At 36.8% G+C, this 60017-nt stretch overlaps 1 protein-coding gene across 3 annotated transcripts; it reads left to right on the plus strand.

Moving 5' to 3' along the window:
• Positions 1-7813: 7813 nt before the first annotated feature.
• On the plus strand, positions 7814-42047 carry SH3TC1 (SH3 domain and tetratricopeptide repeats 1). Of its 3 annotated transcripts, XM_035325537.1 has the most exons (19): positions 7814-7883; positions 9246-9425; positions 16209-16478; positions 18805-18879; positions 21331-21458; positions 24892-24997; positions 26822-26965; positions 27667-27844; positions 28649-28722; positions 29616-29811; positions 30729-30856; positions 31787-31828; positions 33290-34978; positions 35683-35863; positions 37443-37593; positions 39745-39867; positions 40190-40340; positions 41225-41421; positions 41652-42047. In XM_035325537.1, exons 3-19 carry the CDS (start codon positions 16250-16252, stop codon positions 41880-41882), a joined length of 4023 nt encoding a protein of 1340 aa, XP_035181428.1. In that variant the 5' UTR covers positions 7814-7883; positions 9246-9425; positions 16209-16249; the 3' UTR covers positions 41883-42047. The 3 variants fall into 3 exon arrangements, with proteins under 3 accessions (XP_035181428.1, XP_035181429.1, XP_035181430.1); XM_035325538.1 differs by lacking the exons at positions 7814-7883; positions 9246-9425 and having other exon boundaries at positions 16304-16478; positions 21258-21458; XM_035325539.1 differs by lacking the exons at positions 7814-7883; positions 9246-9425 and having other exon boundaries at positions 16464-16478; positions 21305-21458.
• Positions 42048-60017: the final 17970 nt, after the last annotated feature.

Here is a 60017-nt window from a genome sequence, read left to right on the forward strand (position 1 = left end):
CAGCTGAGAACCTTCAGGACAATGATGCACCCTGAGAATGGGCACATACAGTCATCAAGGCACTGCAAGATTCAATCTCGCGTTACCAATTAAAATATCAGGCTAATAGGCAGTCATCTCCTGACAATGTTTGTAAAAGTGATCAGCTTGTCCAGCCACTGCGAAGAAGGCTGAAAAGTCAGCCTCCAAAATGTCAGCATTTTGCACCACTTCTGTCATTACTGGAAAATGAACTTAAAAAACTGTACAAGGCAAAAAAAAGTTTACTTTTTAAGTATGTTTTCTAACATTTCTTCGATAATGTAATTTAGGGGTATTGGACTAGACAATCTTTAAAGGTCCCTTCCAACCTAAACCATTCCATGATTCTAAGAACTTACATTGCATTTTACTGTCCCTGGGTATTTAAACTCTGCGTGATACTTACTTATATTCATACATCTTCTATCACATTAGTTCTATTGGAATAAAAATCTTTGCTTTCTGTTGAATTGCTAACCACTCCAGCTATCAGAAACGAATCCATGACAAATAAAGAAATACATCTCACATTTCATTTTCTCTGCTTCCAGAAAACAGATGGATATAGTCGGGTTCTTACTGGCAGGCACGTTCTGTGATACAGTGGTGTGCCTGACTTGAAATTATGTACGGCTTCATGTAAAGGAAAAAGGAGTGAGCACTTTAAATATAAAATGAAACAGAACAGTCAATATAGCATATATTCATGAATAGATACTAGCATTACACTTGACAATATGTATGTTCTTGTTCTTGTGTATGCCTCTGTATCTTAAGTACACTGCAGATTTATGGACTAACAAAATATACATTTTTTTTTTTTTTTTCCTGAGTATTTAAGTGAAGTTAATCACATTGCTAAGTATTTCCCTTTCTTCATTTTTTTAATTGCTCTTAAAATTCAGAGAGTTTAGTGTTCAATTAATAATACTAGCATTTTAAAATTCAGTTTTGCAGCAAGGTTGCTATACAATGTTTTTATTCACCATTTTCCTTGAGAAAGTCCAGTTGAAGCAAACAAAAAAGATTGTTTCTGATATTCCTGATTTTTCCAACAATAGGGAAGCCATAGGCTCCCCAGCGCAATAAAATTATTACTTTTATTTAATTTTTTGTCTGCAAAGCTTTTTTAGGTCATTGCCAGTAGAGTATGAAAAGGGTCATATTTTAAAAGGATCTCAGTGATGGAAGGTCAATCTACTTGCTGCTCTGCATGGGGACTGAAAAAACACTCACTTGTGAAAAAACATTTACCCAGTCAGATACTATAAGTGATTTACATTCTTGTCCAAAATATAGGAGATCGCAAGTTCAAATACCTTATTTGTGTAAATTCCTATTAAAATGACCTAAACTTATCTATCATAAACAAATCAGAAAAAAAAAAAAAAACAATCTACTGTGCATCTCTGTATTTCATGCCTTTGAAGTCTATGAAGCAGTCCTGAAAACTGAGCTTAATCTGCCAAGAAACGTTGGCATTTCTTTATTTTGTTAACTTCAATCTAATTATTAGGCTTGTATTTACTCCACGTTGCTGTCTTTTGACAACTATTAGATCTCCTGAAAGATGAAAAGTAATCTTGCAATCCATAGTAATTTATTTTGAAGAGCTTAAGTTTTAAATGACAAATTGTCCCTCAATTGTGTTCCAGAAATTTGTGATTTTCCTATTACTTCCAATTCAAGTTATGACTTGTTCAACGTTCAGACTACTATATTCAGGCTACTACATCACGGAATTGCTGGCTCTGGGACAGCTGTCAAAATAGGCCAGGCTTGTGTTTGCAGTGTGTTGGTGCCTGTGACAGTGGGTACCTCTCCACGACGTTCCTGGGTTTGTCGCGTGTTGCTTCGGGCATTGATAGTAAACAAGATGTAAGTCAAGTCTGAAGTTTACAAAGAATAACAGACTGAGAGATCTTAAAATGAGATTCTGGATATGAAAATAAATTGCCAGCTATTTACCAAGCCAGAGGTACACATGTTTATAACTAATGAATTAGTGTGGAGCAGCTGTAATGAAATAATAACAGAGCACTATGTGGAGACGTCTGCATTGCAATATCAAGATGACTGAAACAACTTTTATGTAAAGCTCCTCTTACACCGTGGGCAGAATATAAATATTACATCTGCAGTTTTAACTTAGACATCAATTACCCATTACAAACCTAAATGCATTATGATCAGTAGGTCAAATACAACTCCAAGGCAAACTTTGAAAACAGAAAGAATGGAATAACATCAAAGGGAACAATGGCTGAAGATGAAAGAATTCTCTGTTACAATGAGACAATCAGGGACTGTTCTCTCATGTCAGCAGTCAGCTTTTGGAAAGTTGGTCAGAACAAATAAATTTTAATATTGGAGACTGATACATATGACAGGAAGTCTAGCAGGTAATGCTATATATTTTATACCCAAGAGTGGCAACCACACAGGTTATAGAAATGAGGTGTGCAGAAATATAAATACAAAGAATGATTTGGGGAAGAGCCAAGATAAGGCATGAATAATATAAAAGTCACAACTACATGTGCAAAAACATTGGCAAAAAAATTAATTTGAATTTGAGAACAGCAGATGAAGCTTGCAAGGATTCCAGTGCAATGTTACACAGTTTATGTAGCCAGTGAAATCAGTACCCCTGTCTGTAAATTTGTAAATAATGTTGTGCTTTCTGTAGTAAACAAACGTGAACTCTAATACTGTCCCCTTTGTGCCTGTTTCTGAGAGGTTAGCACTTATTAAGCATAGTGTGATCTCTTGCAGATGTGACTCCTTGGAAAATTACTGCTTTTGTGAAGCTGCAACTTCTCACTTCAAGTAGATGATATTACAGCCCACTGGCCCGGATTCAGTTTAACTCTCTACTCTGCAGAACAAGTTGGTATATGCTGATTTGCTGTTGCTTATCCTGCATTGCATCTCTAAAGCTGTTCTAATTTAAAAAATACTGTGCTGTGTTAGCAGAACTTAGGCTCTTACTAGGTGACAAAATTTTCACATAGCACCATCTGCAAGCAAGGCCTTGACTGAGATTCCTGACAGTTTACAGAAGCTTTCAACACACTCTGCCAGGGAATATACCTGGTTCTGAAAGCATCAGACCCTATGAAAATGCAGCAGTGACTGAACGTTTCTGTGGATGTCCCCAGCTCCATCAAAGCTGTCTCGTGCTATCAGTATTGCTTTGCAGGCTTAATTATACCAGCCGAAGGCCCTAGTTTGTATGTAATGGCTTGGGCCAAGCCTACCTAAAAGAAAACTTTAAGGTCTTAGATGAGGGTTGTGGATAATGTATGCAGAGAAGTCAACTAGAAAATAAGGAAGAAAGATTTTTTTTTCTTCTCCAATATGGTGAAAAACGGATCATTGCTGAATACAATGTATGGACATAAGACACATACTGTGCATTTAATGCAGTGAGCATAAATAAGTGATAATGCTTATTATAATTTTTCTTTTTAGTTGTAAACCCTTAAATGTAGTAAAAATATCTTTATAGCATGTCCCCTCCCCAGACACACCTTCAAATAATTACAGTCTCTGTTGGCACTAAAAGAAATAAAAATAAAGCACCTCCAGGCTCAAAACTGAAAGCTTTATGTTTGTGTAAAGTATATTTCCCTTAATCAAAAGTCCATAAATGGAATTGTAAGATTGTTCAAAAGCTGAAATTCAAATTGGAAGTATTTTGAGTTCCAGTGATTTTCAGATCCTTATTGACAAATCCTTCAATGTGCCTCAGATATTCTCTATTAAATAGAAAATCTTTCCTCATATTTCACAAGACTGTAGATTTCACTGTATCTTTTGACTACTTTATTCTTTTCTGAGAAATATTGCATGAAGCATGCCAAGGCTGGACACTTAAGCAGCAGAAAGTGTTGGGCTTGTTATGTTTATTTCCATCATTTCATATTCTTAGTCTTGGTGCCTTTGGACAACTGTTCAATAGAGATACATATAAGAGGAAAGGTGTTCCTAGAAGTTGTAGCTGAGATCTACAGGCAGAACTGCAAAAACTGGTCGCTTGCACTCATGAGCCCTTCTTCAGGTCTCAACTAGAGGGCAGCAGTAATTTGGAAAAATCCCAGTCTTCCCTGCTAGTTTTATATGAGTGCAGAAATTTATGGTCATTTGTTAAAGTCAAAACTGTCAATATAAGATTTTCTATCTTGTAGACTTTTCAGGGACTAGAGGCATTAATCCCAAACTATAAGAAAATAATATTTTATGCTATATTTATCAAAGGGAAAATCTTTATACGGCATACATACCACCAGTATTCATTTTATTGAACACAGAAGCTACCTACACTAACTTGTGTTGCATCTTTTGTGGGCACAAAGATTACATGATGAAAAATCACAGTTTTATGATCATTCCTAGTCTGGTGGCTACCTATCATTTTGATCCTCCAGGTATTCCTTCAGGCATATCCTTTCACAGAGCATCAGGAGAGACAAAAGGAAACCTTTTTTTCTACTGGATCTACATTGAAATGTATATAAATATATATATATCAGTTTCCTCCACATTGGATGCCTAAGTCAAAATTTACTTCCTCAATGCCAAAATTAGCTTATGAAATATCTGTGTTCCATATATATTCAGGTTCCAATAAATACAGTTCCTCCACACTGTATTTTCCAGCACTAATCAGAATCACCTAATAGACAGCTAAAATTTCAGTACTGCAGATTTCAGTGTACAGTAGAAGCCATGACCTCCTACTCCAGTCTGGTTTTAAGTCCTCAGAATAAGCAGGTCCAGATATACCAAAATAGTTTTCTGTTTTAAAAACTAGAGGAAAAACTTTGACAACATAAATAAGAAAACTCACTCAGTGAAAAACCTTGATTAGTGTCCTTTTCTGAATGGACAACATGAAAAATAAGAGATTTCTTCAAAGGAAAAGAAGTATTATATTCATTTAAACAAAATAGATAACATATTATCACATAAGCATTTCCTGGGAATCCACAAGAAAGTTACAAAATTGTCCTTAAGAATAAACACTTATTTCTACCTGAAAACTTTAAGCAGCTGGGTAAGTCAACCTTTAATGAAAAAAAACAATTCACCTGGTTATAAAAGGAAGTTCTTGTTTTCCTTTAAATTACCTGAATTGCTATAAAAGGTGTCTCTTCAGGTTATGGGGGATAAACATATGTATTTATATATTCTATTGCAGTTAAAGTATAAATTGAACTAAGTTTAGATAATTCTATTTCACCTTCCCCCTTTTAATAGCTGTAGGTTTGTGGAAGAGCAGTATTGTTGCCTCTATGTCAAAATACATTTCCTAATTTCTTAAAGCTTTGTTGTGCTTTTTAGAGACCTGAATTTCTGGGTGGCTTGCTAATTGCAGTGGCTAAGAAAAGGTATATGGAATTCAATTTAAGAGCTTTAAACAGCATTTAACAGCAATTAAACAGCTTTAATAATAAAATAGAGAAAGCTCAGTCCCTGTATTGGAGCTTATGAATGTTTTTGGTTTGGGGATCATGAAGAAGTAAAAGCTCTCTGTGGTACGTGTGACTAAAAAGTTTGTGCTTGATTATGGGAGGTTGTTATGCCTGTGGGTCAGAAAATAAATCTTGGTGATACAGAAGGAAGGAAATGATAAGTCTTCTGAGTGGTAAGCGTGAATTTACAATTTTTATTGTGAGCTGGTGAAACTATTCTAGAAGGCTTCTTTCCCTCTGATATGTGAGAGACCTGAAATCTGTGTCATGGCTGAAACAGAACAGGGAGTCCTATCATGACCTTCTTGCCTGCCTGGACTGGGATATGAGCCCAAATGTTTTCACTGGTATGAGCTTGTTGGCTTTTTGGTCCGTGGCCAAAAACGTCCTCAAGCAAATAACAGTGGTTCTCAGGAGCTGCTAAACTTAGGAGGAAGCTTTTTCAGTAGCGTACCGTGTTGTGGTTTGTTGAGGGATAATGAGCTTAATAGAAACTATTATTAATGTGTGATAATTGTAAGTAAACTTCACTGTTATTTAGTGAGCTAGGTAAATAGCTAAGGGACAGTGTTGAAGCAGGGTAACAGCTGGATATTTTGACTCAGCATTTTCCTGCAGACTACAAGGCGACAGCATTTCCTTACAGATGGATGGGAGTATATTTTTCTTTTCATGTTTTCTGTTTTTCCTTTCTAACCCAGCCTGTGGAGCTGGGATGGTGTTTTTTCCAAGACCTGGGGGAAGTAAAGCTATCTGGGTTCCAACCAGGCAGGGGAAAAGATGACAGGACTCAGGGAGAAAGCACTTTAACTCTTTACCTAGCTCTATGTGCAATCACTGTGGAGAGATAACACGCTAATCAAAAGGAAACATATTGCTAAACCTATTTATAAGGAAGTTTTATGCAGCCATAGATTGAAACATTGACACAACATGCATATTGGTAAGCCTGTTAAAAGTATATAGATAATTAGTCAAGTTCCTTAAATAAAAGGTTGCTAGTGTAGGCTCACACTCCAAGCTGTATAGATTTTACATCTGTGTGCTCAGTTGGTATTTCTCTTAAATTCGCAGTTCAGATTGTATTGCATTGCTTTTTGTTGTTGTTTTATAATTATACTTTAACTTCTGGATGAAACAAAATTAAGAGATTACTTCAGCTAAGAAAGCAGTATCTTGCATGACTTCAAGCTTGTCATACCAGCTGAAGTGATGAATGCTAATTTGAGCAAAACATTAAATAGAAGAGGATCTTTTTATTATAGGATTCAGCAAGGGTGAATAGGCTTTGTAACACTTAGTGGGCTTGAAATGAAAGATTATCAGGCAGGAATTCAGTAAAGCAGGGAGAAAGACCCCTTCTAAGTCTGATGTTTGCTACAAGATATCAGTTAACCAGGATTCCAAATGAGCTACATTTCAATGTGCTTAAGCATTAAAGTTGGTCACTTTGGCAGCAGGCTAAAATGTGCTTTCATAGGCATGTTTCCAACTGTGATGGAAGAGTAGTTATAAAGGTGTAGCCTGGCCTGAATATTAAAATGTGTTGTTTTCCCAATGCAACCTGCTCTAATGAAAAGCTGCTGGACAAACATGCAGCTGCAGAAGTGCAGACAAACAGGATAATGAAAAACAATGTCAGAGAGAGACAATTAGAGGAAGTTTCTTGTTTCAACATGCAATGTCCTCCTGGCAGCTTCTTTTAATGATCCTGAAAAGCTCAGGGACAACCACATGTAAACAGGGCAATCAAGTCTGCTTGTAACTTTAATGGTTAAACAAGATGGATTCTGAAGCCTGTTCTTTCACATAAAGAAACCCAAGCAGGTGGCACAACTCACACATAGCAATTTTAGCGATTAAAATCCAATGGATGTGATTACTAATACGGAAACCAGCCTGCTAACTTTGTCTTCTTCCTGTTTACTACACTATATTGGTCTCTAGAGTTATTTTATAGAAGCAGCTGTTCACAACTTCAGTAATGTTGAATAACATCTCTGTAATTATGGATTGGTACTGTTTTAAAAAGATGAAAGAGCAAGCTTCTGATGGCGTTACCCTGAAGCTGAAAAATTCATTTTCCTGCTCCTGTTTAAACTACATGTCAGTAGACATCCCCAAGAAACTATACACCATGGATGGCATGATGAAATGCACTTTGGAGTAAAATCATAGAGGACAGCTGGAGAAGAAGGTACTGAAAAGGAAGTTAAGGAACTGTGAGTTCAGCTGATATTTTGTAACTTGTTTCCTTAAGCAAGATATATCTCTTTTGATTTCACTTCTCTAAAATGTACTTTTTGTGATTTTAGGGACACATGAATCAGTGGTAGATATGTATGGATTCTGCAGAGACTGGGGCATAGAAACAGAAGATTGAAGGTTGGTAATCATGGAGGAAAACAGGTTTAGATTTTTTATTTTTTCAAAACTATTTTGGGTTCACATTAAAAAAAGGAATACCAGCAAAGATCTGAGCTTATAATGTGATGAAAGGTTATCCTTTAGTATACAAACAAAATAAATATGCTAAAAGACTTTGACATTTATAAAAGCTATAGAAAATTAATTAGTAAAATGGTGATAAAAATATGGTATTTCATACTGTGGGCATAGCTAATATATAAAATAAAACTGAAGTGGCACTAGAACACAGGTTTGTGTACTGTGTTATGAAGCAATATCAAATCAATTCCAATGGGAGAGAAGTCTTGTGGGTGGTTGGTTAGGTGTGATTTATACACTCACTTGAAAAGAATTGAAAATTTGTTATTTCTTGAAGGATGGAGTGTTCCCAAACATACTGTGGGAACAGATTGGCTAATCTGTGTGAAGTAGCATTTATAATTCATGTTAATATAGTATGACTGGCTGAAGTAAGGTAAACAAGAGTGTGATTTGTAATTAATCACTAGTTTATAAAGTCAAGAAGCAACCGAAGTGTGTGCTGTGATTTTGCTGTCTGGGGATGTCTGAGAAGCCAGATGTATGGACTTTAGGGGAGATACCCTCTCTTTGTTCTGTTCTCACTTAGTGCCTCCTGCAATGCTGAGGACAGCCCACACCACTGGCATTTGGGAGTACATAGTGCTTGACAGCAACGTGATTGTGTGTGGAATTTTCACTGTGTTAGGCAGAAAGAGAAGATAGTCATTTTCATGTTAGTGTGGAGGACAAAAAGCCAACAAATCTGAAGTGGGATGGATTCTTATTCCTTTGCCTTTGTGGGTCATTTCTTTAAGCTGCGGCATCTGGATCATAGATAAAGTCTTGTGCATGTATTCCTTAACTTCCAAAACTTAATGCTATGTGGCTGCAGATTGCGTGATTGAGCTGCAAAGCCCTACACTTTACAATTTAAAACCAAGTGTATCAGAGTGAGTTCACTGTCAAATAATTCTTCATGAGGCTTTTTGTAGCTGGAATGGTAGCAAGAAATCTAATTCTGTGATCAAAAGTAAAGGGGAAGCAAAGCCTGGTGCTTCATCTGAAGGTCTATTTGTTACTTTGTTTGAACAATGCTTGCTTAGCACAATGGCCTGGATATGTCCCATGAAACCTTTTAGCAGCTAATGCAAAATGTCAAAATGAATTATTGCTTTGAAAAGCAGGAATAAAAGAATGAACCTTCCAGCACATTTGATACATTTCTGCTTTGCATAACGAACTTTAGTAGCTCAATTTCATGCTCTTGAATGTTGGTTTTTCCCCTTAAAAAAAAAAAAAAGGCTTTTCAATTAACAGTATCAGTTAATAGACAACTTTTTGTACATACCACATCCCGGCCTGGCTGTGCAATCAACAGGAAAGATAAGAAGGTCAAACAGGAAGAGCTGTGCTGGAGTCAGTTCTGAGCAGAGCTGAGGAAGGCACAGATCTGCCTGCTGTTTACTGGCATGTTGCAGCATATCAGATGTGGAAAAGGTAGGAAATCAGTGCCTTGTGTCTGTACCTCTGCTTCTCACCATTATAGGTACTTGCGGTCTAGCATTTGACTCAAGGTTTATTGTCAATGTGTTAGAATTGCAGCCAGTTAAGGGGGACAACTTTAGTAGTTTAATACTTTTGTGTACCAGTAATGTACGGGAAAATGTGTGGACGTGATCTGTCATGGTTTTGAGAAGCTGTTCTGTGCAGTGTTCTGTGAGCTGTGTATGTTGTGTGAGCTATTCTGTGACAACAGCATTCCTCCTACTTCATTCTGCTGCGTTAGCTGCCAGAGGCCAAACTGTCAGATCTAACACACACAAAAAAAAGTGTTGAGATTCACAGATATCTTTTAGAGTTTTCTAGTGGTGATCTGATTTTCTTTTGAAACACCCATAAAACTTTTGTGTATTTTTAACTAACTATGCAATCAATCTCAGTGTCAAAACTTGGAAGTTTTGGACTTAATTGTGCATTCAAAGCTGAACTGTGGGGGGAAAGAATATTTCAGTGCTATGAAGGTATGAAGAAAATGAATCATGAGAGGGTTAAAACTTCTGAAGAAATCTATTGCACCTTTCGGACTTGAAGCTGGGGCTCTTTTATTTGTAGACTAAACATGAGAAATGATACTGTTTGCAACAGAGTTTACTAAGAATTGATAACTAACCTAAAGTTACTTCAGTGATAAAGGAGTCTGTCTTACATTTTTGGAGAGTGCTCAGATGTCTAAATCCATGTAACTTGATTACAGATTTACTTTACCGTTCTGTGAAGCAGGACTGAAGGAAACAAGCTTGCTATTTTAACTTTTGCCTATGTAGTATGGATTTTTTTGAATTCATGCCCATGACCGACTTTCATGAAGATCAAGGCTGTGATTTATTCTAAGTACAAAGTTTGGAATGGCCTTTGTAGTAAGATGTTTCTAGCCTAATAGAGAAGATGTGAAGAAAATGTGAGTTGAGAGAAACATGGAAGAAGGAATAATAAAATCTAGCATCAGTTTGGGAAAATAATTTAGTTTAACTTTGGATCTGACCATCCAAGCAGAGCACAAGATCAATGATGTGCATACAGTCAAATGTGCTTCAAATGAAGGTGTTATGCAGGCTTCATTAGCAGCCTTGCTTGGTTTGGAGCCCCTCAGGAATGCAACACACCACAATATGAGTAAAAATTTGGGGGCTACCAGTGCTCTATTGTATTAGGTACAGAAGAGGCTGGAGACTTAAATATAGAAGAGTTGCCCATGATCCAGGAGGGGCGCAGGTGAGCTGAGATGAGGAGGGAAAGAAAGTAGCAGTTGCTCATTTGCCTTAAAGATAGGAATTAATGCACAAAAGGGGCAATCACAGCAACATTCCCAATAAGTACGAGTTATCTCCTTGGATAAACTGATTGAACTTTACATTTACTTCTGGGCTCTTTGGCTATTTCTCCAGCACCTCTATAGCACTCCTGTATGACCACAAATAATCTGTCTTTATTTCCATATCTGTAAAACTAAAAGAATTACTTTTGCCACTAGTAACTTGAAGCTAGGTGTTAATAAATTGTACTGAGTCTCCCAGAGGGAAAAGTGAAAGAGAAATATTGTACTGCATACAGTTTGTTTTTTTTCTTTAGCAACTAGTTGAAATACAACTCATTTCATATACTGGGCATTTTCTCAGACTTAAAAATACACCTTCAAAGATAGACAGAACCTGTTCAGCAGATGTTATTGGTTTTATTTTTCAACCCTCTTTAATTGGAAGAAATTGGTTGAAGTGAAAATTAGTGTTCCTATCATCCACAACTCCTCTTAAAAAAACATCCCCCCCCCAAAAAAAGGAAAAATCCCTCCACCTCCATAGTCAGAGGAATAGAAAATATCAAGCAATGTGTTTTTTCTTCTGGTTAACTGTGTTTTGAAAACAGATAAAGATGCTCAATGAAAAGGAAGCAGCAACAGAGGGAAATTGCATGATAATGGAATTGTTCTATTTAACTTCCAGTAGGGATAAAGTGTCTTATGTTCGAGAGCTTTCCAGATTACTGTGCTTGGTGAGGAGGCAAGGGGAAGGCAGAATGAGCCTCATACCTGGACAGCTACTGCCAGTGGCTGTGGGCAGGGCAGCATGTCCAGTGAGCTCAGGCTGATGCTAGTGAACCCTATAGTGCTACCACAGGGGTTATTGAGCTATCCAGCATCACTCCTCCTCTCTCACCACTTCTCTCCATTGCCTTACAAAGTGAGACTTAGACTTGCCCAGACCAGCTAGGTGGACCACCTCTTGTGTACATGACTTTTGAACAGAGGTTGGCTTCAAAAAATGGGAAAATCATTGGCTTTTTTGGACAGCATCCTACATCAAATATTAATTTATTGGTTGAACCTCAAAGAGCATGAGATATAAGTAAAATGTTTTGTCAGTGCACACAAATATAGAACTAGCTATAAAAGACAAAGTTAGTAATCAAGATATTAGAACAAATCTTTACTCCATTTATTCATCATCTTGTAGTTGTTGCTATCAATGAATAGCTAGCCATTAGTAAATACAATAGTAGAAGTTGGGATTACATGTTTATGAAATATTTTTCAGTGATTCAAGCACTGAAGGTTAATATTTTCTAAATCTTATAGTAGTTAAATGTTTTCCCCTGCTTTAGTGCCTCTGAATCTGTTTTAATTTTTACTGGAACTATTTGATAATAGATGAGAAAATACCAAGCATAATAAAGAAGCTGACATACCTTAGCATTGTTTTTATGTTAGAGTTTTGCTCCTTGGGGTACTTGATAGTCAAAGGTGAACAGTAAAAGAACAGATGTGATACAAAATTTAGTGAAAGATCTGTCACTTAGGTCCAAATTTATATCCCTTGAGTTGTGTTTAGATTTTTTTCTTTTTTAAAAAAAAGGCGTCATTCTAAAGTGCCTGGGTAGAGAAGGTGCCTACCTGCAGGGAAGTGACTTACAATCTTGTTCTCAGTGTCTCAGTGCTTGTATATAGCTACACAGGCTGACACTTTAAGGTAAACATTAAAGATGGGAAAGGAAACTGCAGAGCTGAGCATGGCTGTCAAAGGTTTTTGAGATCTTAATTTTTAATTCTGTGTATTTTGGAAAAGAGAAAACACTGAGAATTTATCACTTTTATTTCCCCCATGCTTATTTGTTCCTTGCCTTAAGGTCTTAGATATTATGGCTTCTTAAACAGATCAGATCTATCTTGATTCATTCAAAAGTCCCACTTGTTCTTGTTTTTGCAGTGCCATGCTCTATAGGTTCATTCATAATCCTGTTTATATATGTTATCCTTACCAACAGGCAGACATTCAGGCAGAAGACAGGAAGATTTAATCAATATCTGTTCTTTAACTCAACTGAATTCTAAGAATACAAGTTACAGTATGTTTTTTGGTAATTTTTTTAAAGGAAGATATTTCTGCTTGTAATATGAGATGATGGAAAATATTAATATTCTGAATATTGAATTTCACTTCTGGGATTAAGGGTAATCTGATCTAAAAATACGAACTGGCTTTGGAATTCATAGAACAGTGTATTTTAAACTACCTTTGGAATTTAGTTATCCTTAATGTCACAGCATTTCTTCATGAGACACCACACAGAAGACAGATACAGAAGTGTTTAATTCTTAATTGTGAAAAAATACATATAATCATGGTACAATACAAAAAGGAATGGTGTTAGCTACTGGCATTACTCTAAGGAAAAGATCAGCTATATAAATGGGTAAACATACCTCTAATAATGTGAGTTCAGGATCTGGGAGGTCTGTAATTTTAATCATTTATAATTAGATCATAAGGACAGATATGAAGTTTTACAGGAGAGTTAGAGAAATTGAGATATGAAGTAAGAACTGCAATGTTACCTAGATAAGGTAGTGGAAATACTCTTTTGGGAGAAGTCACTAAAATCAATTGAGTTTGAGTTTCTATCTGTATTTAAAAGTCTATATATATATATGTGTACAACTTTATGTAGAGAACCACAGTGCTACAGCACAGTCTTTTGAAAATCAGCCTTGCTACTCTGACAGGCACTTAACAACAACAAAAAAAAGCCTTTATAAATGGTGAAAAGGGGCAACGAAAGCATTAAAACAATGTCCACCCCAGATCTCTTCATACTTCATTAACTTATGTGCATTAATTCTCTAATGTGGTTTAACTCTCTCAGTTGGTCATAATACCTGCATGTATGCCTTGTTAATTTGTTATCATTGTGTAACATTCTTCTGTCTTTACATATTTTACTGTTTATTCAAGTGCCCTGTGGGCTAAAGTTCTCATGACTGCAGAACAGTATGGAGGTTGTGCAAATAGATCACTGCCTTGTCCTGTGTCTGCCCACGGCAGGCAGTGAGGGGCTGGTGCCACTGGTTGTTATGGCCATCAGTTTGCTTAGGTTTTGGGACATATGACATGAAGCTTGGTAGGGAGCAAAGTGCTGGAAGGTGTGTATGTGAAAGGGCAAGCTAGAACGTGCTTTAAGATACCCCATTTCATAGTGAACAGATGTGGTTGTTTTACTCAGGTGGGCAGCTGAGTTCCACCACAACTATTCTCTCACTACCCCTCCTCAAAGGGAAAGGGGAAGAAAATATGATGCAAAGGGCTAAAGGGTTGAGATAAGGTCAGGGAGGTCTCTCAACAATTACCATGATGGGCAAAACAGACTCTCTGTAGGGAGTTTAGAGAAATGTATTGCCTACTACTAACAAGCTAGTAAAACAGTGAGAAACAAAGAAAAACTAGAAAGACCTTCCTGCCATCCACTCTCTTCTACCTTCCCTCCCTGAGTGATGCAGAGGAACAGTGAATGGGACTGCAGTTGCTCTATAACACTTCATCTCCACCTCTCCTTCATGGATCCTCTGTTCCAGTGTGGGATCCCACCCGTGGGATGCCATCCTTCCCAAACGGATGCTACATGGGCTGCCCACAGGCAGTTTACATTGCCACGTGATTCCACTACAACAGAGAAGGGAGAGATTTGCAGACCAGTCTGAAGGCAGATCATAAAGGGACACTAGGGTCACTGGGCACTAGTCTGTTTTGGAAAAGCAAAAACAATTTTTCATCTACAGGTTCAGTTTTAACCAATTTCTGCTGGAAAAGAAGCAGCAGAGGAAATTTCATAAAGATTACAAGTTTGGTATACTTATAATGACAGTAGCTTGCTAATGAGCTTGGCTGGAGTAAGCACAGAAGACTTGGGTTCAAGTCCAAATGACAGAACTAAGGGAAAATCTATCCTGTGGCTTTATAGAACCAAATAAAGAGGCATGTGAGAACCCACTGAGGAAATAGGTCAGAATATCGGGACATGTACCCAGCGGGACATGTGCTGGGTACATGAGCTGCATCCTTTGCAGATGCACTGGATGATGTCTAGCACTTTTTACACAGAATTATAGAATTGTTTAATTGGAAAAGACCTCTAACATTGTTTAGTCCAACCTTTAAAACAGACTTTTGAAACTGAAGTAGCTTGTACCCATAAAATGGGATCTGCAGGACATCCCAAGTCAGCAACTTGTAAAGGGGGCAACAAAGCTTGCAACTACTTGTGCTCTACTTCCGTTTCTATTCCTTTTTCCTGATGTTCATGCCAGTAACTGGCTGCCAATAGCCTCAAGCTTCAGTGGATCTCTGCTGCTTTACTGCAAAGAAATATTTGGACGCTTGTATACAAGTCTTCCAGCATTGGGGGTTCCTCCAGAGGATTCATTCTTTAACTGGACTTACAAAAATTAAGCATGCAGTACCCATTCCATCCTTGTTCCCTTTAGAAAATGATATTTTCCCCTGCATGGCCCATGTTAACATGAATGATGCAATCCCTTGGAGGCTCTGCATTAGAGCTGGCCAGGAACAAATAATTAGCAGTGGACACAAATACGTTTCACTTCAGTCCTTGGATTGTTGCTATTAGTCAAATCTACTGACTGTTTTGTCACTAAAGCAGCAATGACACCTGACTGCAGGAGCTTTTTCTGGGATAAGTTTGGGAGTTATATACCAGTTCTGTCTGGAAAAAGTCTAAAACAAAAGTTGGACAATGACAAGCAGCATTTTCAAAAGGGAAATCACAAACACTAGTGAATTTCAGACCCCCTGTCCCCAAAAGTATGTAGTAAACTTGATTTCCTCTTCATTCCAGATGTGCACTGATGGAGACTGAGGTGTTCATTAGGTAAAGTGCCTTGCCCATGACTAGCGTTAAGGTATGACAATGAGGATGTTTCCTCAGTGTTTCCAGAGTAGTTTCTGGAGAAGCTTCTAGAATATTTCAGATTGCTCGCACATGAAACTTGGATATCTTTCATGGGGTGTTTCCTAACACTCAGCCTGGGGAAGTACTCCTTTCTTCTTTCCACCCCTATTTGTATCCTCAGATTCAAGCAGCAGCAGAATTGCTTTGAGTGCTTTCCCCTGCCAGTTGCTGTGTTTCCAAGTGCTTCTTCCCTTCCTGTCACGTTGTACAGCTGATCCCAGGTCAACTGTCCCTTGCAACAAAGCAACAACATCTTGGTGTTGTCACAGTAATTGCTTTTTCTCCATTATGTTCCTTTCTTTATTCTCTTTTCTGTCCTCTATTTACTTAATAGACAGGGTCTCCAATCCTGGTGGGTTGTGAAATAATACTTTAATGTATACTACAATTAAAAATAACTTCCACAGAATAGGGACAGCTCTTGCATATGTGCATGTATTCTGAGATTTTTTTTTAATCTTTTTTTTTTTTTCCTCCCCCCAGATCATTGATGATGTTTATTGCCTCACTGTGAGGAACTGCAAATGATGGCAAGTTTGGGAGCAGGAGGTGGTGTGTCTGTGCCCATCTCTGATGCTACCATGGAGGAAGGAACCCCTGCTCCTAGTCCAGAGGGAAAGCAAAGCAGTAACTTGGAAAGGAAAGAAACAGAGCAGGGAATGTGTGTGCCTGGCTGGGAATGTGAGGCAGCCAATGCTGCCCTGATCACTGCCAGGGATGGAGGCAAGATGGACACACTGCAAGAACAAATGGGTAAGACTTCTATCAATACATGCTGGTCACGCTGCTCTTGATTTATCTTTGCATTTAAATTGCTGCTTTTTTTTCTGCGGGGTGTTGGGGGGGGGAAGGGGGGGGGAAGCAAGTGTTTTTATTATTAGTAGTATTATTATTTATTCCTTTTTTAAACATTACTTGCAGTGTGCTAGCAGAGAGCTGTCATGTTTTTCCACTGAGCTTTTTTTTGACCTCCATCTACAGTACAAAGCAAATAGCTGTATTTCCTCCATGGCAATGCTGCATAGATTGGCAAACTAAATGATCTACGTAGAAACTCACTCACTTTATCTGTCAGTTAAAATTAGCTGAGATGAAAATTATCAGAACCTAAGAGCCAGAAGAGTGAAGTGCAGGTACTTTGCTTAGCACTCTTTGCAATAATCTCTAAGAGCTGGAAATAAAGCCGAGTTAGACTGCATGTTTCCCTTTTACCATACCATCTTTATTCTTCTGCAGAAGAAAACATACTTTATACTGTAAAAATATGCAAGTCAGAAACACTTTCTGGGTGGACCAGTGGAGTGGCATAGGTCTGTCAAAACCAGTGGCCAGACTCCTACTTTACATTAGTCTGAATGTAAGCTTTCTGAATTTGAAAATACTTTGAGAAACCATGAAAACTTATTTCACTTTAAATTGTATGTCCTATGGCTTAGAAAGACAATGCCTCACTGTTCACAGCTGCAACTCTCCTGACATCCAGGAAAACCAGGTACAAGCATCCCAGGGCAGTATAAAATTTCTCTTCAGTTTGCCAAGAAGCATGCAAGTCATCCATTCATTAAGAATGGGGCATGGAATGCATGTTAAATCTTTGAATCTAATTATAGAACTTCAGAAAATGTTAAAGTGCAGCAACTCTTATGCTTTAACTTAAATTTTATAGCAAACCATTATTTGTAATTAAACTCCCTTGAGTAATACAACGCTTACTCATAGTTTTTGCTTTCTCCTAAAGTAACAGAAATTAGGTTTAGTTTTAACATAAAATATTACCTGCTGAGTGTTAGCATCCTTGGAAATACCTTTCAAGAAATATCTGTACCTGATACTATACAAATGATAGTAATAGACTATTGGGGAAGTAATAGTAATATAGAAGTAATAGTAATAGACTATTTCACGTACCAGGAACATATATTCATTAATTGTCCTTATTGACTATTGGATAATGATAAAACTCATAACATGTTGTTAGAGTTTTGACAGTTGTCTTGCTTGGACATCTGGCTGAGCAGGGAGATGGACCAGAGGAACTCCAGAGGTCCCTTCCAACCTCAAGCATTTCTGTGATTCTGATTCTATGACATCACCTACTCGCCTGCCAAATCCAAAGTGCCTGGGAACTGCAATTTTTAATGCTAGTATAGTAATAATTAGCCTTAAAGATGATGCTTTTACTGCCTACTGCCTTGTTTCCAAAGTAGGAAAACTCTGTGATTCTGTATTCCTAGTTGGTCATGTGCCTTTGTTCACATAACATCAACAAATGCGCTGAAAGGGAAGATATTTCTACATCCTACTATATTGCAACCATTTTCTTAAAAGCAGAGCAGTGGAAAATGTCTTAAGGTACATGAAAATTGCATCAGAATTTTTCTTTTTAAAAATAAAGACCTTTTCCTACCACTTTCAGTCTCAGAAATATCAAGCCTTGGCTTCACTGGTTTTTGCTCAGGGAACCTGGAGACCTTGAGAAAACAGAACTCGCTTGGATGGGTGTTTTCTAGCATGAAAACCTACCATTTCCAAAAGGACTGGAAGAAATATGAATCAAAAAAAAAGCAGATATTTTCTGTGTTAATTTTTTAAAACTTCAGTTCACTCTTAGTTTTTGTTACCCCCTCCCAAGTATTAAATTTGTAACAATTATAAAGAGAAGGATTATTTCTTGCTATGTATGCATTGGTATGTGTCATTGATATTATTTGCAATTTATACTACTGAAACTTCAGTGGAGGCCACTTTTTAGTATAGTTGTAAGTGAAGAGACAATGGTGTCTGACTCTTGCTCCCTCCCAAATGGGACTTCAGTTTTCCTTTTCATCAATTTTCAATTGATGTAAAATTCTATCTTAAAGCTTCATGTTAAAATGATCAAATCAAGATTCAACCTTCTCCCTGGTAGGAGAGAAATGATCTTCAGATACTTTTCATATTTTTGGAGAATTATAAAGAAGAAAGGGGGGAAAATATATTTTTTTTCAAGTATTTCTCCAGTGCATCAAATGGAAAATGTGATTATTTTTCATGTGGACTTTGAAAATGTACTTAACTGCTCATTTATATATCATAATAGATTATCCACAAAATGAAAAATGCACAAATGTCAGTTCAAGGACCATTCCCAGTCAAGCTGAGAATTTTCCAACTGGTAAGAACTTTTCTGCTTTTATATCATGCAATAGTACAATGCTTTCTTATTGCTTTTTCAAATTGAGAAAGCTACAACAGTAGTGTTTACAGCTGTCATTCCTCTAATTTTGTGACATGCTTCATGGCACCTATGAAGTGTCTAACTTCTACATAAGATTTGTTGACAATTTCTCATAAAAAAAAAAATAACAGCAATAAAAGCTAGAAACTATTTATGAACTATATACTGGAATGGCTAAGAAAAACTAGAAAAGCAAATAAAGTTCACTGCTTTATGTATGGGTTTTAGTTCTTCAAATGTCTTATTTCTAAGTTTGCAGCCTTTCCAAGTCTCAAAATTTTAAGTGCTGTATTTTTAATAAAGCTGGAGTTGAGTGCAGTTCTTTGGGAAACAGGTACAGCAGGCTTCCCTTCAGGTGGGCTCCTGGCCTGTTCTGTGAATTGAGGGTGTCATCACACTTACATTTTTCTTATGGAAACAAAAAATAACAGGCTGGTCGTTATCATCAAAATATTTGACTCTTAAGGGAAATGTTTGAATTCCTCATAATTTTGTAGTTACTACTCTCTTCCTGCAAGAAAAATAGGTGCTCTAATACCAGCAGATCAATGACTCCTCTGATAATTTGGGAGATGTTGATATCTGAGAAATATCTGTGCTTCATGTCCTGGAGCTTGAAGTTTGTCTGGATTCAGTATTTGCACAAAGCGTGCAAATAGACAACTCACTGAATTTAAAGCAGCCTCTGAACCCAGTCTGGATTGCGCTCTGCAGATAAAAGGAATTGAAAACAAGACTGGAATATGCTCTGGCATATGGTATTTTGTAGGGGCATTCATGCTTACATACATGCTTGCCTTACCCATATAGAATTTGGGTTTTTAATTAAGGGTATGGATCAGGGCAGACAGGAAGATTACCACAGGTGCAAGTGGGTTTTGGACTATGTTTCATTCCCATAAGCCATTACTATTTGTTCTCTTGGCAGAAGCAGACATATTTTAGTCCCTTTCGTTCAATGCATTTATTATTTTAGTCTTATTAACTCAGACTTAAATCATGTTTATAGAGTTAAATATTTAACTTGAAGGTAATGTGATTATGTAAAATAATTTAAGCAAACTATTTTTTAATTTTTTAATAAGTCTTTTCTTGTGCCAGGGTTTGTCATGGCTTCAAATAAAATGAAGATCAACAATGCTCTGATCTAAACGTGATCTGAGTAATGTTCAAAGGTTTTAGTTTGTGTTTGTGATAACAGTTGACTGTACGACCACAACTAAACAGAGAGGTCTTGTAATTCAGTAATACTGCTTTGTATCACTGAGAAACCCTTCTTACTGACATTAAGGGATGACCAATTCAGATTCAAGTCAGTCATAAAACTCCAAGAGATGTATTTAGAAAGCACTCTGAAAACAGATTAAGATGCAACACTTTAGACTAGAATGTGAAAATAATATTTTACTGGATTAAAAGATGAAACTCGGAGCTAGAATATTTTAGGATGCACAACAACCTGTTATTGGTGGAAGCATGACCTATTGAGACACTTGCAATTGGGGTTTTTCCTGAGCGAGTATTATTGGCTTATGTGCCCATCAAGGTATCTTATGAATATGACTTACTGCTATTGAGTTAAATTAACAGACAAGACATGAAGAATGAAAGCAACTTTACTGAAGATCCTTTTTATCTGAGAGGAGTTAGCAACAGCTATACCCCTAGCTCTTGTAAAAGCTTCTCATTTACTACTTTGAGGTCTGAGCAGATAGGTATCCAGATTCTTTCATATATGATGAGAAAATCATGCAAGTGAGCCTTTAATTTAGCTATTTATCTTGGTTTGTACTGCTCAGCCAGCTTAGCTGAGAAAGAGCTTTTCCCATATTCAATTTATAGAAGCCTACTGAAGTAGCGGGGATGATGTGTCAGATAACCATGAATTTAAGGTTAGCATTAAGCATTGTTGTAACACACTGAACTATGGTTGTCTTTTCCTGAGATGCCATTATTTAATATGTTTGCCTTGACTTTTAAAATATGCACAGGATATTTGAAAATCTGGGCATGTTCTCAATGCCTGTAGAGCTGTCTGATTTGATAAATTACCAATCTGCTTGATTTTTCCTCTTCTCTCTTCTCCAACCACAAGCATGAAAGTTTCACAAATTTTCTTCAGACTATCAAATCCTTTGTATAGCTGAAGCCTTTTTTATAATACCAAGAAAAATCTTGTGTCTTATGCTAGATCACTATTCCTACTGGATAATAAAAATGAAGAAAAAATCCCATGTGTGCAGCAGCATGATTTTCTGTGTGTCTGTCTCTGAAACTGTAAAAATATTTCTTAACATAGATTCTCTGCTTTTGAGGGCTTTTCTGGCTCTACAAAGCTGATTCTTCATTACCAAACTTGTAGCACTATAAATGGATATCCTTCTCCAGATATCTCCTTGAAGTTAACAATGGTAAGGCGCAAGAGTGGATGTCCTGATCCCGGACTCCAAAGACAGCTCAGAGAACAGCTCCGTCTTCTGGAAAATGACAGCAGGGAGGTCATGGCAGTTTTCAGTGTAAGTCAATTGTTTTGGAATTGAGAGGTTTAATTGTTCAGAGAATACAGCTCTATGCTATTGAACTAATCTGTGAGATGCTTGGGTTCCACTCCCATCTGCACGCTGTATCCTTGAATCTGAATGATCGGAGTTTCCTTTTGGTTCACAAACTGATCTACACACATGAGAAATATCAAACCACTGAAAGAGACAGCAAGAGATGGCAACCCAGCTAAATAAGTTAAGAATTCTAATTAAAATAAATTATAATTAAAATATCTTCTGCTTTGATTTACATAACAGGGAATTCTTTTGTGTGATTTATTAATTTGACCACATACTGGCTCTTCAGTTTCCAGTTGCTTATAGTCATTTGACATGTAAGATACATAGAACTTCCACTACTAAGCCAAAGTGGAAGTCTGAAGGAGAATAGTGTAAATATTGGACTTCCTAGGGCTAGGTAGCTAGAGTTTTAAATTGCACACAAGAACATTAAACATTTTTATTACTGTCTTTTAATTTGTTAGTATATAGGAAACCTGTTCTGTATAACCACTGAGGTTTGCTAGAAATACAACTTAAAGTCTCCCTTTTCCTCTTGATGAAAAAACAGGATGATACTATTTGACCTTTGGTGTCCTTTTTCTGTTTTTAGCCTCCTTCACTAGCAAGCCAAACACTGAAATCTTAATTAGTTATGACTTTATGACTGTGTTAGATGTATATGTTCCTACATGATTTTCCTTTCATGTGTTATGAACCCTCCATAATCATCCTGCTGATTTTGTGACTGTGAAAACAGTCTGTACTCCTGCTGCTCTGCTCTAACTTTTGTTTAGGAGGAGATGGCAGAAGAGACAGGGGTGCCGAGGAGAAGGAAAAGAGCATGCAAATAGGCTAGATTTGTGACATTATTAGAAACAGACTGGGAGAAGAACTTTGAAGGAAACAAAACTTATAATGATAAATTTCCTTAGAATGCTGTTTTGAAAATCAGCACTGCATAAAGCCCTTGAGGCTCAGATATTTTAGCATGTGTTGGCAATTTATTAATAGATTTCAGACTCTTGTTAATATTTAATCTGGTGAAGAAAGGAGTATGCACAAGATCAAAGCAGTGATGAGGCCTGCCTGTTGGAAGAGGCTTAAACTGGACTTTTTTTTTTTTTCAAATAGGAATGACTATTTTAATGTGTTTGTGTTGTGTGAATTAAAAATATAGAAATTAAACAGAATTCAGAGAACTTTGAAAATCAAGACGTAAGTCATAAACAGTGGATCAAGTTCTGTCTTGCTTAGATTACAGAAAACGTTTGAGGGAGAATTTCTTGTAGATTTAAAATCAATTTCTAGATCTGTTTTGGGTTTACATGGCAAGGGCTTGGTAGAATGGGGTCTGCAGGGGTGACCCATGTGAGCAGAGCCCAGCAGCTGCCCCACGTCAGATTCATCTGACTCCTAAAGGGACCCGCTGCTGGCCAGAGCCAAGCCATGAGTGGTGGTGGTTGGGCTTCTGGGAGAGAAGACAGAAGAAAGGGAAAAAAAATTGCTGTGACATAGCAGCTAGGGGAGAGGAGTAAGAACCAGCCCTGCAGCCTCCAAGGTTAGTGCAGCAGGAGGGCAGGAGGTACTCCAGGTATGCTGCAGAAGTTCCCCTGCAGCCTGTGGAGAGGCCCCTGGTGGAGCAGGCTGTCCCCCTGCAGCCCATGGGTCCCACATGGAGCAGATCTCCACGCTGCAGCCCGTGGAGGAGCCCCCACTGGAGCAGGTGGATGTGGCCTGGAGGAGGCTGTGGCCCATGGAGAGCCCCCGCAGGAGCAGGCCCTGAGCCGGAGCTGCAGCCCGTGGAGAGGAGCCCATGCAGGAGCAGGGGGTCTGGGGGGAGCTGCCACCTGTGGGGGACCTATGCTGGAGTAGTTTGCTCCTGATGGATGTACCCCATGGTATGGACCCATAGGAGTGCAGTTCTTGAATAGCTGCTTGCTGCCTGTGGGCAGCCCCTGCAGGCTCAGTTCAGGAAGGACAGCATCCCATGGGAGGGACCCCACGTGGAGCAGGGGCAGAGAGGGACCGTGAAGGAGTGGCGGAGGCAAAGTTTCAGGGACTGACCACAGCCTTCATTCCCCGTTTCCCTGTGCCACTCCGGGGAGGTAGAAGAGGGTGGATGAGGGCAAGGTGTTTTTAGTTTGCTTTTAGTTTCTTGTTGTTCTAGTCTGCTACTGATAGGCAATAAATTATATTAATCTCCCCTCTTCCTTTGAGGAGGGGGAGTGAAGGAGCAGTTGTGATGGAGTTGAGCTGCCCAGCAGGGTCCTTACTTTTTTATTTAAAAAAATAAAATAAAATAAAGATGCACTTCAATTTTATGATGTGCCAGGATCAAAAGTACAGTACTGGGAAATGATATAGTAAGACTATACCTTTTAGCTGTACATCTGATTTATTCTCTGAGATACTGGTTCAGATATTTGACTCATAAATTGCCACAGTTCTTTGTATTTCCCTGAAAGACAGCAACCAACAGCACTGGAGAGCCCCATTTTTAAAGAGTTTGGCTGCATGTCAGTTAGTTGTTTATTGTCAATCTTTGGCTAGAATTCATTAAAATGTATGTTTCTTACACTAATTTGAAAGTTTATGTAGTTCTCACCATTAGCATTGTCCTTATAAAATTCAACATTGTAAATTATAATGATTATTGATGCTCTTTGTTAAATTCACAACTTAATGATACCCTAGCAATATGAACTGTTACAAATGAGGAGGAAAGAATCTTAGTGCATATTCTAAAAAAATAATATTCCAACGTATTTAATTATGTTTAATGCATGGAACCAGTGAACAAGGGAATGACTGTTCCATGTCTCCTCTGGCACAAGACTGAGTTTAAAGATGCATCAAGGAGGTATGTTGTCATATGTGTACAGAGCTCTGAGGGGAACCTACAATAGGATGCCATGGATCCTAAAAATTTACAGTCGGTCAAGTGATCTAGAGATATTTTAAAATATCAGGGAAAAAAAATCCTTCTGCTATTTAATATTAATGCCTGTTCTCCTAGCAAAAGAAGTTCCTAAGCTGTAAATTGCTCTGGGCTAGGAGGGTATTCTTGGAAAGGATCACTAGATGCCTGCCTAGGTTTCACACTCCATATAGTGAATATTCGCCACTCTACAGAGACAGGTCTGAAATACAGGCCTATAGGTCTCACCCAGTCTTAATTCCAGAGTTGTGAATTTACAGAGAAATTATTAGTATAACTCGTAAGAATAAATTAAAATTTGTTTGGCGGTATGTGTTAAAGAAGAGGTACCTCATATAGGCAAAATCCTGGATTTTTTTTTACCCTTCTTAGTACATAGTGTTTTAATATAAGTGTTAACTAGTGAGAAATTTTGCTTGAGCCTGGTAAAATTGTAACTAAATTTTGGTTTTGATTTTTTTTTAGGAGCTCTCTGCTAGACTGCTCTCTATTCACAGTGATCAAGATCTAATAGTGGTGACATTTAAAACTTTTGAAGAAATATGGAAGTTTCTAACTTATCATTCACTGGGTAAAGCTCTTTCACCATGCGACAGTACAATATGTTTTTTAATTTCTCTGCACATAATTTCTCATTGACTGGGAATATGTTGAATGTGATCTTGAGATTTTCAATGTGATAACTCCTAATAGCAAAAAATAACGTGCTTGAACGTAGTACTGGTGATAGGGCTGGAGAGACATCCCCCACCTCCAAGAGAACCTGCATTTGTACCAAAGTAGGTAACAGCTATCACTTCTGGATGGTGTTCAGTCTAAATACCCTAGCATCAGATCATGCTTTCTTTCCAAGCAGTTTATTCTAATCTAAGTGTTTGTGCCATAGTGTCTAATCCATGCTGCTACTTTCACAGCTTTTTCAGCTCACCATAGATATGGAGAACTTATAATTCTTTCTTTGCACTGGGCTCAGACCTAACTGAAGACTTCTAACTCATGCTTCCCTCAGTGTTCTTTTCCTTAGGAAAATCCACCCTAATTCCTTTAATCCCTCTTCACAGAGTGTATTTTCTAGAACTCTGATTGTGTTCCCCACTGGACTCCTCTAGTTGGTCCACATCTTTCCTGAGTAGTAATGAGCAAACTGGACAGAGTTGGTAGGGCTTCAGATGAAATATCAAGTAAAACAGATTTTTATGCTTTGGTCCTGTTTCTAAATCTGAGCATATGTTTTGTAGCAGTATGGCACTGTTGATTTGAGTTCCATTTTTAATAACCTATAACTTCATGGGTCTTTTCTGAAGAATAGTGTTTGAATCAGATTTCTGTCTTAATTTTGTTCGCTTGATTATATTTTTCTTTTGTGTATGGAGAACCTTGTGTGCACTACTTCTTTGAGTTTGTCTGTTTCCTTCAGACAAATTTAATATAATGAATTTCATTTTTAATTTATTTGTTATTTATTTGTTATTTTGTATTTTAAGACATTCCTTAGTGAAATAGAAAAAAATACCTTTCTTATCCAAATTCACAGAGAAAGCACAAAAAGATGAAGTTTCTTATGCAAGAGTGACTGAAAGGAAATCAATTAGCATCTTCTAAACTGCAGAAAAGCACCCTGATCACTGATCTGTCAGCCCCTTCCCCTCCACCGTAACTGTATACTCAAAGGATCAAATAATGTTCTAATCTTGGTCCCTGAAGTAATAATCTACCATCTATAACATACTACCATACTACACCATACTGTACCCTACTACCATACTGTACCAACTCAGATGTTCCTGTAACCATGATACAACTTTGAAAGCTGTAAATCCTAATGTAAGGAGACCTGATTTCCAAGATCAAGCACTGCCTCGTGGCTTACTTAACTCTGATATGCAATATCATTTCTGTCTCAAAGAAATTTCAGGAATTTGATACCCAGGCACAGTATCTACTTAAATCGACATAGCTGATTCAGGCAGCAGAAATTTATGAAGAGATTCTTTCTTGAGATTATTTCTAGTCACCTGTTATTACGGGAGCTGTTATTACGGCAGCTGTTATTCAAAGCTAGCTAGTGAAAAGCTTTGAAATACAGCTAAACCATGTGGAACCCTTGTAATGCAAGGACATAGTCTGCTTTTTCAGCAATGTTAGAGACAAAGAACTTTTGCACCTTTTAGGTGTAGCTTGTGATAGCTAAGCACCAAAAGTAGCTGTAATGCATGTGACTCGATGGATGTAATTTTGCCTAGTAACAATAGTTATACACTATGGCTTAAGCAATAATGGAGCTATCAGAATGCATACCCCAGATTATGACTTCCTGAAAGTTATTTTCTTTAAAATACAGTAACACTGCAAAGAAAGCAAATTTTTTGTTTTTGTTTTGTTTTGTTTCTCCTAGGGTTTATAAATCATTGCATGGAGAATTTATTCCTAGATCAGTCCTTCTGGCTCTGTTCTCAAGAGGAGGAAGAAACAGGCATTGAAGTCTGTATAAATGAAAAATCATTGAAGTTGATGTACAGAAGTCTGCTAGTACAAGAAGGTAAGGAAACTGTATGCACTAAGGTTAAATTTAGAGAAGTGCCTTTCTTTAAAGCTGTTTCTTAAAATCCTAAAAGTAAATCTTAAGATCTATGCAAATACTTAGTTGAAATTTAAATCTATTAAATCCAAGTGTACCAAAAAGAGAAGAGAAAGGAGCAGCTCAGAAAGAGTTCAGTAGAATCAAAAGCAGATTAGATAAATTCAAGTGCAACTTTGGTATTCATAAATGGATACCAAAAAGATTAGATAGGGATGTGCATTCCAACTTGGTTAATATTATTGCAGATCCTGGAGATATAAAAGGGATTACAAATAGTTGCCAGGCTTATGTGCTTCTCTTAAACAGTATAATCTGCTGCCAATGTCAGAGACAGAATGCTGGGCTAGCTAGCTCGTTGACCAATGCAATAGGAATGTTTCTTGTGTTCTGCAGGGAATATGGACACACGTATCAAAGTAATCTGCTGCAAAATAATGCAGAAGAGGGTTCTACACTTCACAGAACATGTCATTTTACTGAAATAGAAACTAGACAGAAATGTATGAAAATCTGATAGATAATGAGAAAGAAAATAATTGTGAAATCTCAAATTATCCATCTTTAATTGAATGCTACAGATGCTCTTGAAGAGAATTTTAAAGCCTGTATGGCATTAAACATTACATAAAATGACATCTGCTACAATTCATTCTTTTTAGGGGCATTTTTTGTTTTACATCCTGACAATCTGGTAACAAAGATAACGGCTACAGACTGTGAAACGAACACTTATTTTGAGACTGCGGCTTTTACTGAAGATGTAACAGATGGATCTGCGGATGGTGACATGACCATGCTGTCTAATGTTTCTCTGGAGCCACTGATCCCTTTTCATCAGTAGGTACCTGACCCTAACTACCTCTTTTATATGGATCTGTTTCATGCATATGTATCTGCTTAGAGTAAGGTCCATCTAACTGGCGGTTTCTTATGGAACATCCATCTTCTATTAACAATGAGGACAAACGCTCTATTTCCTTCCATACCAAGTAATTGAAATTAATTCAAATGCCTGAAGTGCAGCTTTTAAAGAAGATGGCTTACCATCTTGTAAGTTAGATACTGCCTTTTTTTTTTTTTTTTTTTTTCCTCCTGAGTATGAAATATAAGCTATTAGTATTTCTAAAATAATTTAAATCGACAGTTCTCGTTTTTCAGGATGCTTGGAAATATGGATGAGGCAAGACAGCAGTGTTTTTACTCAATGTGATTGGCAGAAGCCATCCACAGTTATAATGCAGTTTCTTTCAAGTTCGTATCCAATCTCGTAATTGCTAGAAAGCCAAAATTTTATCAGTGGGCTTAATATACTCTCTATTTTAGAAATAATCAAAAAAAATCACTAATTCTTGGTATGCTTAGTAGTTCAAAAGCTCAAATTTTTCCGTGGGTCTTGGGCAGGGAGAAATAGCAGGGCTTTTCTGCTAGGTTGCTTGAGGAACTGAGGTAATATTTCTTTCAGTGCTAGCATTGCTCAAAATATAGCTGTATCTGAAGTTTAGTCGGTGTTGAAATTGAAAGATACTTGCTCTGAGGGGTACATCTTTTTAGTTTTAAATGCATTCAAAATATAACTTTTACTGTCACAAGATTTAATATGGTGTTTCATGCACTAACTACAATTTCTTCTTCTACTTCAAGATGGTTTCTTAAAGTGTATTCTGATCCTATTGATGTCACATACAAAACTGAATGTAAATCCATCAGGCAAGTTGGTAAGAAATTCCATTCAAATGTCAACATGTTAAAAAATATATATATATATTCTATGATTTCACTAGGACAGACTCTGAAGGGTTCAATATTTCTTTTCATTATATTAGGATATTAGGGTGGGAAAACAGCTTTTAAAATTGCATTGCTGTAAAATGAGTGAGAACATAAATCTCTGCCTATAACAAAGGGATTTTACAAAATAAATGGCTCGACACATCTAATTTGAGTTAAACTCTCAGGCTTATGTCTCCTTTTTTTGTCTCCTATATGTTGTGTTAAGTAGATACACAAAGTAATTAATTTGATGCCTCTGTAGGTTTGATGATAAACTTTAAATAGGAATACACACCAATGTAATTTTTGTGGATCTTTCACACGTGTACTGATTTAGCTAATACTGACAGAAAAACAACACTCATACAGACGGGCTCAGGTTAGAGAGTAAACATGGCTTATTTTCTACCATACATGTCAGTTTCAGTACTATATGGACTGGTATATAACTGCATATTTACTTAATAAAGATTTTATTTTTTTTGAACTAATTGTTCAAAAGCTTGTGTTGTGGCCCGGCAGCACAAAAGATGGAAAGTAGGGACTTAGAGCAATTCCTTTTTGTCACTTTTTCAGATTTTTGAAAAGATTTTAGATTTTGCTTTCTAATGGCTGGGAAATGACTAGTATAGATTTTTATGCTGTTATTCACAATTTTAATTGCTCATACCAAACTGATTCCATACAGATGCTTTATATCTTGCTGCATTGGTTGTAGAACTCAGGGGTTCCAGGAATGTCTTTCACTAAATACATTTCTCTGCTGAGTTGCTATTCTATTAAGTGTATTGTTCAACTACTGTTCTGCAAATAGTATTTATCTATCTCTATTACACAGCAATGGGATCCTGTCTAGCTGTGATGAATTATGAAAGTACTGTGCCTGAAGAGATTAGTTTCCAGGAAGGAGACAAAATTGAGATCTTTGGTTACCTCATTGAATGCATGGAATGGTTTGTTGGAAGACATCTGCTTACTGGCCAAATAGGTTTTGTAAAGACGAGATGTGTTAAACTGGACTTACCTGGAAATAAGTAAGTGTTACATATTTAACTTGGAAATCAAAAGAGGCTTAGGAAGAGTCCCTTGAGCTTTAAAATACCGACTGTTAAACTTAAGTTTGAAGTTTTTTGGTTTGATTTTGTGTGTCCTATTGATAAAAATTGCCATAGTGTGTATCAGTCAGAACAAACACAAAGGAAGGGGAATATGAAATTAGCTTAGATGGTGGGAAGTGTTATCACATTGTACCTGAGTTCCTTACTTGGAAAAGGGATTGCTGTAGTTGTGTATATCTGGTTCAGTGTCTATTCTTTGGATCACATAATCCAGTAATTTTTATTGTTTCAGAAGATTCAATTTTTACGGGTATAAAGATCTATGTTAAAGTATCCAACTTCTGGTTTTGCTAGTACCATCACTACAGGCCTTAACTCGCTTCACGTCAAGCTCCTTTATGAATAATTATTGATAAAGCAAAAAGAAACCCGTAAAAATATGTATTTCAGAATGCATTGGCACCATGTAAATAGACTGCTTTTATTGTGTCTGGATTGCATGCATGCTGAAATTAGGAGTTCTTAGATGTTGCTTGCGGTTTCATTTGATATGTAACCTTGAGCTATTAGAAAATCAATTCCACAATGTCCTTAAATATTTTTGCTTTTAATAAATTCCCTCATAAAATGCTATACTGTGATATAAAAACAAAAATTACTCTGATATGGTAGAAAGTGTTAGCTTGCAAGCATCATTAAGTATCATTACTTTGTATATATGTTTGTAAATATGATGACTGATACTAATTTTGAACACAACAGGACCTGTAATTTGAAGCCTGTACTGGTTTCTCCTAACAAGTTCAAACTTCAATGAGGTATTCAAACTTCATTGAGCTCCTCAAGCCTAATCTGCTTTGAGACACCTCCTAAGTTGCTTCTTTCTTTGTTAGAGCACGAGACCTGGATTTTCTTAAAGCAGAAGAGCTGTCTTGTTTATCAAATGAAAAACAATTAGAAGAAGTGGTACATTTGTTGAAGCAAACCTCTATCACAGATGTTTGCTCTGTGTATAGAATAGGTAAGTACGTGTTTTATTCCTTTTCGCTGCCCAAGATACATGTGTTGTTCCTATATCCTTGTCATATGTGATTTTTTTTCTATTTTAATGAGATTCCAGATTTTGTAGCTACTCTGAAATATATCGGTATTCAGTTTGATCATAGATATGTCATTTAGATTTATTTTCCTGCTGATGCAAAACTTTTCCCAGCAGAGCATTTAGAAATCCTCTTTTGTCCATTTCTGAGTGAATTAAACAGCAGGACTTTCAAATACTGCTGTTTAGCTGAACAGATCTTTAAGCCTTCAAATGTCAGAGTGCTGCATTAGAAAAGACTGTGTTCAGCTAAATATTATCTGCTTTGTATTTTTGTTAGTAAATGTGGCATGATTATTGATGGGTAATGTAAACACACACCTCTTGATGTTTAATTCAACTATCAAAGGCATAGCAAATCTATTCATACAAAGAAATAATTTACTTTTAGCTACATCATCTCTAATACAGCTGTTACCTCTCGAAGTGCTTATGCTTCACATAAAGTAATTGGGACAATCAGGTTTTCCTCTCTAGAGACATGGTCTACGGTAGTCAATATAATTAATCGATTTGCTGAACTGACCAGGAGCAGCAATTTCTTATCCCACCACAGGCTGTGCAAGACAGTGAAAATACTCAGCAAGGCAACTGGCATACCCTGAGAAATATTTTCTACATAAAAAAGTAGTTCTTAAATGTTCTACAGATGTGCTATGTTAGACCTTTGTTAGATCTTTGGGTCAGTGTTAGGAAATTAATGTTTTCTAAACTTACAGGGAGCATCCAATTTTTCCACCATGTGGAACCAGAAAAAAAAAAAAAAAAAAAAAAGTATTTTAGGATACTTAGAGATGAAAAAGAGCTAAGATACCATAGCTAACATGGCTTTTTTTTTTTTCTTTCCTACAGACCATTTAGAAGAACAGGAATTTCAGAAAACTCATGAATGTGGTAATAAATATACATAGATTTTTTTATTTATTAAAATATTTTTTATTTATTAAAATTAATGTAGCTTCTAATCTTTTTTGTCTGCCAGCTTTTGTCTTTCCAATGTCTTTTCACATTCTTTCTTCTCTCATTGCTTCTCTACCTTATCACTAGGTTTTGCTGTAAGATGTTGTAGCTTTCACAAGTATCACATGCCTTTCTCAGACATTGCTATCCTATTGCCAAGTACATGACTTATTTTTACTGATGTGACCACACATTATTTTGTTTAAGAAGGCAAAGTACTTTTTATGGGACACTTGGCAAGTGCCCAGTTTGAATTCTAGTAGATCTTCAGTCTGCTAGAAAGCATCCCATAAATATATTCCCTAAAGGAGATACTTTGAGAATGCAGAATTATTTCCCACTGGAATTTAGCTACTAAGTTGTTACTACCATTACTTCCATTGTACTAACATTGTTCTAAATACCAATTTTTATAATTCTGCTGAACGCTTTCATAAATGGAGTTCTAAGGAAACTGAGCTCTTCAAATTTGCAAGGTCAATAAACTCCTGTTGATACTCAGCTGTAAACTTTACACTGACTGTGAATATAACCTAATAACAGTGGGAGAACTGAAAAATGATAGCATGTCTGTCTTGTGTTTATAATATATTCAGTAGTGATAGTTCTAGAAGAATTTAGATCAGTGACCACAATGATAACCACAAACTTCGTAATTCTAGGAAAGATGATATGCACCAGCAGAGAATCAGGGTTAGCATCTGACAGTAGAATCTTATTACACCTATTACACAGCCATGGCTGGCCACGTGGATGACATGGGCAAGAGTACAGGACTTTCACCGGCACGCACTTCAGACTTTTAACAACACAAATAGCTCCATCTCACCCTCCCTGGCTAATCTGCCTTAGTTTTCTAGCAGCATTTAGGCTTGCCCTTACTCAACTCCAATGCTCACATTTATGGTTTTTCAGACCTTAAATCTATCCCATATCCATGCCCCGACCTTGGGCCCTTTATCCAGCCTCCATTATAGACCCTGGTTATTTCCAGATTCTGGTGATCTCCTGCTTACCAGGTAGCCTGAATTGTAATTCACTGGTAGTGCTTGCCCTTTCTTTCATATACACTCAAATGCAAAAAAGTTTATATTAGTTAAATAGGATGGATGATCAGGAACAGGTGAGATAACTGTAATTATCAGCAGTGTGCTTAGGTATGGCAAGTCCTTTTATCCCCATTCCTCCATTTCCCATGTTGGTTCCTCTCTGACGCATCTTGTTCTCTTCTCCCCACCTTTGGTTTGTCTCCTAAACAAATTGTTCAGAAAGCATTATGTTTATATAGTGTTTCCTAACAGCATCCTCTACTGACAAATGTTTCTGTTGGTCTGAAAGATCATTGTGTACACGCACACGTGAAATTTTGATCTGTGAATTATTTTTGAATTGCAGGAATTCCAGGTTCACACTCTAAAACAGTATGCACTAGCAAGAATGGCAAGATAGAAGAATTCTTAAAGAACTTCAAGAATTTGGAGGTCACACAGGCAGAAGGGCCAGCTACTGAAGGAAATGATTCTGCCAAGTCTTCAAATCAGGAAATCTTTCCGCCACCTGCAGGACCTTGCTTCTACATCTATCAAGATGATGGTCAAGCATCTGATGTCTTTGAGTCATTGCTACTCTTCTTAAATAGGGACGAGTATGAGAGAGATTTCAAAAACCTGTATGATTTATCTTATCCATTTATTAATAGCATGTTTTATGGCTTTTCAGAAGAAGACGAACTGGTTACCTTTTTTAGCATAGCAAGGGAGTTAGCAAAGAAAGCAGGTATGTCCTGGGCACTAGCAAGGCTATGCTTTCTGTTAGGCAGGCTAAGTTTTAAAAAGGTTAAGTTTTCCCAAGCTCGGGTTTATTTTGAAGAAGCATTGGGGGCAGTAACTGGAGGGTTTAGCGATTTGTACTTTGTTGTTGCCCTTTACACAAATCTAGCAGTCATCTACTTGACACAGAAGAACAAAGAAAAATGTGCTCATATTTTTGACAAGGCTACATCTCTTCTCATGGGAATTCCCAACTACATTTGCAGTGCTGACCTTGAGTCAGATATTCTGAAGTATGCTCTGAAGAGGACAATTTTGAGCCAGAACAAACAAGCAGAGGCAAGGGCGTGCTTTCTACTGGCAAAACACTACACTGCACGCAAACAGCATGAAGAGGCACTGCCCTTCCTAGAAAGGTTGCAATTGTTGCTTAATGATTTGGGTTTGCAAAATAACTTATCCAACAACTGTTATTTCAAACTAGCAGAGTCCTACAATGAGAAGTGTTTGCCACACATTGTGTTAAGTTGCATAAAAGTCTCCTCTTCCCAGAGCTCAAGTACTTTAATGGATTCCTTGAAAAGGATTGATTTAGTCATCAAAAATGCTCCGAAGCTCTATGGCTTGAGAAAACTCAGACAAATACTTCCATCCCAAATTGCACCTTACCTCATACAAGCACTTTCCTCTGCATTTACAAATGAGCAACAAGGACTGTGCAGCACCATCTATCTCAGCTTGGCAAAACTGTACAGCCACCACAAACAGTATGGAAAAGCCATTGTTTATATGATGAAAGCACTGGACTCTGATACGTCTGCAAAGCCAGAGGAAACTATTAACTATTTGGTTTCACTTGCTTGGTTATACGTTCTTTACAGGCAATATGATGTGGCAGTCACCATTTTAAATGCTGTTGTAAACTCCTCACGTGGCAATCCTCAACAACTAGGAGTTGCTTATAATATGCTTGCTATTGCTTTGAAAAGAACAAACAACACAAAGGAAGCTGCTGAAAGCTGCTACAAAGCTCTACGGCTTTCTGAAGAGGCAAGTATGACCCATAACCAAGCTATAGCCCTGGCTAATTTTGGGGCGCTCTGCCTGCATGCTGCAGCTAATAAGCTGGCAGAACATTATTATATCAAGGCAGTGAAGCTATTCTCCAAACTTTCAAGCATGGACTGTGGCCAAGAGTTTATCCAAGTCCTCCTTCAACTAGGATGTTACTACGTTAGTGGAACTCAGAGAGAAAAAGGAAGGTTTTATTATGAATGGGCATTTTTAGTTGCATTGGAGACAAGTCATCTGGAAAGTAAGGGTTTTGTTTGTTTGTTTTTGTTTTTCTCTTGAAGTTATGAAATGTACCCTGTTTGGGAATGTTTGTTTTATGGACATATAATGTTTTTTCCTTAACGTGTTATGTTTAGGTATGTGGCAGCTGTGATGAAAATCACCACCATTCCATAATGGTGGAGAATATAAATACTTGATTATTTGCACTTCTGGTACTTCTCAGGCCAGAAATGATGGAGAAAGTGTAAGCATTAAGAAACAAATAAATTACTAGAAAGTCTAGAGACTTCCTTGGTCAATACTATGTATAATATTGATGTTCAATAATATTTATAGTAGCTACGATATCATTGGCTGTACGAACAGCACAAGACTCAAATATAAATACATGAAAACAATGGGTACTCTGGATTACTTCTGCATAAAATAGTTGTATTTAGAAGAACCATGGTATATTTATGTTTGCTGATTTAGGCAGTTTATGCAGATAAGGTGACTGTTTTATCACTTCATCCTAGAAATCAAGTTTTAAGTAACCTCTAGCCTTGGTTAATTTTGTTGAGGGTGAAGAAGCTGGTGGTGGAATCTTCTTGTCATGACTACTGTGTTGTTATTCACTGACTGCTGAGCTTATGAAACAGTAGGAATGAACTATTTTAAAAATAATTTAACTTTCATTTTAAAATAGAAATTCATGGCAGTATTTTGTATCTATTTCCCTAGGTCAGCTTCAAGCAATTAAACTGCTGTGTCAGTTCTACAGTACAGTTGTTCCCAATGAGGCTCAGTGTGTCATCTACAATGAATATCAACTATCTTTAGCTAGAAAGATGTCCAATAAAGTTCTGGAGGGTCAAATTTTGGAAACCATTAGTCAGCTCTACTTGTCTTTAGGAACAGAAAGGTAAGACGTACTGAATGACTTTGCTGTTGTCCTGATTTTAACTTTTCTGTCATGCTAAAGGATCTCAATTTTGGTAGCAGTTGACTGTGACTGATTTTTTCCCTCTGCTTTGCCAACACACTTTATTATAATTGAAGGGGGTCCGGTACTAGTGAAGACTTCTGATTTGCTTTTTTAAGTAACTATAATCTCTCAAGGGAGACAAGATGTTCAACAGGGATTAGCACCACTTCAAGAGCCAAAATATTTTTAAAATGTAAGCAAATGCTTGAAAAAATTCTATGCTATGCAACACTTGACTGCAACGTCACCAGGATTATTGCTGGTAGGTGACTTGTTTGCGATGATAAATTTTCCATGACATTGTTTCCATTGGAAAGTGAATGGGATATTCCAAGTGAGACATCAGATTGTCTCTATGTAAGAGTTTCTCTTTGAGGAAATGTTTTTCAAAATTTATATAAATGGAAAACCTATGTGCAGAACCGCACAGTGTCAGTCTCCAGAAATTTCTACCCTGTTCTTGTTCTCAGAATATCAATTTTTTGTTTATTATTAAAGAAAAAAAATAGACTGCACAGCTCTATAGTAATTAACAGGTGCTTGAAAAACTTAGGGGGTTCTCTCAACAAAAAAAGAGTTTTTTTTTTTTTTTTTTTTTTTTTAAGATTGTCTCTGCTTTGTCTGAATTTTTTCGTACTACATCTCACTCAGGGAGTCACTTTAGATTCAGATATCTTTAGGCATACCTCAGTATAGGAAAAAAATATGCTCAATTGTGGGGAGAAGGTAGGTGCTTATTTTAGCTTAAAGTGCCTGAAGTTCAAGCATCTAATTTTCCTAATATGTCATCTAATTTATTCTGCTTTAACTGTTTCCATTTGCTGTAAAAGCAACCATGCACTTCATGGTATGCTTTAATATGTTTGTGCCTTGTGCTTGGAGGAAAGTGTATCTGGTCATGGTGATGGGAGTCTACCAAAAGACCAATAGAGAAGGATTTAATAACTGGGGCTTCTGTGGCTGATATCAAGCACTGTAAGCAGCTATCAGTGCTGCCCAATGACCTCATACTCTACATTCTCCTCCCTGCCCATGCTCTCTCCCTCATATCCCACTCCAAAATTTTATACAAAGGTGGATTAGTCTGAACTGTGCCTGTAAGTCAAAGGCCTAGGTGATATTTAGAAAAAAAAAAAAAATAAAGACATGATTTCTTTCTGAGGCTTGTAGGAAAAAAAGCAAGCGATAGAAGAGCTGAACATGAGGAAATATTTTTTTCCACCTGTCACTAGCCTGAGGTAGGGGAAAAACATCTAAGTAAAACTAAATAAATCACCCTGAAATAACATAATATTATAAAAATCTAACAGAGAACAGATTTGAAAAGAAAAAGAAAAAAAAAAAAGGAAAAAGACTGATTTGCTATTTGCTGACAGAATATAGCTCAGAAGTTTTAATTGTGCACTGAACAGAGGAAACAGTCTTTTACGTTAACGTAGTGTTTTTCTAATTATGGTGAAAAACATTCCCAATTCTGAAGAGCCATTCAGTGATAAGCAGTTTTCCCCCATTTCAGGGCTTACAGATCAGCTCTGGAGTATACCAAAAGAAGCCTTGGAATATTTATAGATCTCCAGAAAAAAGAGAAAGAAGCATATGCTTGGCTACGGGCCGGAAAGATATATTATGTTCTGAGGCAGAATGAGCTGGTGGATCTTTATATTCAGGTATGTCGTCAACACAAGCATGCATATGTCATCGACATGGTACAGGTGGCATGGTAAGAGAGTAATTAAATATAAAAAACCTAGAGATTTTGCTAACTGATGTTCTGAACACATAGTAACAACATTTAAGTAATAAGCTTAACAGCTGAAAGTCTAAGCATCATCCTGTGGTGATCCATTTTAACCTGTTGTTGGACTCTGGAAAGATGATGGGCAGTGACCTTTACTGCCTGCTTTCTTGCAAATTTTGTGTTCTGTGCATCTCTTCATCCTATTACATAATTGTCTACCAGCTGTGCAGCACCACAGCAATTGAATCGTATATGTGTGCTACGTGCTGGTGGATAACATAATCAGCGTAGTGTGCTGGCTTTTAGGCCAGATCCTCAGGAAAACAGAACAGCTTCTTCAGCAAGCATTTCCAGAGCATCTAAAGCATTCCTTCCATGGCTGTGAACAGTGTGGCATGGGGCCAGCTGGAGCTGCACCTTTGCAGCACCCAGGCTGGTGGCTTGCACAGTTTGGACCCCCCGCAACTGAGCAGGATCTGTTGTTGGTTCTCTTGCTGTGCTAACAGGCTGAAAGATGACCTGAAACTGGGATCCAGGCCTTGACTGCTGCAACTGGATCATCCAGAGTCTTTTTTGGAGCTGTACTGCAGCGTAGACCTGAGTCTAATAATCATCTGTATAGCTTTTAGCCAATCACTTAGGTATTTGGGGAATTAATTTTTTGCTTTTGTTAAAGGGTTTAAAACTTTCTCCCCATCGTAAGTGAGAGTGCTGCCTTATAGTGCAGGATATATACAAAATGTGACATAGCAAGATCTGAGTCTTGGTTGGTGTATGAGTGGTACCAAAATAGGATCGTGAAATAAAATATCTGACACCTATTGTTAAGATGTTTTGAAAAAATTATAAAACAACCAGGAAAACATAAGGAACAAATTCTCATTTCAAATGTTCTGAGACACATTGTTGGGATAATTTAATGAATTTTTCGATTAGCTTTTTGAATGCATGCCAGTAAGACTGAATAAATGCATTTATGGGAAGGAACTGTGCTATAGACATGTTATTTCTTTTTCTTTTACTAAATGGTTTTATCTTATAGGCTCCAAGACAGTCATTCACCTGGTGGTGCAAAACCTAAATCAGCATATGGGATGGTTATCTCTGTTGCACTTTCTTCAAGAGGAAGGGTGGGTCAGGGACATGCATGTACATTCCATAATATGTGCATATGGAATCTGATATTTAGAACTGAGTAACTCTGCATGAGGAAAATCTTAAGAGGCATCTGCCCACTAGAAGGCTGACCACAGTGCCAGTAATTTGTGCAAATCATCACAATTCAACTTGCACATAAAGCACAACTTCCAAAAATGTAAAACAGTAGTTCTTAGGTGCCTAAAGCCAAAACATGCTGAAAAGGAGCACTGCCTTTGAGCTAAAGTTGGGAGTTGCACTTGTATTAGTTCGATGCAACTTGAAAACCAAAACAAGATTCATCCTGCTTTGTGTGCAAGTCCCCTTTCCCATTACTACTTATCCCATCAATATCTGAGTATCCTGATATCGCTTATCTTCTTTGGGGTGGGTATATGCTTCCTCTCATGAAGCCTTTTTTGCTAACGTGGCATACATTTAGTTCAGAGCAGCCAGGATAGTAGAGCTGCATTTATTCACAGAGTTCACAGACTTTTAAATCTATGCTGTTAGCTATATCTAACTCACAATCATTTATTTCTATAATAAACTTGATTTCAATTAAATTTAGTGTTACAGCTATCGAGAACAGTACTTTTTTTTTTTTTTTTTTTTTTCCCTGTTGTTCTGCTGTGTGCTGACAATGTTAGTAGGATATTATTGACAGAGAAAGGGAGACTATAACTCTGTATGTGCCCTGGTTCTTATATTCCTTTTTCAGCATCTACCACTGGCCTGCTCAAAAAGAGGGTACCAAAAAAAGACAAAGTTACGGTCTCATAAAGTATAGTTTTTCCTATATTATAGTAAGAAGAGTGGTCTTAACAAGATCATTTTTAAAATCAATAGTTTTTTCTTTTTTTTTTTTTTTTTTTTTTTTTTTAAAATCAAGAAGTAACCAAGATTTTTTCTTTCTTTCTTTTCCCGCATTCCTTGTTTTCAGGTTGCTCAGGATGCTGCTCTCCATACAGGAGATCCTAATTTAGCAATGGAATTGTTTGAAGCTGCTGGAGACATATTTTTCAATGGTACATGGGAAAAGGAGAAAGCAGTGACTTTCTACAAGGTTTGTGTATTTTTTTATTATTTTTTTTTACAGCACTGAAAGTTACATGCCCTCCCTTTGTCACAGGTTTCTACAAATCCCGAACCTCTCAGCAAACAATATTATAACCTATTGTAATGGAGTATGTTATGCCATGCTATTTGCAGATTTCACCTGTTGCAACTCTTCTTCTGGGTTTGTGTTGCAACTCTCCTTCTGGGTTTAAGATGTGATATATTCAAAGAGCAGAAGAGAATCAGAATGCTTGACATTATGTAAAATGAAGTTTTTCAGTGCTCATCTTGGGGTTCATAAATACCTAACTTGTTCTTGTGCATTTCAGGACAGGGCTCTTCCACTTGCTGTTGAGATTGGCAACAAAAACACTGAACTCAGATTATATAATAAACTGGTGGAATTGCTAGTGAATATGAAGGTTTACGAGGAAAGTCTGGAATATGCAAAAGCATCTCTTATGCTTAGCGTAAATTTAGGTAAGACCAATTTCAATTACAGCTGGATATGACTGATATCTCCAATTTAAGACAGGAATCTAAAAATAATATGTTTTCTTCTTTCAAATTCAGTCAGATTTCCTGACAGGAATTCCTAACAATACTCTTGTTGCTATTTTTGCCTCTGTTCAAGAAAGAACAACATTATTGCTTGCCTCTTCAAGCTCTAAATTCATATGGAAAATGTACAGCACAGAATTAAGTGTGGGATTCCAAGCATAAATTTAATGTGCTTTCTTACAACCTAGCTGCAATACTGATCAATACTTTTGTTCCAAGATGCTTATGAGTATCATGTGCTCTATTCAGATTTGCTTGCAGCCTTGCTGGTGAACAGATCAAAGAAAAAGTAATTAAAAACAATAAGGCTAGATTTCAAAGTGATATTCTTCATTTTTGAGAACTGTTCTACTGATTAAGAATGCTCCAGTCCCTCTGTACATGCACAGACAGACCATTTTGATCAGTCTGATCTTTTTTCATAAGATTTCTAATATGAAGTTTTCACTGGGAAGGTTAAGGGAGTTTGTAATCCCATTATCTATTACCCCTTTGAAAACTTCCAAATAATCTATGTTCTTTGTAAATATGCAGCGTGTGATACATGAAAGAGATGAATGCAGTTATTTAAGAAAATCCCAGAGACAGACAAATCCAAGAGTGGAAAAAATCAGAAATTCTGTGGGATTTTTCTTAAGAAAAAGGGCAGACTTGGCCATATATTTCTTGGGGTAAAATAGTTTTGATCAGTAAAATATTGTGTAGAAATAAACTAAAACAAAATATTATAGACATATCCTGGTTTGAGAGAATCTGACTTTTGTTTCTTTGGTTTTATCCTGATACATACATTATCTCATTAGGAAATCAGCTAAATGAACGAATAGCTTATCATCGCCTGGCTGCCATCCATCATCATTTGGGTCACTGTGAGCTAGCTGAACACTTTTATTTAAAGGCCTTGTCCCTCTGTTCCTCTCCCCTGGAGTTTGAGGAGGAAACATTGTATTATGTCAAGGTGTACTTGAATTTAGGAGACATTATATTCTATGACCTTAAGGTAAGAATTTCTGAAAACTGCTGTGGAAAATCATTACACTGAGTAATGTTTCATCGCATCATTTTGCTAAATATTTATGCATTTAGAATGTAAATAATAAGGTGGAAGAAGATCTGAAACAACATTTTTCTGGTTTGTTACCGAACAAACTGAGCTTGGATGTTCTCTTACACAGCTGTACTGTAGAAGGTACGAAGGTACTACCTTTATTATTATTATTTTTTTTTCAGGATCCCTTTGATGCAGCAGGTTATTATCATTTAGCACTTGCTGCTGCCATGGACTTGGGCAATAAAAAAGCTCAACTGAAGATTTATACAAGACTTGCAATAATCTACCATAACTTCCTTGTGGATCGGGAAATGTCTCTCTTCTTCTATCAAAAAGCAAGAACCTTTGCAACAGAGCTGAATGTTAGAAGAATCAATCTAGCTCCTGATCAATGTTATAAGAGTTTATAAACAACTTTGAAACAATGCAATCTAGCAATTACAGAAGCAGTTAGAGAAATATTGCATGGGTTTGGCAGGTGCATGCAGAATGAGTTCAGTGTCTCATGCTGCATGTGCAGTGAGCAGGAGTTAAGCATCGCAAGACAAGTTACTTGTTACCTTGCATTTGTTATTTGAGGATCACCCTATGAACTAAAACCAAAACCCAGCAACCTTTATTCTTTTTTAATACTAAATTTTTCTTTATCTTTTTTTGCCTAGTTGCATATTGGAAAATGATCAATGCATATATGTGATGAAAAGTATTTAATAAAGCATTGTAGAGAAATAACACTCCGTACAAACTGGCTTTCTTAGTATGACCTAGTTCTTGTTTGACCTACCTCTACTTAATTTAATTGATGCCAAAGAAGTATTTGCACAAGCATGCTAGATGCAGTATTTGAGAATTGGTTTGATCCAGTTCCCTAGCAATCACCCCTAATTTCCCAAAAAACTAACCGCAGAACTCAGAGCCTCTAATTATTTTTGAATTCCTGATGTAGTAAAAACTAACCAGTGCTCAGAAATGAAGTCTGGTAATATGCATGTTGTTTCTGGTAATATGCATGTTGTTCCATGGATTTCATTTGTCATGTGAAGGCTCTCTCTCTTTTCAAAGACATTTTTAATTGACCTTTTTCAGAATTGTCAGTATTGTCTACAATGACTTACTACAGCATTTCCTACAATTTTACATATAGTTACATTATATTCAGAAAAAATGTATTATTTCATGTTAGTTGCAAAAATACTAGATTGTTAATTTTGGTAGTTCTAAATCTTTGTGCCTTAAAACATTTTCATACTAAAGCTTTATTAGAAATGAAATTGTACATTATATATACTGAATGTGTATATCTACAAAAAAAGTCTGTTAAAGTTTCAATTAAAACATTCAGAGAAATTTTGAAATCATGCCTCTTCATTCTCTATATCAATTTCATATAAAAACATAGTCTGCTATATTTTTGCTTTATTTTGCTATATTTTTAAGGGGTTTTTAGAAAGAATGGAAGCTTCAATGGAAGATTTGCACACAGACTCAGTAACCAGTGGGGGGGGGGGGGGTGTTGGGGAGGGGAAGGGGTCAGCTACGTACGTATTGTATTTTGTTTTTTATCGTCAAACCTAGGGGAAGTGAAGGTGCAAGAAACAACTTATTTTATGGTCTGTGTAGCTATGTATTCCCATTGTCTTGGTTCTTTGCCCAAGAATCTTTTTTCTTTCCTAAAACTATCATTCACAGCAAACTCTGAAACTTTACACACATGCAATCGGGCATTTGATTTTTGCCATCTTCCTGACCTTGTGAATTCTTCATTCATTTGTTGACTTCCTCCACCTAAGGAATAGAGTATGCTTGTAAATATATGTCACTCACCAAATATAGCTTAGCACTTTGTTTTTAAAAAAGAAAAAGTATTATGTTGGACAATTAATCAGACCCCTGATTGTAGGAGCGTGTACTGCTGAAAGCAATTTAACTCAATTTTTCTGAACACTTGCAATCATACTTGAACTAAGCACTAAAGCTGGAAGTTTTAATGTTCAGGTAGCTTGGGAACTTACACTAAAGGCATAAACACGTTCAGTCTGATGTCATACTGTCTCAATAAGCATTGGAAATGTGTCCTCTTCCTTGCCTTGGCCTGAAAACTCAACAGAAATCTTGTATTTCCTGTAAATCTTGTATCTCCCCATAGAGCTGCGAAAATTGTGGATATTGCTCTCTGTAAAATAACTTGCTTTTCAGTGCTTGGCAGTCTACTCTCCATTGGGCTTTCAGACTAGATGAAGTTTTTGTTGCCCTGATTCCACAGGATTTTTGCTTTCATAGTGTTGTGGTTTAACCCGGCTGGCAGCTAAACACCACAAAGCCGTTCGCTCACCCTCCCCCCTCCCTCTCTGGGATGAGGGAGAGAAACGTGAAAGTGAAGCCTGTGAGTTGAGATAAAGACAGTTTATTAAGACAGGAAAATAATAATAACAACAATAATAATAGTACTACTACTAATAATGTGTACGGAACAAGTGATGCACAATGCAATTGCTCACCAACCACTGACCGATGCCCAGCCCAACCCCGAGCAGCCAGCCCCCCACCCCAGCTAGCCACCCCTATATATCGTTCAACATGCCGTCAGATGGTATGGAATACCCCTTTGGCCAGTTTGGGTCAGCTGTCCTGGGTCTGTCCCCTCCAAGCTCTTGCTGCACCCCCAGCCTGCCCGCTGGCAGGACAGAGCGAGGAGCTGGAAAGTCCTTGGCTTGGTATAAGCACTGCTCTGCAATAATTAAAACATCAGCATGTTATCAGCACTCTTCTCATCCTAATCCAAAACACAGCACCCTACCAGCTACTAGGAGGAAAATTAACTCTGTCCTAACTGAAACCAGGACACACAGCAATCCAGTCCTTCATTACTAATTCACTCTTTAATGTTAAATTGTGCTTGTGCAGTGTCTAAAACAACCATTTCTTGGGCATTGCCTTCAAGACAGTTGAACAGCTTGAAAAATGTAGCTAACTTTTGAAAAGGTAGCACCTGAATTCTATCCCCTTGCTCTGAGAAAGAAATCCTGTGTTTTCCTACTCCATGTGGTTAAAGTGATCCATAGGCATGGAACTTCAAAGAGCTGCATTTCGATTAGAGGTCTGAATGGCATTTAGGTATTCAAAAGTTGTTAGACTTTTGTATTTTTCTCCAGAAAGTACAACATCATTTTATGATTCTGTGGGGAATAAATGCAATGCACTTGAACGGCAAAGTTGGAATTTACAAATTCTGGGAGGAACTGAATCTGGGCTAAATGATTTTACTATTTAGTTGTGTTCCCTTTGATAAGGAGTGGTAGGATTCATCTTCCTTTCAGGAAGACAGCTGTCAGATGGCTATGCTCCCCTTCGCATCAGAGAATGGTGTACTGGGTCTGGCCAGCAGGCTACAAAGCAGAATTCTGCAGGTGGGTGAGATGAATATTTCCTGGCATGCTCTCTGGTGCAAGTCTATATAATGTCTCAAATAATCAGACTTCCACTCTGTTTTGCCACAGCTGTTATGTAAATGATCAATTTAGGCTAGGTGACTGGCAGAACATTCTTCAAGCTTAATGAAGCAAAAAGGCAGAACAGCATGGAATCTGGATGCCTACTAGATGGGGATTAAAAACATACCTCTGCAGAGGATGTTTGTTAGAAAAGCCAGTGAGGAAGAGGATGTTCGGTTACTAAATGAAAAAAAGACACGGAAAGCAGATGCAGATTCAGTGGACTTAGACTCAACGGTAGTTATATAGCCAGGCAGTAGAAAAAAGTTTGATACTCTTTTAATGAGCCAAAAAGCCCTGCTGGGCTGTTAAAACTCTGCAGACTACTGGCACACCAGGTATTTTTGCTTGAATTTAAAAAATAACAAGCTTTTATTTCCAAGAAGCTATGAACTGGTGCCTGTGAGCAGCTACATACCTAGAACCCTGACAAATATAAGCACACACCTGTGGTGTTTGCTCCTCCAGGAATGGATGTCAAGTGCCATCCCTTCATTTTGAAAATGGGACTAGGCTGGAGGATTAGAGAGAAGGGAATGGTAATACCATGATCATTGTACAGAATACTTAAAGAACAGGGGTCTCCCTGACCCCTCTATGCATTCTGCAACCTGTAGAAGCTCACCTTTCTGAAGAGGAAAATACAGAGTATTCTCAGCAGCAGGCTGGGGGCTGGTCCTTCTCTGCATCTCTTCTGGTTAGATAAAAAGATGTGCCAAATTCTGCATGCCCTCTGGGTGTGCATGGATAGGGAGCTCGACCTTGTCCTCTCAGGAATTCACCTTGGAGTAAAGGAAGGTTGAGCTCCACCACCTATGTTTTCAAGGACTTGCATTTAACACCTCTGTATAACATACATTCTCTGGATTAGAAACTGGCACACAGAATTCCTGGATGTTGGGTGTCCATTATTTATTTAATTAATTTTATTAGAGTAGAAATACCACTTTTTTTTTTTTTTTTTTTTTTTTTTTTTTTTTTTTCCTGCAATTTTGGCCTCTTCAGAGAAGTTGCACCTGCTTCATGCTGGTTTTAGCAGGACCTAAGCCATTCAATCTTAACCTTAGTTAAAGGACCGAAATCTGTCACTGCTAGCCTAAAAAAGCTGTAGCCACGCGGTGGCACTCTCTAGCTTTAAATAAGTAAGTGGTCTCCAGCCCTGGAGGCTAAGGAAAGAATTCAGAAATCTGAAAATGTAGCAGCACATGGTTCCTCCTTTACTCTTCCTTTCCAAGCAAAAGCTATCACCTAGTAAAACCAAACCAAACCCTTCAAAAATGATGTCTGAGGTCCTTGCTAGGGACCTTTCTGGTAAAGCCCCTTTACCAGAGTAAGGGAAACTGATCTTCCCCAGACAAGCATCTGTGCTTTCTTCCACAAAAGAAACATACTCCAGGAAAGCAACAGAGCACATGCAAGGAGTAAAAAGAGTTGCAGGTAATTTTAAACTACTTTGAAATATTGAAAGCTCTTGTAACTGACTTGTCCACAGCCAACCTAGATAAAGTCAGCACCTTTGAGGTATTGCACGTCTTTATTTGGTACTCAGAAAACTGGGGTGCAAACATAGAATACTGAGTTAGAAGAGAAACTTAGAAAATGATGCCAGAGGCAGGCACACACTGCAAACTGATGGTGTTATTTTAAAATGGTCAACTTGTGACAGCTACCTGTTTTGTTAAGATGAATGCCATCGGAATTCCTTTGTATGAGCCTGGTGCTATAGTACACTAAGCAGTGATATTCAAAATGGTTAACAAATAGAGATCAGACAAACTACTTTTTTTTCTTTTTTTTTTTCTTTTTTTTTTTTTTTTTGAAAATATACTAAAGCTATTAGCAGATTTGGTAGCAGTTTTGTACATATAAATTGCCCTCATGGTGTTAATGTCTGCTGATGTGAAAAGGAGATTTTGCCCTAAATATTTTACTAATGCTGTTTTGCTTTCTTTTTGTTATTTCAGATGGTGAAGAGAAGAAAGATAATAATGAATTTCTCAGCAGATTTTTTTCCAGCCAGCACTTTGATCACTGAGTGGGCAGGTTAAGTTTCCCTTGCAGTGCACTGATCCACTAAATGGATTGACTCTTTGCATAAGAGAAGCAAACTAAACAAGATTACTCTGGCTTATATTATCATAAAACTTACGTGGTATTTAGACACAATTATTTTAGAGAGTTATGCACTGGGAAACTCTTGAAAATTTTCAGCAGGTGTTTTTCCTGATGTGCCAGATGTACAAAATCTGCTCTCAAAGTATTCCTTCTTTGCCAAGTCAACAGAAGGGAATTTCACCATTGCAAGGAATTTATTTTTTTGGAAGTTGGACGCATATGATTAATGGAGCATTTCTGCTTCTTTAAAAATATCATGGCTCCCTTCTGAATATTTTCTGAACTATATCTAACACCACTGGCTGTTTGTTAAACATCATAAAAACAAAACAAGAAAAGCACGTGTTATATGAGTTAAGTTATAAACTGTGAGAAAAGAGAAGCTTCACAGAAGCCATTCCATTTGCAAAGCTGGAAAGAACTTTACCAAGAATTATTACTGACATCATCCACCTGCTTATTTTCTGCTTCAAATGTAGATACATTTCTGTGTGCCTGCCTTTTCTAGCATAGGCCATGTGTGTGAGACGCAACATACCTGTTTCTTTCTCTCCCTTAAAATGGGATTTCTAACACAGTATAACTGGGCACTTTGTGTAATATCAAAAAGCAATGCCCTATGGGCATTAGGACATAGAAAGAAACACCCAAGAAATGACCTTGACACAAAATATCATCACCTTTTCCTGGAGTTCATTTTGGCCTTCAGACATGAATACTCATGGAGGCATAGAGGAGGTGTGTTTTTATGGCAATTGGTGGCATAGATCTGTTGATGTACAGAACTCCCAAATTAATTTCTTCACTTTCCCATAATTTATTTTCAACAATTAATATCCATTTAATAACATGCAAAAAAATCAATGGAAAAACTATTGTTTTTCAGTGTCAATGTAGGGAAGTATCCATATTTGCTTGAAATTCTGAAGTAAATTCTAATTTTAGTTTACTTTCTTTTTAAAGAGCAACTTCAGCCATGAATGACATATTGGTTTTTGAGGCAACTTGATCCTCAATGTGTAATAGAAGTATGGTGAATCATTGTAAAATGTGGTTCTGTAATTTTGTATTCATGTTTTCAAAGTTTCCAAAGTTGCTATTAGTATTAACTATGCAGAAACAACTAGAAACAACTAGATTGTAAAGAATCAGGACAGCAAACAAATACATCCCCTCTACTGGTAGAAAGCATTACTTCTTGCATTCATAACTCTTGACATACTTGTATTTATTTGCATTTATTTGCCTGGTAGACTAAAAGTGCTATGCTGCAATTTTATTTAAATCTTAAACCTTTGTCTCAAATTGGTCAAGATTTACATGGTATAAAGACTCAGTTAAAATTTGTGCTCTCCCATACTGATGAATTGAACTCACGAAAAAACAATTGTAAATTGCTTACTAAATAACTCAAAAATTATTTTCTTTTATGCTCTGCTGTAGGTCTGTCAATTACACATTATATAAAAATGTTGTTCTTGTTTTTCCTGCATACCATAGATAACAATAGTCTCACATGCAAACATATAGCTGAGTAAATGTTCTTCACTACAAAGAAATTATAATTAGATTACTTGAATATTATTTTTTTTATCTCAGAGAGCAATCACTCTAAGTTTCTCACTTTATTTTACTTATTAATAACAATATGATTGCTAGAATCTCAAAAGACTTGTGATTACAAGAAGCTTCAGGAAAACTGAGCTGTGTGTCAGTAAGTATCTTAGCCTGAAATTCTGTCTTTTATTAACAGATTTTTGCAGACTCTTTTGTTTCCAACACGTTTTTTCTTCTTTCTTAGATATGTGGAATTTTTGGATAGAATCACCTGTTAGATTACCAATTTCCTTTCTTTGTCTGCCAGTTGATCAACGTGTATAAATTTGTGTCTGGGATTTTCTGGGTCACTGAATCACAATTTCTTATTAAAGCAGAGAAAAGTTGTCCATGTTGCACCTTTTGCCAATTATATTTGCTCTATTGCTTTCCTTTTTTAGCCACCATCTTTATTTGTTTTTAGGTCTGCCAGACTTTTCATCACCCTTGCTGAATCCTGGGTATCTGCCACATACCAGTTAATGCTGGAAACAAATCATTCCTATTTCTAAGAATGAGTCTGGAAAAAAAGTACACTAATTGGTCAATGTTTATTTTAAACTGACTGAAGTCTGGTTACCTGTTTTCTACAAAGCTTTACTGTCCCCCCTTTTACAGGGATTGAGCAGCAAAGTGGGGTTGCTTTAGGAATGGACTTTTTCCCATCTAAAAATATTCCTATCATAAGCTTTTAAAAAATTACGTGTGTAGTAAAGATGTTTTGACATGTGCTACCAAAACTTAGTGCTTACTGAGAGAGCTTGAGCTACTTGTACCTTGGACAATTGAGTAGGATTTGCCATGATGCTTCAAGCAGTTACAAGGGTAAAGGAAATAAAGCTAGGAGTGTTGCATCAGATAATAAGAGACTAGTTTTAGAAGTATGAGCTAAGCTTACCCTCTGGCCAAAATGAGAAAGAATTTGGGAGAAAAATGTTTGACCATGCTGCCAAAGGCTGTATCATAACAGTAAACACTGTATAAACAACAGTAAACATGCATAAACAAATTAGTTAGTGGATTTTCTGAGTACTTAACAATGTTTAATAACTGCATTTCTAGACTGCAGGTATCCCATATCAATCTTTATTTATGTTAGTAAAGGATTATTGCCTAGCATTCCCCTTATAGCTAAGTTAGTTTTGATGTAGCATATACCAAGATCGTATGGGAAGGGAACTACTTTTTAAGTTGCTATCCCTGATGCATTACATCCAGTAACCCACAATTACAGCAATGATATATTAGAGCCTTCAGAATTCCTTGGTGCTTTTTGTTATACAGACTAAAATACATCCTTTTTAACTGACAAGAGGTAAAACTTAAGGCATTGTACAGTTTCTCTGTGGTCTTTGTCTTTGTAACATGCAAATATCTTCAGTTTTGCAAGCTCCATGTTTACCTCTCCTGAACTTCCCTTTTAAACCTGTACCTGGATTACTCCAATGCATTTGTTCATCTTTTCTGAATTATCTTCCTTTTCTTAGTAAATTTTGATAGACTATCTCTTGGCCTTGTATAAAAATACACTGGATATGGTTTATAATGAGCAAAATCTAATATAAACTTAGATTGAGCATTAAGAAAAATTTATATTGCTGCCTTTGCACCTCCGCATGCACAATTTAAGGTTTTATTTTACTCAGTTGCTGAGATGTGGATTTTGATTTGGACAATAGGCCACTTTCTCAATTCACGTAAATCAGTTAAGCTCCATTAAAATAAAACTCCAGTTCTGGGTTAAATTAACAATTTGAGATTTGGCTAAAAGTCCGTGTCTAACATGACATTCCCTTGCCTCAGGAGATTAGAATGAAATGCTGAGGTCCTGCATAAAGGTCCAAGTCAAAGGGACTCCTGGAAAACAGCAAGTGTATGTGGGCTGAGACACTCGATCTTCCTCCCATCCGATAGCTGCTGAGCAGCTCTGTTGTGTGGTTCTTTTCCCATGTGAGAGTCTAGAGGAGCGGGTTGTGTGGGCATGGACACACTGGAGAGACTTTCTCAGCATTGTGTCCTCACTAAGCCGCATGGAACACGGCTCCACAGGATGCCAAAGTTTTGGCATATTCCTGCAAATCCTCCTCCTTGGTTGTCCTCTCCACGACCTCTCCCTCCCCTTTACTGTTGTACAAATTGTGAGAGGCTCTACTGGGAAGGGGGCTACAGAGTAGGCCACATTTTGCAGGATTTGGTTTGTAAAACCCATTAGGGAGGTCTTATTCTGGAACGAGGTTATGAGTGCATGCTCTAAAACCATTCTCTCTTTCCATTTTATTCAAGATCTTACAGAAATTTTTATTTCTATCTGCTGGGAAAAAAAAAAAAAAATGTAATCCTTCATTGGCTTATTTGTATTTTTGTAGTCTTCTTCCATTCCAGATTTTGTAAGTCACGATAGTGTCTGCTCTGTTTACATTTTAGTTAAGCTGATGCTTGGCTGATTTGAGTGTAGTGCAATTAAAAAAAAAAAAAATCAGCTTGGATTCTTCACTACTTTTGTTATATTATGCAGAAACTTTGCATACGGTTTGTCAATGACTAACTGATAGACTATCAGGATAAAATTATTCTGCATTTAATCTTCAGTTCCCCTGAATTAATTTATAAGGGAAACTGTGAATGCTTTTCAGTTCTCAAAAGTGCTACCGAGGCATATTTTTGTTTATGTTCTTGTAATTTTAGAAATTTTAACTTAAAGCTGAAACAGTTTAATATAAAGGTTCAGATTAAGCAAGCGCATGTATTATTGATGTCACTCAGCTAGTTTAAAATAGTCTTATGAGCATCTAACAGAATATGTGTCTAGTCTGGTGTTTTATTAAAGTAACAATGTGTGTGGGATAATCAGCAGTGTTTTTCCATTGTGGTCAAAGTACTTTGGAGAATTCAAACATAAGAAAAACAGTCTCAGGACACTTGGAGATCCTCACTTTTTTTCATTTTTGTCTAATACAGTTTCACTGCATTGCTTCTATTGGCTTTATTCCTGCTCAACAATGAAAATCAAACAGAAATGTTTAGAATAAGTTATTCAAATGGTTCCTTTCAGACTTAAAAAGTTTAAATTTGTGAACTAGACAAGCACAAGAGAGCAACATATCCTTAATATCTTCATCACTTCTTCAAAATTATTATAATTTTTTCTCGTGGTATTGATTAGTTAGGCCAGAGCAAGTAAAGAACAAAGCCATTAAAACCACTATCTACACTGGCAGTCATGTAGTTTAAGTAGAGGCTTAAATTATTAACTGAAGAAAATGCAGGCCACTAAGATTTAAGCATTCATTAGCTATACTCCCCAGTGAAGTCTTTGGTGAAAACTACGTGTACAAAAAAAGGCATAACAAGGTAGAAGATGGCAGAACAAGGATTTGGGATAACCTGATTATTTTCAAGGTCTTAGATACTTCTTTTCTCATATTCCAACTCAGAAATTCTTCATGTTTCTATTTTTTGCAAGCATACAACTCATTTTAAGATTTTTAGCACTATTTTTGTTTTGCTTAAAGTGACATCCAGGTTGGATGGGGCTTTGAGCAACATGGTCTAATGGAAGGTGTCCCTGTCCATGGCAATGGGGTTGAAATTAGATGATCTTCAAGGTCCCTTCCAACCCAAACCATTCTATGACTGCAAAACTAATTTTCATAAAGTAGAAAGAGGACTGGATCACTATAAAAGATAGATGGAAAACAAGATAGCTGTTACACCTCATGGAATATAGAAGCAGTTATGACCCTTGAGTTCCCCAGACTTACAGTCAGCCATGTATAAGCATCTTAGATATAGAAACAATCTTGGCCAATGTCTGCATTTTTACTAGCATGCTCAGTTGCTAGTAAATACTACATACTACAGGGTGTGGTATTATATCAGTGTTGAAAATCATCTATGCCCTGTGGCAATACTTTTGAATAAATGGTGGGAAACAAAGTGGATTAAGTTCATCCAGTTTTAGAAAACATCTGAAAATAACCTGAAGCTATTTTTCTCCCTTTTGAATGCTCAGTCCTTTAAGGGGAGGTGGCTCTTCTTTGCTAGGTGGAGTCAAGTATCATTTTCCATTTAGTCCATACATTACCGTACATTAAAATCATGTTCATTCCCTAACTTCATCTTTCATGAATAAAAACAAACTAATAAAACTCCCTGGAAGAACTCACTGTGCAAATAAACCATTTCACTATTACAGAGGCTTATATCATCACTTAGAAATAAGTGTATGTACTTATAATTGAACTTATTAAAATAAAAGATCTTGTTACAGATTTATTTCACACACCCTTTTCCAAAGAACATACAAATTTGATTCACTCCCAAGAGGCTGCTCTTGGGCAGACTTTTTTATTATTATAAGGATGTCAGTACAAAAACACAAAGCCTCTACAGTTTGGATGTGATAACTTTGCAATTCCTAGATTACTGTTGTCCTTAAACTTTGTGAAATCTGTAGCACTAACCTAGGTACCCACCTTTCCTCTGAAACCCAAAGACTTCACAAGTGGTTTTTATAAAAACATGACATGTTATGCGCCAACAGTGTGAGACTGCAACTGGCAGTATTGATACCAAGATGATGGTAAATGGTTTTAGAACTCATATGTCAAAGAGTTTTCTGGGACAACTACGTTATCTAATGGGACAGTGGATGAAGGTGAAATCATAAATGCCAGACTATGTGTAACAGTTTCACATCATACATTCTCCTGTAAAGGAATATGGGATGTTGTCGCAACATTTCTATGACCTGAACATGTGATTTACTAAAAAAATGAAAATTAGTTATTGGGATGTCACACTTTATAAATGAAAGGGATTTCAAACAGGGCCCTGCATAGCAAAATGTTGGAGCCTGTTTAAATGATTTGAAGAAATCTGGATGTCTATAATTTGCTGAAGATAGCAAACAGGAAAGGGTAAAATACACTGTTGAGGGTGGCAATGCAAAAATGGCAAACTTTAAATCAGTGGATGTGTCACAGACAACAAAGGAAATTACTCTCTGTCCAGTGAGACCTTGGATGAAGAACTTTGTCTAGTTTAGGCACAACACAACACAAGAAAGATGTTGACAAATTAGAGTACAAAGAGGAACAATAAGACTGATACAAAGTTTGGAAAATATGAACTTTGAAGACGGGTTGAAGGAGCTATGTTTGTTTAGTCTAGAGCAGACTGAGGGAAGATATAACAGTCTTCACAATGCCTTTTCTAAAGAAGATAGCTCTTCTAATCTGCAAGGGAAAGAAAAATAAGTTTTATATTGTGTATTTTCATAGTAGTAGGGTAAGGAAGCACCAGAATCTGTTATGGAAGGAGAATCTCCTTCGCTGCAGGTTTTTAAAAACATTAGATAAATATCTTTTGCTATATGGTACCCTAATTATGTCCATTTCTGCCTCTGTGCACCAGGGTTTCACTGGGTTCTTGGTGATCCCTTGAAACTTGCATGCTTTCAGGATTTCATTTTACAAAATAGAACTGTGTAAGCTATGAAACAATGAAAAGACATCTGTCTGTAAATGTCACAGAGCAAAGTGGATATAAGCCAAGGGAGATGGTGAATCAGACTCTTCCATGTCTAGCCCACCAACCACTAAGTAAAAGGGCATTATCTCATTTGGTTGTGTTTTGTAGGGAAAAACCATACTTAGATCACTGGAGTGAGAGGTAGGGGAAACCTGTTTTCTGTCAGTTTTGTAAGAGTATAGCTGCTTCTTTGGCACTGTCAGTGCTGATGTGTATGTGACCAGTGCCAAAACTGTAAGCGTACATGGGATTTAATCAGACTGAAGTGTTGAGAGGAGATTTTGAATGGTGGCTATACCAAAACACTGGATAGATGCTTAGTAAGGAATCCCATATCCAACAGTGACTGAATGGGCTTTGGTCTACCCAAGCTAAACAATATAAAATCTTTTTGGAAGATTTAGCTTTTTCATTGTATTATTACTCGATTTTGCTGAGCTCAGACAAGCCTAGTGCTTCTGAATTAAACAAGATATGACAGCAGAAGAGACAGACTCTATTTCTTTATCTGCACAAGTACAGTAAGAACCACAGTGGCAATACTACTGCTAAATGATTTTTCTCAGTTTTGAGAGAGGATAGTTTAGTCTTCAGGCAGAAGCAGAAACAATTACTTACACAGACTGATGATTCTGATAAGGATGTTTGTCCACTAGGAAGTGAGACTGAAAGGAGTGTAGGCTGACAAACAGTTGTCCCTAATATCTCAGACAGAATTTAAATCTATAATTTAGAAAAGAAATCTAACATCCACTGCCTCTTACTGTTCAGCAATTCATTTCCTTTCTAAAACAATTTTGATAAGCAGAATTGTTTTATACAGTTTTGTTTCAACGGAAGTAATGCTCTAATTTTAACTGAAAAATGCAGCTACTTCCTGATTTTTACAGTACTTGTCAGGAAGAATCAGATTCAATAGTGAGTCAAACATGACACAAGCTCATTCAGTAATCTTTCTTGTTACGTATTTCTGCTGGCTCACATCTCTTTTCCATCTGCCATCCTCAATGAAAATACTTCAAAGTACTAAAGTGTGGGCTACATGGATGAATGAGTATGTCAGATACTAGACCCCTGGCACTAAAGCTCTGGCCCTCCAAACTCCTCCTTATGAGCTGCATAAAGCACTCTGAAGTCCATAAATGCTTATGATTTTGGTCATTATATTCTGTTGACTAGATATTCTTCTTGTGTAACAACTATAGCTACCGTATCATGAGGAGCTCAAAACTTCTCTATCATCTAAATTCCATCAGAGTCTGCTAACAAGACATTCCTTTGCTTATGTTGTTTGACATCTCGATCCAGAAAATGGTTTCAAACTTTCTTAATAAGTCATTATTTTCAAAAAGAATAACTGAAAGAGGTTTCTCATCCTAATCATGAGGCACTGTTATTTTTGGGGAAGAGCTGGTAGAAAATGGGGCAACTATGCTCCCAGTAGACCAAAAAGACTGTGAAATCACATGGAATCTCTGTGGTTTAATGGTTTGGGTACTCCTTTAGCATAAATTTATAGGCACTGCTGCTGAATATCAGTACTTATCCTAAGGTCCCAGATAAATAGATGTGGGCTTTGCAGTTCCAGAAGAAGGTTCTTATTGGAAGAAAAGTCTTGTTTTGGAAGAGGAAGGACACCACTAAAACAGTGGGGTAATTACCATATTCCTCCCTTTGCTGTGTCTCAGCTGCATGAGAAGTACAATGACCCCAGTGCTGTAAACTTCCATTACACCTCCAACTGGCATTGTTGATTTACCTAGACTGGCCTTTCAGATTTGGACACTGTGGTTTGACGCTGATGAAAACTCAAGCAAACACTCTAAAGACCAAATGATGACTGCTTTTTTTTTTCTTTCTTTTTTTTTTCTTTTTTTCCAGTGTCTGTGGTATTACACCAGTAACACTGTGAAGTTTACAAAGATATAATCAACCATTCCATAGTATCAAATCAATAATGGGAGCAATACATTGTCTTCATCAAAATATACCTCCAAAAATCTAGACTAATGACAGCTTTCTTGGGTTTAATTGGTAGAGTTCATGCTACTGTACTAATTTTGCCGAGAGATTTGTTGTCATTGAGTCTGGTGTCCTATTTCAGGATCTAAACCAAGAAATATACCCTAGAAATATACCCATTTTTAGCCACTGAGTTTATCACTTTCATTGCCAAAGAAAATATTTTCAAAACTGAAAAACACACAGGCTTTATTTTCATACTTGTTAAAAAAAATTCCATTGCTTACACAAACACAAACACACCCGTGAGCACAAATCCTCAGTGAGGTAATGGCAAAGCTAAGAAGCAAGTCTGCAAGAACTGAGACCTGCTTATGTGGATAAAAACATATGAAATTTACAGGCTGGTGGCTGACTGCTATCTTTCACAGGTGCTGGATATAATTTAGCAATATATACATATTAATTATTCACAGTATATGCCTATCAGAAGGCTTTGATCTTAACTACGATCTTCTAATTACTCTTACTAAGCTTCTTTAATTCTAATGGATATCCATATTTGTGCCTGACAGTAGCAAAACAAAAGACAACACTGTGGCTATGGTTTGCAACCATCATATTTGTCCTTACGTGGCATAAAGGAAAATGTGGTCCTGGTTCTGTTAGTAAGAATAGTCTGTCTACTACTATAAGCACTATTTCCAAATCATTTCTGATCAAAAACTTACTGTCTTCTTAGTGAAAAAAGTAAATGTATAAAATACTGCGGGAATAGAGTATTTAGTATTATTTTCAGTTTTAGAGATGTGCAGCTTTTTGCCTTAAAATAGAACTAGTGACTTAATGAGGGCAGAGGAGTGAATATTGAGAAACTCCTTTATTTACCCTTCTGCTTTCACTGAAAATTTACTCTTTTCCATTAAGTTCTAACCTGATAATCTTACAATTACAAATGTATCCTGAGACAAAATGGCTATTACCCTGTATAGAAAAGGAGATGGTTTAAAGAAGGTTTTGCCTGTGTGTTTCATAAGAATGGGTTTCTGAGAATAATTTAATCTCTCTCCAATGGAAAAATTCTGTGGATTTAGGAGCCATTTTGAGTTACAAACTGATACAAGTACTGATTATATTTGTCCATGCAAAATGTTGACCTATGTCATGAGGCCTAAAGCAAGGCAAAACAAAACACATTTTCATTAACAGAGAACTAGGAAGCTGGTTGTGAGAATAAGAGCTTAAGTAATTGAGTTTCTACCATCTCACATAAACAGCTTCTGGGATCTCTACCGATATTACCTAGATTAGAAACCACACAGAAGAGAGATCTCTGAAGCCTGCAAAAAGGACCAAAAATTGCACTTACAAGATATTAAAATAAATTCCATGACATGGATGTTTATGTACTCCTGGGTCTCCCCCCCCAAAAAAATGTCCCTGCAGAAATAAGACAATTCCCTTATCTAAAGAGTTATAACCCAATAGCAAATGTGACATAATTATTAAGAATTAGAAAAAACAGCTAATGATAGATGTGGGCCACAGAAAAAGTCACACCATGCTGAAGCTTCTAAGAAAGTCAGAGAGACACTAGTGCGAATTTGTAAGGAACGCATTGAAAAACACCAACAAACAAACAAAATAAATGACCAACATAAATGCCATGGTATGGACCAGAGAAATCAGTATTTCACAGAAGCTACAGAAATTCAGAGCTTCATTCTGTTCTTCCATTCAATAGGCTGGGTGCCTTTCATTTAAGTTATTCCTAAGGTGTCCTTTTCCACGAGCTCTTTGGGAAGGTAGACACATGCAGTCTCTTTCCCTGAGATCTCACAGAATGATATCCTAAAAATGTTTGCTGTGATCAAAGACATTATTGTCCACAGTTCCATGGGAAAGTAAATGTCTAACAGTGTAAGAGATTGGGAGACAGAAACTGTATTCCCACGTATATATACCAGGTTGGTTTTGTGTCTACAGGAAAACAATACATTTTGATTTAGGAATATGTTGAATAAAAGGTAACACACTCCTGACATAGCTAACACTGCTTTATCTGCCTCTGAGAAAATGACATTTTTAAAAATTAAGAACATTGGTGGTAAGTTTAGGATGGTGTAATTTGAAAATTATTTTTAGGATAATCTCTGCCTTTCTATAACATCCATAATGATAGCACTGGACTAAAGAATTATGAGCATAATATGAATAAACAGAGAGCACATTAAAGAACAGCTGATTAAGCAAACATGAGATCTATTTAAAACTACATATACAATCAAAAACTGGCAGCAATTTATCTGTCTATAGCATGTCAGATAATTTCTAGGTCAAAACCAAAATGAAGGACCAGAATTCCTATGACAGCAAAATTCTTCATTATACTCCACTGTAACATAGTAATTTTTGGAATTATTATTGCATAGAGTAAATATTCTCCTATCAGGGTTTCAAACTCATCAGTGATGAGGCCTGATTCAATGCCAAATAGAAGTAATGGAAAAACTAGAAGTGCTGTCAGTGAGAATTGAAAAAGGTCTTGGAGAAGGAAGTCTGTTGTGAATAAAGTTCCTTCCTTATGGTATGGGTTTCCTTCAACAAATGCATATTTCTATAGCTAAAACTGTTTTCATAAGCAACTTTAACTGCTGTGGGCCTTAGTGAAGCAGACAAACTGAAGTCCTACATTACCTACTTTGCTCTGTGGCAAAAGTATAAGTTCTCCATTTCAAGTATTGGATTCAAGACTGCTTGCTGAAGGGCTTTTCATAACATTCTTGAAAGAAATGGTGAGAAGAGAGACAATAAATATTTAGAATTTAAATGTATCATTTGAATGTTAAAGTAGGATACCAGGGAGAAAGCTGGAAAAGATGATGTAAATCTTGCCAGTGTTTTCTACAGGAGAGATACCAGAACAGTTCGAGGTTATTAATTTCATACACATACACTGAAATACTTTTAGGTTCATTCTTTCCAAAATTATGCTTTCTTCAATCCCACAATCCAACTGGTATTATCAGTTTGGTACTAGGGCAGTAGAATGGAATTGATGACACAGTAGGAGCCTTGTCTAAACCAAATGAGTCCACGTAATCAATTTTTTTTAGCTAACACAGATTTTCCTGCCTCTCTGGTAATCCTTGCTATTCAGGCTATGTTCCTTTCTTAGGGGAAGAAACATTCCTTACACATTAAAACAAAAAAAAAGAAAAAGAAAAATAAAACCAACAAAACATGAAATTACTAATGCTTCTTTAACCTTATAGTAGTTCCATACAGTAACTTAAATGAGAGGCTATTAGTTCATCTGTGACTGAAAACCAAAACCAGATGGATTATCTTGTTAGAGTTCTCACAAAATATAGCTGTGAGTTATAGTCATGGTTGGGAATGCATTTATTTTTCAGTTCCCTGCTTTTAAGCTTTTCATTCAGCTGTTTCATTACACTAGGCTTTTAGAAAATTGTTGCATTTAATCTCATCTAAAAAGTCTTATTGAGTAAAGGAAAGAACAGATGTTATTCTCATATGTAGAAAATGTAGCTAAATGATGAAACAAGTTTGCTAGGGACGATTTATAAACCCTATGTGTTCTACCACTCTCTTCTGTCAAAGAGAAGCCAAATTTGAAATACAGTTAAAACAAAAAGAAAAAGAGATATTAGTTTTATGTTAAATCCACATTCTTCTTTTTGAGTTTTTGCATGAATTTAGGACTAATGAATGAATATAACGGTGGCCGCTGCTCATTGTTCCCTGTATATACACAAACATGCTTAGCAAAACAAATGCATCAGAGGAATTTAGCATGAAGATACCAACAGTGTGAATTGTAAGGGG

The sequence above is a fragment of the Oxyura jamaicensis genome, chromosome 4 (genome assembly GCF_011077185.1).
Source record: "Oxyura jamaicensis isolate SHBP4307 breed ruddy duck chromosome 4, BPBGC_Ojam_1.0, whole genome shotgun sequence".
Lineage (NCBI taxonomy): Eukaryota > Metazoa > Chordata > Aves > Anseriformes > Anatidae > Oxyura > Oxyura jamaicensis.

Excerpts from the sequence above, each read along its gene's own strand:
- SH3TC1 (XM_035325537.1), top strand. The coding sequence starts at position 16,250 with ATGATGGCAAGTTTGGGAGCAGGAGGTGGTGTGTCTGTGCCCATCTCT. Across the intron at positions 21,459-24,891 it reads AGGTCATGGCAGTTTTCAGT|GAGCTCTCTGCTAGACTGCT; the intron begins GTAAGTCAATTG and ends ATTTTTTTTTAG. Across the intron at positions 40,341-41,224 it reads TATGCTTAGCGTAAATTTAG|GAAATCAGCTAAATGAACGA; the intron begins GTAAGACCAATT and ends TTATCTCATTAG.